The sequence below is a fragment of the Heloderma suspectum genome, chromosome 2 (assembly GCF_057233095.1).
Source record: "Heloderma suspectum isolate Gila_16-S chromosome 2, 16-S_ref, whole genome shotgun sequence".
NCBI lineage: Eukaryota > Metazoa > Chordata > Lepidosauria > Squamata > Helodermatidae > Heloderma > Heloderma suspectum.
The window spans coordinates 169,185,716-169,257,263 of NC_139459.1; the positions used below are offsets into that span (position 1 = coordinate 169,185,716).

At 46.4% G+C, this 71,548-nt stretch overlaps 1 protein-coding gene and 1 long non-coding RNA gene across 5 annotated transcripts; one reads left to right on the forward strand and one right to left on the reverse strand.

The window, feature by feature from the left end:
• Window positions 1-7,749: 7,749 nt before the first annotated feature.
• On the reverse strand, window positions 7,750-32,823 carry LOC146353179 (intercellular adhesion molecule 5-like). 2 transcript variants are annotated; one of them, XM_084835884.1, is made up of 7 exons: window positions 32,255-32,806; window positions 24,778-25,035; window positions 22,618-22,935; window positions 21,691-21,969; window positions 20,252-20,527; window positions 18,574-18,816; window positions 7,750-8,150 (listed from the first exon to the last, which is right to left on the reverse strand). In XM_084835884.1, exons 1-7 carry the CDS (start codon window positions 32,313-32,315, stop codon window positions 8,143-8,145), a joined length of 1,443 nt encoding a protein of 480 aa, XP_084692010.1. In that variant the 5' UTR covers window positions 32,316-32,806; the 3' UTR covers window positions 7,750-8,142. The 2 variants fall into 2 exon arrangements, with proteins under 2 accessions (XP_084692010.1, XP_084692009.1); XM_084835883.1 differs by lacking the exon at window positions 7,750-8,150 and adding an exon at window positions 12,465-16,746 and having other exon boundaries at window positions 32,255-32,823.
• On the forward strand, window positions 31,872-50,350 carry LOC146353180 (uncharacterized). Of its 3 annotated transcripts, XR_014788003.1 has the most exons (4): window positions 32,090-32,719; window positions 35,518-35,570; window positions 48,904-49,124; window positions 49,574-49,806. It is a non-coding gene; the product is annotated as an uncharacterized LOC146353180 (long non-coding RNA). The 3 variants fall into 3 exon arrangements; XR_014788004.1 differs by lacking the exon at window positions 48,904-49,124 and having other exon boundaries at window positions 31,872-32,719; window positions 35,518-35,671; window positions 49,574-50,350; XR_014788005.1 differs by lacking the exon at window positions 48,904-49,124 and having other exon boundaries at window positions 49,574-50,349.
• Window positions 50,351-71,548: the final 21,198 nt, after the last annotated feature.

Here is a 71,548-nt window from a genome sequence, read left to right on the forward strand (position 1 = left end):
CGTTTTTCCTTGCTCACTCCAATGATCCCCCTCATGCCTTTTTCCTGAAGAACCACACAACTTTTCATCATCCCCAAGGATACTGTCACAAATAATAGTGTTCAGCATCCTTTGTTGTGAAATGTATTGAAATGTTAAGCAAAAATGATAGCTGCATTAGTGACATTAGCTCAATATCAGCATTTTGTGTCTTAAGTTGAAACCTATATCACATATGGAAATAACAGGTAGAATTGATATAAATACATGTGAAAAATAGATAGCATCAGGAAAAAGCCTTTCCCCAGGAAGAAAGCTCTAGATTTTTATTTTTTGCATTTGCATAGATGGACATTCTCGAAAAAGGAAAGGATGTTTTGGGTGAAATTCATTTACGGTCAACTACTGTACTATTTAGGTATTTGAAAAGTGCTGTCATATCCCCCACTCAGTCTTCTCTTCTCAAGGGGTGGGGTGGATCTTCATGACAACTGAATGAGAAGCGTGTTGGAGTATTACCCAGATTTTCCTGGAATCGGCTTTGGTCTGTCAGGGACACATGAAGCAAGATAAGCTGAGTGTAGCGTACCTTTAAAATCCAGTTTTCATGGGACACACAGCGCTTGAAAGGAACATATTTCTGGGTGGGGTGGGGGAGTAGAACTGAATGTCATCACACTGGCAGGGGCTGCTCAGCTAATGAGAGAGGCTTGTTTCTCGCCCTTGTCCAGACTCCCCCTTGCTACTACGTTATTATGAATGGAGAGCAACTCATTTTTACCCCATGTGTGCAGATTTCCCTGAAAAAGCCAAAATCTCCCATTCTTGAGTGTAGCATCTGAAGGCTTCCCCTGAGAGCATCCCACCCACCCAATTTCACTGCATTCCAGCAATCCCCCATGGAGTTATTGCTTCCACCTAGGGATGTACGAAAGTCACTTACCTTTCCGCAGCTTGGCTTCGTGGTGGGGGGGAGGTGCTTTGCTTCTCCCCCCAAAGTTCAGGCGAGGGGGGGGAGACGCCCCGCCTCGCCCGGCCGAAATTCAGGCCGGGGAGAAGCGCCCCGCCTCACCCAGCTGCGAAACAAAAAATGGAAAAAGGGAAAAAAAAAAACGTGATAGGCTACGTAACGATTAACATAGCCTATCACGGCTAGATTTCCAAAGTCAGCCGTGATAGGCTACGTTAATCATCACATAGCCTATCACGGGTGACTTTGGGGGGGGGAAAGCGTGTACGCAAATGGCGGCAGCCCATGGGCGCCGCCATTAGTGTTCCTTATTTTGGCACGTCTAGTCTACGTAAAGATTTACGTAGACTGCGGCAAAAATAAGGGCAATGCAAATAGCGTTCCCTTATTTTCGTTGTAGTCTACGTAAATCTTTACGTAGACTAGACATGCCAAAATAAGGAACGCAAATGGCAGCGCCCATGGGCCGCCGCCATTTGCGTACGCGCTTTTTTTTTTTCCCCAAAGTCACCCATGATAGGCTACATGACGATTTACGTAGCCTATCACGGCTGACTTTGGAAATCTAGCCGTGATAGGCTACGTAAATCATCACGTAGCCTATCACGGGTGTGTTGTGTGTTTTTTTACTTACTTTTTTATTTTGTAATGGCGGCGGCGGCAGCCGGTTGGGAGACCGGCAGCTGCCCCCACCCCCCGCGAAACATCGCCGAACCGCCGCCGGGACCCGCCGCCGAGAAGGACATTCGGCCACGGTAAGTCCCATCCCGGGGGGGGCGGGGGGCCGGCGGAGAATTTCCCCAACACTTTCGGGGGGCCGAATGCCTCGGCGCTCGGCCTCCCGAAGATTCGGTGAGAAATTCTCCGCCATCCCTACTTCCACCCCCCTTTCTCTGTCTCCGTGCTCATAATAAGAAGCTCCTATAAACCCCAAAGATCGTTCCTGCGATAAAGGGACTTTCTGATGCGAAGAGAACAGAGAAACGACTTTACATCAGAGAAACCACAGAACATCAAGGAAGCATAGCATCAAAATAGCGATTTAAGAGAGTATCAGAGAAGTGAAAGAGTGCTTTAAGGCAGGTGTTGGAATGGATTTTTGATGCTGTGGCCAGAACTGTACACAGTATCCAAGTGTGGTCACATCTAGGGGTGTACGAAACCTTATTCACCTGCGTCCATGGGGGGTCCACCAGGGGGGAGGCGATCTGTTCCTCCCACCCGGAATCCTCCCTGGCCAGCGCCGCTCTGCGGAGACTCCGCAGAGCCACCAGCTGTGCTCATCCGCAGCCGGACCTCCATCCACTGCCGGGCTGCTGGGGCTGCAAATGATGTCCTGCGTATGGGGCGCCATTTGTGTCCCCCCTGTAGCCGTGACAGGCTACATAAATACTCACGTAGACTATCACAGCTAAAGCAGGGACGCAAATGGCATAGTGGATATTTACGTAGTCTATCACAGCTAAAGGAGGGACGCCATTCGCAGCAGCACACTGGAGCAGGAGACTGCAGCGGCTGGATCCAGACCTTCCAGAGGCAGGTAGGATCCTGTCCGTGGGGGCTTCGTGGGATGGCAGGGGGATGGCTTCGTGGGATGGCAGGGGGAGCAGTCCATTCCGCCATGGACTCCGGACTGGAGTCCGTTGCGGAATTCTCCGCCAGCCCTAGTCACATCATAGGTCTGTATAAAGGCATTACAATATTGGCAGTGTTATTTCTTATTCCTTTCTTAATGATCCCCAACATACAAATAGCCTTTTTCACAGTGGCCGTAAACAGGTGCATAGCAGTTTTCATTGAACTGTCTACAACAGGCTGAAGACCCCTTTCCTGGTCACTCAGACCTATCAGCGTATATGTTGTTACGGTTTTATTTTACCCTGATGTGCATCCATTTACACTTTAATTTACATTAAAGGGGGATTACATTTTCATACACTGAACCACATTTGCCATTTTAATGCCCACTGACCCCGTTTGGAGAGATCCTTTTGGAGTGTGTGACAGACAGTCCTTTTTCATTTTTATCACCCCGAACAATTTGCTATCATCAGCAAATCTGGTGACTTCATTACTCATCCCTAACTCCAGATAATTTATGAACAAATTAGAAAGCACAGGTTCCATGTACCCCACTTCTTACACCCCTCCATTGTGAGAACTGTCCATTTATACCTGCTCTCTACTTCTTGTTCTTTAACCAGTTACCAATCCATAAGAGGACCTGTCCCCTTATCCCATGAGTACTAAGTTTACTCAGGAGCCTCAGGTGAGGGACTTTGTCAAAAACATCTTGAAAGTCCAGGTATACAATATCTACTGGATTATCCCATCCACCTGCTTGTTTACACCCTTTAAGAAAAGGTTAGAGACACAGGATTACCTTTGCAGAAGCCATTTTGATGTATTGTATGCTCATTTCTTTTGTCTTAGGTTGCTTCCAGATAGAGTTCTCCTAGCAGAACTAATCAGAAGGCATGCAAATTTTCCATCTTTTTTTTCCTTTACAGATTTTCTGTGGTTAGAAAAAAATATGGAAGAAGTGGTGGGAAAACATGGGAGGATTACAACTGGAAGATGACATTGGGCTTTTCTACATGAGGCATTTATCATGCACTTGTCATTTCCTGCCCATGGTTGTTTATGGATTCTTTGAGCCTCCATTTTCACCTCTGTGTCTAACCAGCACTTTTGGTGAGTTTTTTTAGAGCAGGGAAAATGTGGCATTTAATTGTGAAAACGAAAGAAGTCACTTTTTTCACACGTATATTTGTGCTATTCTGCTATACCACAGTGCCACCTAGAGGTTATGTAAGGGGAAAGCAGAAAAGGAAAAATGTAGTGCTCAGATTTCAATTCTGCAACGGAACCAAAAGTAGATACAGCAGATTAACAGCCAATCTACAGCCTCGCGTAGAAATCTCATTGTGTAGACCCACTACAAAATTCTATGAATAAGGCAGGGCGATGGTATGATAAAAGCCTTGTCTGAAAGTACTGTGACTATCGTCTCTAGCCAAACAGGTTTGGCAGCTTTTTGAAGCTCTGCCTGCATAACCGTTTGACTGTCATCTCCTCCTTGGTGGGGGGGTGCGCTATTGCCCCTTAGTGGGGGGGGGTGGACTTCACACATACCCTCCAGCTGATTTTCAGCAGGGTTTTTCCTACCGCTTCCTATACAAGCTGTACTGCCTTGGCCGCAGGCTGCTAAGGTTTGGAGGTGCCGAGATAATAAGCCAGATCCAGGTTTGCCTACTGAGTATTTACAGCACACAGGTGTACCCAATAGCTGGATCAGACAGCTTCTCTGAACCCTGAGCCATGGGGTAAAATGGGTTTTATACCATGCATGTCAGCAGTGAGGCAGCATGACAGCAGCAAGCGTTAATTAGCATTCATCAGCAACTTTCCCAGCATAGGCTAACAGCCCCACGTCAGAGGGGAAACAATCCGAGGTTTCCCAGCACAGCCACCTGCAGCTTTAAGGCAAACAAGCCTGACTTCCCAGGCACATCCTGATAAGACACCGCAGCTCGTTAGCATGGAATGTGCTGAGGCTGCTAATGACCTTTGACTCATCTTGGTAAGCCAAGAGGCCTGTTAGGGAAAAAACAGCAGCCAACTGAACCAAAGTCAGAGAGCATTATAGATCATATCAGCCCCTCTAAAACTACTAATAGCTTGGTTCAGGCCTGAGGCCTTACACAAGCGAATGGAGCGATCTCCATTGACTTGTACAGGGAGCAAACCCCACACCCCTACTGAAAATCGGCTGGAAGTGGGGGTGGGGGAGCTCACATCCCAGGACCGTTGCCCAAAGGTTCTTGCTGAGGGGTGCACTTTGCCCCCCCCAGCCATTTCTTGGCAAGGAGGACTCCCCACCCCTGTACAAGTGAATGGCGGAATTGCCCCATTTACTTGCAAAGGGGAAAATAGCTTGGTGGGCACTTCAGCCTGGACATGTGGGCATAGTGGCTCCTGCAGGTGCCACATTGGGAATGCCCTGATATAAACAATTTAAGCAGTCTCATTCTGCTATTTGAAAAGGAGCCCTTTATGCCTTTGTGTAAATAATTCCCTTAATAAACACCTTAATTTTGCTTGCCTCTAGTGGTGGTGACAATGCCATGCCTCTGCCATTGTAAGCAGGTGACTGGATTTCTAAAAGTAAGAGAGGGTGATTTGGGGTGGCAGAATTTGAAGGTTGTATAGTTGAGAAAGCCTTGTGGCAGGGAGTTCCACAGAACCAAGTATCCAAGTCTTAATAAGGGAAACAGTTGGGAAGACTTATGTGGTTTTTCCATACTTGTTTTTTAAAAATGTACACGTTTACCTTTTTATCCAGTAATGCTTCACTTATTAAAAATGCTCTTTTTTTAACTTGCAAAACTGCTCTGGGATTGGGATGGAGAGGCATTAGAGGGACAGCAAGGGCGTTAGCCAGCCTCAGCTCTCCAGAACGGGTTTGTCTCTGGTGCATAGCAAGCACGCTGGAACCTTGCCCCCAGAGAGAAAAGGCTGCATTTGTACGACTGCAAAGTGTCTCCCGCCCCTGCTCTTATAAAGAGGCGAGCAGGCAGATGGGGGTACAGAGCAAGCAACCGACCGGAGAGGGCTCCCCTAACGACCCATCGCTTGCGGGTTGTGTCATGATGCATTGCGCCGGCAGCTGCAGCCTTGCCTTTCCTCAGCAGGTGGCGCTGGCACATGGCTTCTCCGCAGAGATGGCTGCGCATGTGACGGAGAAAAAGACCACGAGGTGAGTTCTGAAGTGCAATGTACATTGCTTGGTGTCAAACATGAGGGAGCTAAGAGCAGGGGCATTGTTAAGTTAGGGTCTGCCTGGGCACGGGCCCCCAAATGTTTTTTGAGCTGTGCCCTGGATCTTTTGACCTGTCCTAATTGCCTTTTTTTTTTTACATTTTCCCATAGACTTGCATTGGAAAACAAAAACGGCCTTAACTTTTTAAAGTGTGTATGACAAATACATGAAATTTGGACACTTGGTAGCCCCCATGGAACTGATTGAATATGCCAAACTTCAGGCAGTTAGGTCCAGTGGCTTTTGTGCTAGTCACAGGTGAAATTTGCTATTTTCAAGAAAAATCTGTCAAAGCAAAGAGCTATAATTTTTTTGTGCTCCCACATAAATTCATGCAACTTGGGGACCTGGAGGCACTATGAAGCTGACTGAACCTACCAAATTTCAAACAGGTCCAGTGGCTTTTGCGTTAGCCATGCGTAAAGTTTCCTTTTCTCAAAGTCTAAAACAAAAAGTAGAAACTGTCAAGCCACCCAGGGGATTAGAGATCCTAATCAGAAGGTGTTTAAGGTGACCATTAGGAGGTCACTATCCCTAATCTCTGGTAGGGATGTACGAAACCCCGCTTACCTGACTCCGCTGGGGGGGGAGGCACTCTGTCCCTCCCCCTGGAATCCTGGCCGGCCGGCTCCGCTCCGCAGGGATTCCGTGGAGCTGCCGGCCGGCTCTGCCAGCAGCCGGACATCTGGCCGCTGGCTAGCAGGGACGCAAATGGCGGCGGCCATAGCTGCCGCCGTTTGAGTCCCTGAATTCAGCCGTGATAGGCTACGTAAAGACTTAGGTAGCCTATCACGTCTGGGTTAAACAAAAAACAAAAAAACGCGTACACACATGGCGGCAGCTACAGCCGCCGCCATTTGCGTTCCTTATTTTTAGCCGTCTTAGTCTACGTAAATATTTACGTAGACTAAGACGAAGACAAGAAAGGGGAACGCAAATAGTGTAGCGGACGCTATTTGCGTTCCCCCTTATTTTTGCCGTCTTAGTCTACATAAATATTTACGTAGACTAAGACGGCCAAAAATAAGGAATTCAAATGGCGGCAGCCGTAGCTGCCGCCATTTGCGTACGCGTTTTTGTTTTTTGTTTCAATCCAAACGTGATAGGCTGCGTAAGTCTTTACGTAGCCTATCACGAATGGGGGGGGGGACAGACTGCAAATGGCGGCAGCGGCAGCAGCCGGTCGGAAGACCAGCCGAAGCCGCCGTCCGGAACATCCGCCCCAGGTAAGTCTTGTCCCGGGGGGGATCTGTGGGGGGGCGGGTGGTGGTAGGCCATTCCACCATGGAGTTCGGGGGGCTGAATGCACTGGCATTCAGCCTCACCGAGATCCGTGGCGGAATTCTCTGACATCCCTAATCTCTGGTGCAGGGTTTTTTTTGAGGTGCAAAAAACCTCTCTCCCCCTACTTTTCTGCTCTTACATGCCCACTGTTGGGAGCTTGCCTGCAATGAAATTTTGAAGAGCAAGAAGGAAGAGAAGAAAGAGGTCCATGTGAAATACTGGTATTTCACACAGCATCTGATTTTACTGCCCCAAACTGGAACCTTTGGATTTTGCAGAAGTTTAGTAGCTTCACAGCAAAAGATCCAGTCAGCCTCCACAAACATCTTTCTCCCCCTCCACTTTAATTTCTCCTAATAGGACTCAAATAATCCCAAAGGGAGGGTTAGGACTATGTGGCGTCATGATCGAGAATCTGCTGAGGCTTTTAAACAGGTTCGACAGTTTTTAAAAAGCTGGAAAAAGCCCTCAACCACCTCACCTCATAAAGTTCATTTAAGTACCTGCAATCCTTACAAACCCTCCACAGCCTCCTAAATTCCACTTGGGGAATTCTCTCTAACCCCCAACCCCACGCACATTTCCAATCGACATTCGTCTTCTCCCCTCCCCTCCCCTCCCCTCCCCTCCCCTGTCCGTCCGTCCGTCCGTTTTCTTTCTTTCTTTCTTTCTTTCTTTCTTTCTCTTCTTTATTCCACCCAGAGCAAATCTTGGGGAATTCTTAAAAAAACTTCTCTTTGGCGGGCAAGAGAAGTTCTGAACTGTATTTGACTTTATACAAACAGACAAGAGGGTTGGTTTTTCTCCTCCTCCTCACTCAAATCTTTGAGAAGAGTGGGTTCCCATGGTTGCAGAGAAACAAATCTGGGGCTGTTTTGTCAGTCGCCATTATCCAGCAACAGGAAGGGCTGCAGCTCAGTGGCAGAGCGCATGCTTGGCATGCAGAAGGCCCCAGGTTCAATCCCCAGCATCTTCAGGCAGGGCTAGGAACGAATCCTGCCCGAAACCCTGGAGAGCCACTGCTGCCAGTCAGTGTCGACAATACTGGGCTAGATGGACCCAGGTCTGACTCAGTACAAGGCAGCTCCTACGTTCCTATGAACAGAAAGCTTTAATTACAAAATAGAAGTTTGAGGTTTGTTTTTTAAGTGGAGGGAAGATAAATATTGCTAATTGATGCGATCCTACATGTGCCTACTGAGAAGTCCCATTATGTTTAATGAGGCATACCCTCAGGAAAGTGTGCATAGGATTCCAGCACAAGTTACTTTTGCAGGGAGGTTTGCACCTTGAAGTTCTGCATGTTTACTCAGAAATAAGTCCTGAGGTGTGAGCATGGTACTGCAGGCTTAACACAGTGCCTACCCAATTCTAATGAACTGACTACCCTTTCAGCTTAGTCCTATGCATGTTTTGTGATTTGTGGCTTTGGTTGTTTTTTTGCATGAACTCTAGCTTCATTGGTGAGGGAAAGGCACTTAGTACATGCTCAGAGTTTCTCCATAATTTAGCCCTAGTTTTGAAAACAGACTCATTGGCTGAATCCTGGTGAAGTCTTGGTACAAATGAAGTTATGAGGAGGACGATACAATGAGAGCTTGTGCAAGAACTCTCAAAACCACTGTCTATTATTTTTTAGAAATCATGGAGGATGGGGGAAGTGCCAGATGGCTGGAGGAGGGCTAATGTGGTCCCTATCTTCAAAAGGGGTAAAAAGGAGGAACCTGGGAACTACAGACCAGTCAGTCTGACATCAATCCCTGGGAAAATTCTGGAGCAGATGATAAAGGAATCCATCTGGAAGCACCTTGAAAACAATGCCGTGATTACTCGAAGCCAACATGGATTTGTCAAGAACAAGTCCTGCCAGACGAATCTGATCTCATTTTTTGATCAAGTAACCTCCCTTGTGGACCATGGGAATGCTGTAGACATCACATACCTCGACTTCAGCAAGCTTTCGACAAAGTGCCCCATGATCTCCTGATGAGCAAACTAGCTCAAAGTGGGCTAGATGAAACAATGATCTGGTGGATCCACACTTGGCTACAGAATCGGACTCAAAGAGTGCTTATCAATGGGACCTTCTCAAGCTGGGGAGAGGTAACGAGGGGGGTACCGCAAGGCTCAGTCCTGGGCTCAGTGCTGTTCAACATTTTTATTAATGACTTGGAGGAGGAGGTGCAGGAAATGCTGATCAAATTTGCAGATGACACAAAATTGGGCGGGATAGCTAATACTTTGGAAGACAGAAACAAAATTCCAAGTGATCTAGATAGACTGGAGCGCTGGGCAGAAAACAACAGAATGACATTTAATAGGGATAAATGCCAAGTTCTGCACTAGGAAAAAGAAACCAAATGCACACTTACAAGATGGGGGATACGTGGCTCAACAACACTACAAGCGAGAAGGATCTTGGAATTGTTGTAGATCACAAGCTGAATGTGAGCCAACAATGTGATGTGGCTGCAAAAAAAGGCCAATGCTCTTTTGGGCTGCATTCATAGAAGCATAGCTTCCAAATCCCGGGAAGTACTAGTTCCGCTCTACTCAGCACTGGTTAGGCCTCATCTGGAGTACTGTGTCCAGTTCTGGGCACCACACTTTAAGAAGGATGCAGACAAACTGGAGAGGGTTCAGAGGAGGGCAACAAAGATGATCAGGGGACTGGAAACAAAGCCCTGTGAAGAGAGACTGAAAGAACTGGGCATGCTTAGCCTTGACTTGAGAAGAGAAGACTGAGGGGAGATATGATAGCGCTGTTCAAGTACTTGAAAGGTTGTCACAGAAAGGAAGGCCAGGATCTCTTCTTGGTCATCCCAGAGTGCAGGACACGGAATAATGGGCTCAAGTTACAGGAAGCCAGATTCCGGCTGAACATCAGGAAAAACTTCCTGACTGTTAGCGCAATAGGACAATGGAACCAATTACCTAGGGAGGTGGTGGGCTCTCCCACACTGGAGGCATTCAAGACAAGGCTGGACAGCCGTCTGTCAGGGATGCTCTGACTTGGATTCCTGCATTGAGCAAGGGGTTGGACTCGATGGCCTTGTAGGCCCCTTCCAACCCTACTGTTCTATGATTCTATAACAAGGAGGAAGTAGAGAGGAGTTGCACAAAACAAGACATCTGTTTTTATGAAGAGTTGCTGGAGGATGGTAGGATGAGGAGGGATGGTTGCATGGAGGGGAGTAGAATTGGTAGGGGGAGAATCTGAGTGCCCAGTGGTGAAAGAAAAACATTCTGCATATGCTCAGAGGCACTCTATATTTAAGAACATAAGAGCCGTGCTGCATCAGACCAAGGTCCATCTAGTCCAGCTTTCTGTTCACACAGTGGCCAACCAGATGCTCATGGGAAAACCCACAAGCAGGACATGAGTGCTGTATCACCTTCCCACCCATGTTCCCCTGTTGCTAACTTTGGGGAAATGTAAATAAATTCTAGTCATTCTAAATATGCATGCATGTATATCCTTCAGAAACTTTGCAGGTTTCTTGCCTGCGGGACATCTCTAATGACCTGTGCATTTTCATACAAATTTACCCAAAAACTATTGGAAAAGAGGTGAATGGAAGGGAAAGCAAATCACTCCCTCTCCCAAATTGGAGAACTCCCCTTCCACATGAACTGCTGCACCTATCCTTCTGAACCTTTGCTGGTTTCTTACTTAGGGACACCTCTATGCTGTCTGTAATTTTCAGAACAATGGTCCACAAGGAACATAGGGAGATAAGTATGTCCTCTTTTGGAGGCCTCAAATGTCAAGGCCACCCTTGCACAAAAACCCTTGTGGCTATCATTCTGAAATTTGGCAGACATGATCTCCTCTGATGGGGCAATGAATCCTGAAATTTGTATCCAATTCTTCCAAGTAATAAAAAATGTTATTGGCAGTTCCTTTTAAAAGAAAATCCAAATATAACCCCCTGCACCTATTTTTCTGACATTGGGCAGGTGTAATCGCCTTCTAGGGGGCTATTGTGCATGAAATTATCATCCAGTTCTGACCAAGAGAAAAAAGTTAGTTTTTTTCTAATATCCCATAGTAGTCAACAGGAAGCATAAAGATTCATTTTTCCAAACATTGACTCAGGTTTGGTGCTTAGCTGAAGTGGTGGCCAGAGGAGAAGTGGGATGTTTTCCAAAATGCTGAATCAGGGTCTGAAGTGGGGTGGGAAGGTCAGTGCACACTTCTTATGTATGTATGTATGTAATTTATACACTCACGCAAGCACACCGCATGCATACACCCCCACACACATGTATTAGACATGCGCTTAGACTCTTGTATGTGTGTGTGTGTGTGTGTGTGTGTGTATATATATATATACACACACACACACACACACACACACACACATATACATACTTACGCAAATTTGTATTATGGGTCTGTGCCCCAGATCTTTTAAGAACTTAGCAATGCCCCTGGCTAAGAGAGTTTCCACTTTCACCCTTCCCAGTTCAGCTTAAAAGTTCTTCACTGTGGAGTAGGTTCTGTGTGTTCTTAAAAAGGATTTTAACGTCCTTTGCAGAGGCGATTCCAGAAAAATGACTAGCTTGGGGCAAGCGATAAGGTGGCCAAGATCATTTTTAATGGTGCAAAGATTTTCCCATGCATGGGAAATATAGACATACTGCGACTGAGAGTTAGGGGAGAAGGCAATTTGGGGGGAGTGCCCACTACCCCTTGGAATCCCCCCTGGGCCTTGGAGAGAGCTGATTTACACATGACACTCCCACCACCACCACCACCAAACTGTACTTCGGGACTCATCCTCTAGCTAATTTGAATTGTATGGGCGGGGGGGGGGGGGGCTGAGGACACAAGGAGCAGGAGTCCGCCCTTTTCTCAGTACGACAAGTGTTTCTCATTTACATACTTTGCAGCTTTAATGTTAATGTTTCCCTGATGAGCTTTTCTAGACGAGGCTTTTACTGTACGTTTATCATTCCTCACTCATGGTTGTTCATGGGTGCTTTAGACAATGCTGTGACCCTCCAGTTTTGCTTGTTTTTTAAGAGCACTGCGGGGGGAGGTTTGGGGCGAGGAAAATCATGCCTGCGTTGACATGGCAAAAACAAAGCACAAGTCCGCAGCCCCTGTTCCGCTGTACTATATGGCCATCTAGAGGTTATGTAGCAGAAAGGCAGGAAAGGAAAATAGCTTAATGAGGAGCTACAATCTTAATTCTGTAATGAAACCAGGAGTAGAGACAACAGGTTAAACAGCCTCACCTAGAAAAGCTCCATGTGGCTTTCGCCACATCGTCTTTCCCAAGCACCTCAGCCCTCATGTACGTGTTCTTCTGTTCTTTTCTTTTCTTTTTAACCTGCCATATTTCTGTTACAAAGTAACATTTGAAGCAATACAAAATTAAACAGATTAAAGTATTAAATGTTGTATCTCTTGTCGTATGATGTTTTATTGGTTTTAACCCGTGCAACATTTTGGGTTTATTCTTATTATTTTTTTCAAAGCAGAATATACATAATTAAAATCACAATAATCACCACCACAGAAATTTTAATATGGTTATCACAGTAATCATATACTTAATTCCTACTTCTAAATTCTAAAAGTTCTAAAAATAGAACCCAGGAAATGGTCTGAGGGCACATGAGGCAGCCATCTTGCTGAAGCGAAAGAGGACCTGTCTAGTCAGTGCCTGGGTTGGAGATGATGAAGGGAAGGAACCTTATTTTATTGGCCATGAATTCCATGATGGAAGAAAGGATATGGTTTGAGACGTGGTGAGTAGGGGCTGAAATTACTTTTGTCAGCTTTATAAACCACCCACCACCCACAGCCGCTGCCGCCCCGGAGGCTTTTCTCCTCTCTCTTTCCCCAGCAGCGGTCATGAGGGCAGACCTCTTTTATTGGAAGAACTGTGGCTTTAAGAACTTGTTCCCAGGTGGAATACTTTTGTCGAGGCACAAGTGTCAGGGGGAGGCTGCAAGCAGACTGATAAAAGGCTGCAGAGTTCACTGGCCACTAGTCTGTCACTACCAGAGGGGTGCAGCCATTCAACAACCCCAAAGGCGGAGAACTTTGGGGTCTTTACTTATCTTGCATTCCCTTCTGATTGATTGGTTTGTAAGTTTCTATGCTTCCAGACAAGGCTTTTGTGATGCAATCGCCCTGCCTAAATCATGAAATTTTAGCAGGGGTGGGGTGGGGAGTCCAGATGACATTGTCTTCACCGTGTAACCCTCCTGTGAGAGTTGCCCACCCCTGCCCCACCAGACTCCACCCCCTGGTCTATTGCTCCCAGTCCCCCTGCCTCTTTTTGCCCTGTCTCAGGGTCTAAGAATCAGGTCCTGGCAACTCCATCTGAGCTGAATTAGATGGGAGTCTGTGGCTGCAATCTGGAGTTAAAGGTTGAAAGGTCACCCTTTCCCCATTCCCCATATTAAGGCATCCTGCCCATTTACCAGAGATGTGAGATAAGTGGTTCTTTCGTCTTCTTTTTTCATCTGGTTCTCTTTGTGCATATTTGGATGGGTTCCTTTCCTTACAAAAAGAGCTGAGGCCGGGGAAACCATTTACTGCAAAATTGTCTCTCTTGTTCCACAGTTTCAGCCACATTCTTGGAGGGATGTGCCAATGACTGAGGGTGTTGCTGTTGTTGCCTGATGTTTTTATCCCTCCTCCAAGAGTTTTCCCCAGGCCACTGCAGAGATGTCAGTTTGGAGGTGCTCCCCCCGTTTTCAGAGCCAGCTGAAAACCCCATTCAAAGTGACTGACGCACAATTTCAGGGGGCCAGTCTAGGACAAAGTCAAGGAGGGTGCTGGGACCCAATGTGAGGGTTGCAGACTACTTTAACTGGTGATTCTAAAGACATTCCTGATTATAGCTGCCTGGTCTCCTGAGGCTCAGACCCAGAGACCGAGTGGAAACAGCCTGGGAGCTAAAAACGTGGTAGTGCACGAGTTGGAGCCTGGAGACAGTGGGTGATTTAAAAAACAGAGATCTGAATCTTTCCCTTCTACCTATCACCAGTGCAGGATGGTTGGCCTCTTTCTAATGTGTCTTCAAAATACATTTTGAATACAAATGGAACCCACAACAAAACCATCTGCAGCTGTTTGATCGCAGCTGTCTGATTGCCTCTTGAGCTATGAGTCTGGAGGGCACTCTTGGACGGAAGAGAACTTTGGAAAAAGACACGAGCCCACGTCTCAGACCCCATCTCTCTCAATGGGCTCCCTCGAGGAGAATGCTACCAGCCCCTGCCTGAAATGTTGCAGTGTATCCTCACTTCCTAACAGGAGTGCAAGCCAGCCATGCTCTTCCCCTGGATATTCCATTCCGTTCCGTTCCGCACCTGGTTTTTCTTTTCTTTTCTGTTTTTTCAGCTGACACTTTACATTCTGTGGCCCTGAGCATGCTCACTCCTCATTGGGCTGCTTTTCTGAGGGGCTCCCCCCTTAGGATTTAATTTTTTATATTCCTGCAGGCCTTGTGTTTCCCCCAAACATGCTGATCCTTCCTTCTCATTTCTCAGTGGCTCTGTTTTGGTGGCCTCTGAGAATCCAAAGTTGGCCACCACTGTATTAAGGGATGCAAACACAGTCTCACGCCAGCCTCTACAATTTTCTGTGCAGTCTGTTCCCATCCTTATAGATGGTTGTGTAATAATGTGATGGAGCAGCCAAGGAAGTCTCATCACTGAATGCCTTATATCCCTTAGAAGATGTCTCATCCAACTTACTGCTAGCAACCTGCATTGTTTTGTAGTCACACAGAGAGACTCAGCATGCTGCAGTGAAAATTTTATTTACTTTACAAAACAGTTTTAGAAATCGCATCAGCTTTACTATTTAAACTCTTGGATTCACTCCACTACTACGGCCACGCACTGTGCTTTCATCTGCTACAATTTCCAGCTGATGGCATGAGCAGAATTAAGAAATTGCTATTATCCTTCCTGCAGTAAAACATGCATGTAAAACCAAATACATGCAAGATAGGATTAGAAGACTTGCTGGGCTTTGAAGAAAAAAATTATCCATCACATTTGGGAAGATGCATGAAAAACAATGTGCAGTCCCTTCCATTAAATTGTTGTTTGGGGGTTCATCATCCAGAACATACACTCCAAGCATGGAAAGGCTGTGCATACAAGTCAAGGAGTTCTGTAAAAATTCAGATGCTTCCATGATGATAAGTTGAAAAATCTGCAAGAGAACTTTCTTGCTGTCCTAAGACACCAGGGCCATTTTGCATGCATAAGATGTATACTAAAAAAAAATGCAATGCATGAAGCATCTGGTGGGTGTTTTCAGACGTGCGTGTGACTCTGGCCCTCTCTTGCACCCATTTTGCCACATGCGAGTGTTGTTCATGCAGGGCAGAATGTGGAAGAGAAACCAAACATCTGTAGTAGCCAATACAGTTTTTTACATTCACTCTACAGAGTAATTTCTGAGCCAACGGCCGCTTAAGCCTCATGTGTGGAAAAAGGCCTGAACTGATTCTGATGTTTTTATACCAGCAGAGGTGTGGAAAAACTGGGCTCATGCAAACCCATGACCCAGCACCCCTCTTTTTAAGATATATCCTTCACCTTCAAGAGGATGTTGCTTTCCGCTGCAGTGGGTGACTTGGGTCTGTTCCATCCCCTTCCTTTATTGCAGTCCGTTTCAATGTCCAAATATTCTTCTGGTTAGGAAAGGCTTCATATCAGCATTCCCGATGACAATAAATACGAGTCAACTTAGAGTTATATGATATGTTGTGTCTTTCAACAAGACAATCCTGAGTTTGCGTACCAGGAGACAAAATAGAAAACCATCCAGGCTTCCTGCCACTTGATCCCATAAGCCAGAAGAACTGTGGTCTTTCTTGAAGTCCCAACTGATGCCAGCTTGCTCTGTGAAAAGCTTGCTAGTGAATTGCCCCAGAAATAGACATTATTTCTGCCATGCAATGTGCGATCATGTCCTTGCCTACTGATAATCCCAGTAAATCTGATGGTACAAAAAGGATCAGGGCAGACACTTCACATGCCAGGGACTAAAAGCTTAGAACTGAATTGTCCGTTAGTGGGAGAAGAAGCCAACGCTCATTGTGACACTTCCATCTTCCTGCTCCAGTACAACCTGGTCTCTCCTAGCGTCGCTTCCTACTGAGTTACTGAATGCTATCAGATCTCTTTCAAACCATCCACAGCTGTGTGACCACCTCCTGAGCTAAAAATCTAGAGGACAATCCTGGATGGAAGAAGAGGTCTTAAGAAAAAGACATGAGGCACAGGTCTTTGACCCCATTCCGTGTAGTGAATACTACCGACCATTGTAGGAAAGTGCAGAAATCCAGTTAGAGTACTGCCCATCAGTTGTTCTGTCCCTGAGGCATGCTTTCCTATTTTCTGTGCCCAGTGAGAGGGGCGATGATCCCTGATAGCAGCTACAGTCTTGCCGGCATGGGGCTGAGCACCTCCTCCGTTCCTAGCAGCCCCCTGTCGAGTTAGACATTTGCGGTTTGTGCATTGCCATTCAGGCACTTTTGCTCCATGGGGCATCCTGCTCCTTGCTGCTGTTTCTGTCGCTGCTGCTGCTTTAGGCGGTATTTCCTGATTTTATGGCTTCTGTAATACACAGAATAGCTCACTGCAGCCGCAAGACCAATAACTGCCACAAGAGTTGGTAGGATTATTGCAAGGATGTTGAGCTGGGAAGCTGTGAAAGGAAAAGACAATTCCACAGAGTTGCAATTCTGCCATCTACTCAAGACACTTGCAGAAAAACACTTCATTTGGTTTTGGAAAGGACAACATTCTAGTCCTCATGGATGAAAGGAAATACATGCAAACTGCTAAATGCCAAATGCGCAGGTAGGGCCTGGGTGAGGCCTTTGCCAGGGACCACACTGCAGGTGCACTGCATGCCCCCCCTGCCCCTTTCCCTGGCTTCCAAACCTCTGCTGCTTCCCACAACTACGTTGCTGTTTAATGCTGGGCATGCCTAAGGGCTCCTTCACACGGAGGTTATATCCTGCTATTGAGATGGCTCAATCAAGGAAGTTTGCAAGCTCTTTAGATGACACCGTGAACCTCCAGGGCATCACCTGCACTAAATGACCTTTGTTCTGTTTTTAAATAGATCGCAGATAATGAGCCATCAGATTACTCCACTGTGTTCCACTTGAGTTCTCTCCATGAAAAGAGGAACAGAGGCAAGAAGAGGAGCGAGATCAATGAAAGATAATGGAAGACTCAGATAGTGGGAGAAGGAGGGGGGAAGGGGAGGAGGGGAAGGAAGCGCCTGTAAAGGGAGTCAGTTGTGATCCTGCATTTAAAACGGAAGCAGAAAGCCCTGTTTTACATGCAGGATTTTAGGCTGGTGTAGAGATGCTCTAAGCCTCCATATCCTGTCCCTCCCTGGATCTCCCTAGTGCTGTAAGAAGTTTGATAGCTTAAGACAATGAGGCACATTTATGCATATGTGCTCACCTCCAAAAGCAGGATTTGGGGCTTTTTAATGTACATTGCCCAATAATTTAAAGTTATGGAGCAATATTTGCCTAAGCAACAGGAGAATCAAGTCCTCTGAGATGGGAAACAGGCAATCTTTTAAAAAGAGAATTGAAGGCAGTCCAGTAGAGAAAACATCACGTATGGCAGGGGTGCACAACCCGTGCTCCCCCAGGGCCTGAATTGCGTCCTCCCAGGGGTGCCTCAATCCCCTGCCACTGCCAAATTTTCTCCCCCAGGGAATCCTGATGCAAATCGCTCTTTCCTCACTGTCTGTGTGCGCGCATGTGTGTCTGTGCATTTAAACCTGAGCCAGCATCACATGCAGCCCTCAGGGTCAAAAAGGTTGTGCACCCTTGCCCTATGGTGTATGCTATGGATTTTGAGAGCATGTCATGGGCATACACACAAAATAGTGCGGGGGGGCTGCCCATTCATGAAATAGCTACCGTGGTTTGAAGGGCCATTCACAAGACGCTAATTTCTCAATAGGCAATGAGGTGAGACTAGTAGAAAAGTAACTTAAACACAAGGCAGAGGTGGGGTCAAAGCTCCAAAACACAAAACCACTCTTTTTGAAGCCAGATACAGATGGTGCTGGAGGGCAGCATCCCCACTTTAAAAACAATTTCTAAAAATCTTATGAAATGAAATAATAATCAGGAAGGGGAGGGAGCCTGTCAGTCCCCGAGAGGTGCCTGCAGGCACTGAGACCTCAGGTGTTTTGGTCATCTACAGTCTTTGGCTTTTGAGCCTGAGAATGTTTAACTTCCTCCAAGGCTGTCACCTGACAAAGGCTACTCATCCAGCCAATAGTTGAGGTGACATCTGAGCATCTCTCAGATCCAAACCCAAAGGAGTCTCTACACTGGGCTCCCCTGGGTCATTAGCCAGGATGTCTACCTGTTGGCCTCGCTGGGATAAATTTCATAACTCACAATTTGGCCCTGTATTTTTAGCACAGTAAACTTAAAAGTTGCAAGTCCAAAGGATGGTTTTGCTTTGTTCTTTTAGGACAAGGAGGTTAACTTACGTTCGACACGTACGGTCACATTTCTAACATCAGAGCCAAATGGGTTGGTGGCGATGCAGCGATAGGTGCCCTGATGTCCTCTGCTGACATGCTGCTGTACTCCAATGTCGTAAGTCTTGTCACCTTGCTTGCATTCAACAGCAGGCTGTGGGTTCCCCCAGGCTGAACAGGTAAAAGTCTCTTCATCGCCCTCCTTCCAGGTCAACATACTAGGGCAGCTAGAATTGTTCATCCGGGGCCCATCTAGAATGGAGAAGACAACAGGGTTATTTTCCTCGGCAATGTGAAATAAAAGGCACTATCCCACCATGCAAAACTTCGGTAGAATTGGTAATCATTTCACGCAGTTTAGGCAGTGCATGCTGGATCCTAAGTGGATCCCGGAATCTACATGGAAGCAGGCAGGCTGCAGAACGTGGAACGTGGCCTCCAGTGTGGAATCTAGCGGCTTGCATAGAATCTGGGGTTGGCTCACACGCACCTTTTAATATGGGGCAAGGCCTACTTGACTGGGACTGGAAGGAGATTATGTCAACTGATGGACACGTCTTCTTGTGAGGTCAACAGAGTGCCTGTTTGATTGATAAACGTTCATCACATGGCATCTGTGTGTGAATAAGTCGTCACAGAACAAGCAGCACAGATCGAACTGTCATATCAGTTCATATCGCCCCAAACAGAATGCTCTTCAGTGGAGTCGGTATGCACAAACTGCATGCGACTTTGGGAGTCGAGGTCAGTACCTGGGTCTCCTGCAGTTCTGAAAAATGCTGACGGCAGCCATGGAAAGGAGGATTGGTGTTGTTTCCCCAATCCAAATTACCCCCCACTGCACAGGTACCTGTATGTTCCCCTCCCCCGCACAGGGCAAATAGGAGCTCTGGGGGTGACAATTTGGGCTGAGAAAATGGCATGGGGGAAAGGGGTATTTCTGCCCCCCCCCACTGCAGCTGCTTATACCATTGTTAAATATCATAACATATCTGACCACAACTCTCTCAACAGCACATCAGATGTGAATAATCAGGTCTTCAGCAGTTACCTGAAGGGAAACTTGAAGTATGCAGGCGCCTCCCAGATTTCTAAGGAAAGTTAGAACATGTATTGGCAATGTCGGTTAAAAAACATGGAGGTTAGGTTAGGTCTTCCAGTGGCTTCCTAACCTCCAACTTTATAGGCCAATTTCTGAATCAGTATTACCATGTCATCCATCTCACCCTTCTTTCCTAGTTCATGGGAATTAAATAATGTTCTACATAAGTTCATGCCTCCCCCACAGATGTACAAATTGTGTGTATATAGCCTGGTTCTCAGTGATGTGGTAAACTTGCATCTGGCCTGTACCACTTCAGAAGGCAAAAATTCCATACCAAAATAAAAATCTAAGCACACAGAAAACCCGCATGCCAAGGAGAAGGCTGAGCTAGTTCTCTGTGTGCTGGATTTCTTTTAATGTAGTAGCACTGAGTCGTGTGAGCCCTCACCTGCAGTTTGAAGTGGTATAGCCCAAACACAGGCTTGCCACCTCCGTGAAAACTAAGCCAGTACGTATATATGTATGCAGAGTTGTCGAATTTACATGATTCATTCTGTTGTCAGAAGTCATTATTCTGCTGCATAAAGAGAAAAGGTTTTAATCTCTAGGAATAAAACATTATTCACAGTATTCCCTACTCACAGAAGACAGTGAGGTTGACAGATGTCTCTTTTACAACTGGGCGCCCATCAACCATCAGCTCCACTCGGCATATGAATTCCCTCCCATCGTCTTCTTCCTGCGTTGTCACTGCAAATGTCAGGAAAGGAGGGCGTCCACTTGCTAAGATTCGCTTGCTATCGCTGATCCGCATTTCGGTACCAGGGGACTCCGTGCCATCAGAACTGCAATTAATGGTCACCCTTTTGTTGACCAGGACCTCTGGCTGGTCAAGGCCCAGGGTGGGTGTGGGCAAGCCTGGAAGAGAATACAGCACAGCAACCATTACACATCTCATTTGCTTGACTGCTACAGGTATTATAAGACTAGCTACTTCCTGTCAAATTAGCTTAACAGACTTTTTAAAAAGGTCTCTCTGTCAATCACTGGTTACAAGATAATTAAATATATCCCTCGTGTTCGGAGGCAGTACACCTGTGGTGGACAGAATTCCAGATACTGGGGAACAAACTGGGGGAAGCCAGGTGGATGGTTTCTTTCCTCTCCTGTTTGTGGGCTGCCTGGAAAGGTGGCCGGGCCAGTTTTACATTCTAGAATGGGGTGGGGGACCTGTGGCATGGTTGGATTCCAGTTCCCATCAGCCTCAGCCAGCATGGCCAATGGTCAGAGGTGATGAGAGTTGTAGTCCAACAACATCTGCAGGGCCACAGATTCACCACTTGTGACAGGCAGTAGAAAGACCTCCCAATCTTCTGTCACCCCCCCCCACGCACACGCCTTCTCCCCCTCTTGACATGGAGAGGTTGCCCTGCCTCCGCCCCTGGAACAATGATCTGAAAGCCTGTCCGTGAATGGCAGCCAGATCTCCGTCTTTTTGCCAGGCAGGCCCAGTGTGTGGAGGGGAGGCCTGCAACCTGCACCCCCACTGGGGCCCTGTTTCCTAGATGTCAGGTCACCCGCTGCCAGGGCTGCTGGGCAGGTTTTGCCCCCATCACAACATGCTTCTCAAGGGCAACTTCTTACTATTCCCCGTAGGAAAGAAGAGAAGCAATTATCTTAGATCGATTTGTAGGTTTCCTTGGGTGCCTTCAGGCAAAGAGGTGGGTTATAAATGAGGGAAACCTGAGAAATTTCCATCTTTGCAAATTTTGATACAACTTGACCTCCTGGACTGACATGCACATTGGAACTTAGTTTTTCACTTGAATTTTGCCCATCCCCAATATTCCCATGCAGTTCTCAGCTGCCAAAAACATATCAATGTGCTATTTAGAATGCGGGGGGGGGGGGGGTGTTGGCAAAAAAATACATTTAGTGTGACCAAGTGGCTAACACACGATTGTGGGTTTTGCTTTCCAAACAAAGGCAATTTCAATTAGCTGTTTCCAGTTTGATTGGATGGAAGGAGGGGAATCTTGTGTCGGGAGTTCAGACAGGCTAATTGAAGAGATGAAACTCACTGTACACATTCACCGCCTTCTCCGCCGTTCTGGTCACTGGCCCCAGAGAGACTGTGCAGATCAGCTTATGTTCCCCTGCTGACGGGGAGGACACCAGAGCCTGGGCACTCACTCTGTCCCCTGACACGCTTCTGCTGAAGTTCCTTCTCTCCCCTGCAAACGAGAGATCGAACTGGGCGTCTTCAGCTGGGAAAACTCCAGACACATCACATGTCACGGTCATCTCCGTATTGGTCTCTATGGACAGTGGGGTTTCGAGACGGGGATCCATTGGAAAAACTGTCAAGGCAAGAAAAGAACCAAGGCAGTTATTTAAGAGCAACCGCAGCTGAGATAATATCTTCCTCAAATAGCGAGCTCTGGTGGCGAGTGCCGGTGCAACAGAAATGGAGTCAAAACGATGCCACAGAGAAACAAGGAAAAAGTATCAGCATGGCTGGGGAATGCCAAGGACTGCCGAAGTCCAAAACACCTTTTAAAAAATGAACCCAAGGAGGCAAAAATCCCCACAAACTGAGAAGTAAATATGTTCCGTGGCCACAGAATGCCTCTGTGCACTTGCTGCCTTCTCCGGTTGGAGCAATGGAAATAAATTATAGGCAAAAGCATGAAAATGATGTGCAGATGAGCTTATATTCAGCTGTAGTTTCTTTGCGTATTGCCAGGAACTACTCCATTTCAATAACAAAATGAAATACTTCCATCATGGATGGGAAACTGAAGCCCAAAGATGCCCTTCTTGAGGATATGCAAGGGAACCCAAATAACGAACATGAGGGAAATCCATCATCTCTGGAGTTGTAGACAACTTGCACTATCAAAATGTATAACTGGGTTTATGCCCATTAGCAGAAATTCAATGAATGCATGCCTTTTTCTAGCTGCAACTTTCCTATAAGGGAATTGGAGCAGCAGAGGTGAACTCACCAACAGCTGTTAGTGGTTCACTGCTGAATGCCTTTTCAAATCGTGGCCCTTCAGGTCTCAGATCCAGAGCTGCGTGGCAGGTGATTTCTGCCTTGTGGTCATTTTGCTGAGCGGTTATGTTGTAGGTCACCACAACTTCGGCAGCTTCAGGTGCAATATGATTCACAAATGTCCGCACCAGAAGTTTTTCTCGCCCTTTGAGCAAGGTCACGGTGAGCTTCCGGATGGGGGCAACACTGGGAACCCGGCAGGTCAAAGTATACTTCTTACCCACCTCCATCTTTGGCACTGGGTCCAGCACGACATGCTCTGGAGCTCCTGGAATAGAATACAATAGCATAAATCTTGATTAATATAATTAAGAGGGGGTGAAAGTTTAAAATAATTAATTTTCTGGGCCTGTTTGCATATCTTGACAACCAGTGTGGGCTGCCATTTTGAATATGTGAGCTGTGGCAGGCACATGCCATGGCGGTCATGTTGTGCGAACCCGGGCACCATGGGTTATTTGAGGGTTAAACAATCCTCAGATAACCTTCGAACAATTTGTGGAGATGTGAAGCTTCAGTGCCTGCATTCTACAAATTTAGATTGTATTATGCAAACTAGTACAAATGGCAGACTAAATTATGCAACCTACATGGAAACAGGAAAAAGTACCTGATTCGCATAATTTATATTATTATGCCACAGAGTTGATCTTCTCCAGGACAAGAATTCAAATTACTTTGGTACAGAGATTATGTATTTTTGTTATTTTTAGTCCAAAGACTAGATAGTCTTGCCTCTTGGGGCAGGACTGGCTATGAGCAAAGGGAAAACGTGGGGAGGAGGTGCTCCCAATGTTCTCTCCTAAGAGACATTTCTGTGCTTCTAGAGGGACTTTCCCGGGGTTTGGCCCTCAACGGTGGGCCACTTTCCCTCACCAAATCCAGAATCTAACCAACTGCAGCCCAGGAAACCATTCTCATCGGGGATGGTTTTGCTATAGGGTTACACAGGGGTGATGGGGGTGATGGAGGCATTTCAGCATTTATGTCATTTGACCTGGATGCTTTTGCATGGTTGGTAATATATAGCTATCTACCCTTGGCCTTTAGGCCGGGGCAATGTAAAGATACTTATTGGAAAAGACCCTGATGCTGGGGAAGACTGAAGGCAAAAGGAGAAGGGGACGGCAGAGGATGAGATGGCTAGATAGCATCACCGATGCAATGAATATGAACTTGAGCACACTGCGGGAGAGAGCGGAGGACAAGAAGGCCTGGCGTGCTATGGTCCAAGGGGTCATGAAGAGTCGGATACGACTGAACAACAACAACAATGTAAAGATCCCTATTAAAAATAGATGACTACATACTCTGGGTTTGCCATTAAACGTTTGCATAAAACTCCGAATTTTATGCACATATCAAATGACAGTTTTCTTGGAGCTTCATCCTTCAGTTGGGCAGGGAAGAGTAGAGGAAGAGGCAAAGCTCAGGGAGAGCACATGCTTTGCAAGCAAAACCTCCCAGGTTCAATCTCTGACAGCACAGCTCTCATTTTATTTTATTTTTTAATATCCTATCCATCAGTTTATAATGAAATTTCAAAGGCAAAAATGTCAAAATACAAAATATGACAATATATTACAAGACTGTTTCAATAATAGGAAAAGAAGCGGTGATTAAAAGAGCAGAAAGCAACATGAAATCCAACGTCGGCAATGTGAAGAGAAGAATATAGCTAGGAATGAATGGAGTTCAAAGGCCTGGGTAAATCAAAAGGGCTTCAGCTGGGGCCAGAAAGCCCAGGGCCAGCAGCACCAAGGCAAGCTTCTAAAGTCTAGAGTTCTAAAGTCAGGGAACCACGGCCCTGGATCTTAGGTTAATGTGCGGGGAAAGATCCCTTGCGTGACGCCTGGGGAGCCACTCCCAGTCAGATTACTGGGCTGGATGGACCAATGGTGGGAGTGAGTCAGGGTTTTACACTGAGCTTCCTGAGCCAGCCACTTTCTTTCCAGCTGAGACTCAACCTCCAGCTGTGGCCCTGAAAGGGCGAGTCCTCCCGGTGTTCAGCAAGCAGCCTCCAGCTCCCCTCAAGGCAAGCAGCACCCTCGATTGTCAGCAGCCCTTCATGACCACTTGTTATCCCAACACAGCCTGACGCATGACTTACGGTAAACCGTGATCTTTGTACGCTGAAGTTTTAAACCACTCTCACAAGTAGCATAGCACAATGGGGCAGCCGTCCAGTCGGTGACATTCGTGAGATTGAAGGCTTTCCAAGTCATCCCAGCTCCTGCGGAAACCTGTTTTATGCTGGTCTCAAAGCGAATTCTATCACAGTTGGAGCTGCAGTTCAACACAACGGAGCCTCCAAATTCCACCACAGGCTCTTCTGGCCAAATTCTGATGAATTCTGCTTCCTTAGCTCCTGAAAGTGCAACAGATATAACTTGTATAAAAGGGCAGATATATAAGGGAAATATAAAAACGGTAAGATTACAATGGGGGAAGTAAAGAGGAGATAGGAAAACAAACAAACAAACAAAGTGGAGTTACACCAGATATGGTGAAATGTAGAGAGGGGGTTACATAGCAGGCAAGGAGGTAAAATATGCTTCTCAGGGAAACAGATACCTGGCTGTTAATATCTATTGCCCTTTATCCAACTCTGTGTTTTAAATTTAAAAAGCCTTTGTATGTGAACAGGTGTCAGGTCCGGCTCTAGATTTGAGGGAGGCCTCGACAATGTCCCTTCTGGTGGGTTCCTTCCTACATAAGTGGTCCTACTTCCAGTTATATCAACCTTCAAAGAAAAAAATTCCACTAACAGTTCTGGAGTCCCTCTGGAGTGATGTTTGAGATCCCAACATTTGAATACATAATCCTCATTTAGACTTTACAAGTCCAAATAAAGGAGCATGTTACAGTGTCTAATTTAGGTATATGTATGAGCCCTGAGACTGGGCCTCCTGAATCCTTGCTGAGGCAGGCAGCTGATGCTTTGTGAATTTGTCTGAGCTGAGGATTTGACACTGAAGACTTCATATAATCGAAACACTTCTGGCAGATGGCAAACAACAGCAATGCTTTTAACAGATTGTTATTAGTATGTGATGAAGACACATTAAACTGTTGTGAATTGCCCAGAGAGCTTCAGCTATCGAGCGGTATAGAAATGAAAGAAAGAAATATTTTCTTCTTTCTTTATTATTTACTTCATTTCTATTATTATTATTCATTTCATTTGCTTCACAGCATTTTTTGTATAATATTGCATATGATTACTGATTTGAAGTTACTTATCTAGTCTCATATGTTTGTACTTTCAGTTGTTTATTTTTAGCCTGTGTTCCATAAACTAGTTTAATTGATTCTTGTGTAAAATTTGCTGGGATTCTTGACTTCATATTTGTCTCTGGTTCTAAATAATCAGGAAATAATTTCTCCTGGTTTTGTTTTCCCATTTGGATGAGAATCACGTTGTTCATGATCCAGCAAGTGGTATGTACATGGAAGCCTGTATTCACACACATGGTTTCTTGGCTAGGTCAAAGTGTCCATCTTGCAGAGGAACAAAGAAGAGCCATCAACATGGAAATGCTGTGAACCCAACACAGCAAGCTGTAAACGAGGATGAAATGTCAAAGCAAGTCTCTCATGCACAATGCCATATGTACCCTACAGCGGTTCAAATCCTGCCTCAACAAAAGCTGGAACACATTTTCCAAATGGAACAAGACTGTACAATTTCTCCTATGTTGCCAACTTTATTTTTTTTAATTGTGATTTGCTTATGCAGGTTATCCTTGTCAAGTGAAGGGCCAGAGAACAATGAGGGTACTGAAGAGCCACCTGCAAAACCACAGGAAGTCTTAAGTGGCTTTTCCTGTGGCTTCTGAGCAGGAATTGTCCACACACTTTCTAGCATTTGTTTGCAGTCATAAGGTCTAAAAACTTGCTTTATTATGAAAGTGTCGGGAAGCTGAATTCTGTGACCAGAACCACAGTCTGCACCTTTTCTGCAGTCTCACTGAATTGCAGAAACCATGCAGTCCTGCTTATATGTGGCATTAATTATGTTACTAGTGAAGAGGGGATAATTATTTAACACACAGCTGGTTCACACATGCAATGGTTTCCCCTTTTTGACTTGGCATTTGATGAGAAGCCACTGTGAGCCTTTCTGTATGATGCTTTTATTGTGCACTTGTGATTGCTCACTCACGGCAATTCGCAGGTCCTTTACATGACATTGACATCCTCCAGGACCACTCCCGTACTTTGTGACCATTATTACAGGGTTTTTTTTCCTAATGAGGAAAGTCTGGTATATCCTGAATGACACCATGAAACCCTCTGTGTAATTGCACAATTCCACTATACCACAGTGCCACTTAGTGGCTGTATAATGAAACATATAGAAAGGCAGATAAAGAAAACCCCTGGAAAAAGTATGTGTAAAGGAACCAATCTTAATCCCGCAAAGAATCCAGAAGCAGAAGCCTAGGTAAAGCTGCAGGATAAAAGCCTCATGCAGAAAAGCCCTGTATGTGGGAACTGTGAGTTTGAGAAGGGAGAATGCCTCTTCTAAGACGATGCCAGTTGCCCTTGCTTTTTTTGTAGGCGCTTGTCTTGGGGTACTACCCTGTGTTCCCTAGGAAGGTGTCCCAGGAGCCTTAGAGAGAAGTTCCCTCTCCACCCACAGAGACGGAGGTCTGCAGGCAGAGCAGGAGGTCTGCAGGTGGAGAGGCAGGTCTGCCACTGCAAGACCTGTTGTTGTGGGCATGGAAACCTCATCTGCCATTGGTGCTCCAACAGCAGTAATGGCAAAAAGGGGCATACCAGGGGTGGACTGGGGGACCCTCCAGTTCCCCCAACTTGCACCAAGAACAGGGAGGAAAGCATAGTCACTACCACAAAACATAGTGACAGCCACCAATTTGGATGGCTTTAAAAGGGGGCTAGACAAATTCATGGAGGCCACCAGTGGCTACTAGTCCTGATGGCTATATGCTACCTCCACTATCAGAGGCAGGGAACCTATGTACACCAGTTGCCAGGGAACGTGGGAGGGAGGGTTCTGTTGCACTCATGTCCTGCTTGTGGGTTTCCCATGGGCAGCCAGTTGGCTACTATGTGAACAGTATGCTGGACAAGATGGACCCTTGGTCTGATCCAGCAGGGCTCTTCTTATATTCTTATGTTCTTACCATCCCTGGTGCTGGTGTACTTACTTTCCATCCCACTGAGAGTAATGGGAGGAGAAATCTGACAAGACCAAAAACCCAGCCAAAAAAGAAGGGAAACTCTGGAAGAATGTGCCCCTGCCTCCCCCCACCCCCCGTCCTGACCTTCCACTCTGCCAGCATGAGCCTGGCAGGGCTCTGGATTTAGGAAATCCTCGGGTTGGAGTCTCCCTCCCCAGCCGCAATAGGATTGCTCTGGCCATCACAAATATTTTTCATCAAGTAATCTAACTGATTACTCAACAAAACACTGAAGCCCCTATTTTTTTATTTTTTTTAAATCGAGCTTGCTGTTGTCCTCTGCTCCTGGCATCCATAGCCTTGTTGGCCCACACTGGGATGCTTGGGGATTATCCCCTCTGCCACTGAAACGCATGTACTCCTGTGTGACTTGGGAGATCTGCATCTGCCTTGAGGAGATGGCGAGGCTTCCTTTTTCCTTTGTATAATGACTCATTCAGCCCTTGTTTGCTAGTTAGACAGCCAGCTGATCTAGAAGAGGAATTTTCTGCCACTCTTAATCTGCTCAGTCTTCAAAGAAAACCAGACCCTTTCCAGGAATGGTTCAGCTGGCAACATGAATTATATGGAATTCTTTAAAAAACAAAAACGTTTACCCTTTGGAACGCAGAGGCTGCAATCCTGAACATACTTAATAGAGAGAAGAAGAAGAAAGGTGGCTGTGTTGACTGTAACAGAAAATCCAAAATCCATATTAGTGTAGTAACTTTATTAGGCTAACCAAAAGATCACCAAAAATGTGATCTTGCACATTTCTGGAGATCTTTTGGTTGACCTAATAAAGTTACTACACTAATATGGATTTTGAAATTTTACTAGGGAGAGTATGCCCATTGAACACAGTGGATCTTATTTCTGAGTCAACATACATATGGGAGCTATCAGATGAGGCTTTTATAGTGGGGGGTGCAGACAATGTCATCTTCCACTCATAAACCTCCCGTGTTTTCGCACCATTTCTTCTGTCTTTTCGCTTAACACAGAAAACCCATTAAGAACTTTTCTACATGAGGCTGTTAGTCAGCTATATCTACTTTTGGTTTCGTTGCAGAATTGAGATTCGAGCACTACACAAAGAGCATGTCCTTTCCTGATTTTCCATTCCATAACCTCTATGTGGCACTGCGGTATAGCAGAATAGCACAAATACACAAGAGGAAATAGCACTTTCTTTTGCTTTCACAATGAAATCCCTCATTTTCCCTGCTCTAAAAAAACTCACAGAAAGTGCTGGTTAGACAGACGTTGTCTAAAGAACCCGTAAACAAGCATGAATAGGGAATGACAAGCGCACCATAAATGCCTTGTGTAGAAAAGCTCTAAGAAAAAGAAAATGGGATTGCTGCACAATGCCTTCTGATAGGTAGTTCTAGGAACCCTGCATCAGGAAGAACCCAAGGACCATACTGAAAGCATGTGATCCATGTTGCTATCTCACCTGAAGAAAGATTATTTCTCAGTATGCCACTCCTTTTCCCCAGTAATCACACTTTGCAACAAAAATGGAATGACATCAAAATACAACTGAAATGTCCTGCACAGCTGGTAACGCTGAGCCACAGACATCAACCCAGCACAAAGTATTACTGGAATTTCCTGCATGGGTTCCTACTTCTGCTACTGAGAACTGCTCACCATCTCTCAGGGAATTTGTTGTCTATGGGTTTCTGCAGGGTTCCATCCTAACCTCTCTCCTGTTCAAGCTGTATATGAGGCTTTTAAAAGTAAAAATGTGCGCAGGGCTACAGCCAGGGCAGGGCTGTTAGGTGCCCCACCACACCTGGGGCACTCTTCGGCCCCACTTTAGAATTTGTTGAAGAACCACCTTTTTATTTTGTGACATGATTCCATTTAAAGAACAAGAGGTTGGTTTTAGAATAAGAAAATTTCTGGTTTTTATTAAAACAAATCAGTGGTAGCTGGTGCACACACATACCCCGCCAAACCACCCACCTTACCCATCCAGCTCTGCCTACCCAAAATTGCCCCTGACTCAGCGTGGAATTTTCAAAGTGACAATCGCACTTAATGGACCCTGACAAAAGTTCCCCCTTTAGTCATTGTGACTGTGACCACAACAAGGTGTTGAAAGGGGAAGGGGGAGTCAGGAGTAACTGTTATGGAAGTGATTTATTTCAGAAAGTGTTAATTATAAGGAGGGGAAAGCTTCTTACACACTTAAAAACTAAGTTAAAAAGACTTTGTCTTATTCATATTATGTGTTTCTGATGCTAACAATCATGAAATATACAAAAGGGCTAGAGGGTGTGGTAAAAGGGGTATAGATATTTCTGTTGATTATGACAAAACCACTGATTTGAGCTTTGTAGCTCAACTTATATTTATTTATAATATTTTTTTTAATCAGCCCGATAATCAAAGTTCTCTCGGCAGATTCCATAAAGCTAAAAGAATAAAATACAATGCCATTTTTTTTAAAGCTCAGGAAACACAATGCCACATACATAAAACAGCCGTTCAATCTAAAATTGGAACTGTGGCAGCCTCATTTAGTAAGGGAGGTTTGGGATTCATTCATCAGAATTATTTGAGACACATGCAGGCACATGTAAAGGGAGAACAGAGAAGCATTTTGGGTGCCACAAACAGCCCTGTGAAGATGAGAGATAATGATCTTTGTGGCTAAGGGGAAAGTTGAATCTGGGCTTCCCACATCCAAAACCAATATTCTAACCACTGCAATGCATGGGCTCATCAGTACCTTCAAGATACCCACCTCTAGCTCCATTTTTCATCGGTCAGATGGGCCAAGCTATAGATGCCATGGAAAATCCATAATTAGACCTCCGAACCATTTTACTTTAAAGCAGCCACCAGAGGCTCTGATTTTGACAGGGGTGGCAGTGCTGGGGAGGAGAGGACGCTTGTGGAAACACGACTGCCTTGTGAATTCATGACTGTATGGTGCTACCGTAAAAAAAAGTTTCACCATCACAACCAATTTGTCAGGCTTAGGTTTTAAATAAGTTGGCTACATAACATTTATGTCATCACCTTTCCCCAGCCTGGTGTCCTCTAAATGTTTTAGACTTCAACTCTCATCAGCCCCAACCAGCATTCCTGGGTCAGCAATGCTGAGAATTGTGGTCCAAAACAACTGGAGGCCACTAGGTTGGGAAAGGCTGATTTACATCCTCGCTTTCTTATTGCCATTTTGCACCACTCTGCTAAGGGACTTCTCAAATCCAGTCCATTCATTTTCATTTGTTTCTTGTGCATCCGATAGTTTTGGTCCTTCCATTGATACACTTATTTGTTCACTCACAAGATTAGACAGAAGGCATCTTCTTTTAGAGTGTAACGTTCTATTCAGTGATGGGAAAAGTAAGCTGGACTGCAGTTTCGGCATTTGGAAGAGGGGCTTAATTCCTACCGTGTTCATTTCAGAAAACACAGCACCAAGATCAGGTCAAAAATGTTCGTGTCCCCCTCCCAGGCAAAACAAAAATGTCAACACTGCATCTGACAAGCTGGTGTGTCTCTGTGTGTGTTCAGAGTAGTGTGTTCAGAGTAGTAGTGAATGCGTGCAAGGAGGAGATCTCTGAAGGGATCAGAGCACAGCCTAGCACAGTTTTTCCCCAATGGGTGTCCTCCAGATGCGTTGGACTACAATTCCCAGCATCCACCAGCCAGGAGTTGTAGTCCACACACATCTGGAGGGCACTACGTTGGGGAAGGCTGGCAAAAGGAGTTCCCTGAAATCATGTTCCACTTCTCAAATCCTCCAGATCACAAGACGCAGCAAAAGAGCCAGAGGGAGTCTTACCACGAAGCAAAGCTAAACTACCTGGCAACAGATTCTGAGAATAATTAAAGGTGCTCCTTTACTATCTGTAATGTATTATTTCTCATTTTGCTTTGTCGTTGTTTTTTAAGGTTAAAAAAAAAATCACTCCTGTCCTTTTCCAGGAAGGAAAAGAGAGAGAAAACTTGTAACCTCACGGTAGCAAGTCAGCTTAAGTGTTAGGTAGGGATTCATTTGTAGCGAGGCTTGATCCCTGTTAACTCCCTTCTTGATCCCAACCCTGGGAATAATGAACGAAGGATGAACGTTTCCCCCGAGCATGTACAGAGTGGATTTCTCGCGCCTGGGGGAATTCGGCGCGGAGGAGCGCTTCCAGACCCGAGCCTGGTTTTTCCAGACCAGAGCCCCAAGGTCACGCTTTTTCTAGCCATGACGCTCTGACAACTGCCGGAGGCGGGGAGGAATCAGCGCGGCGGCCGTCCCTTTCGCTGAGTGGGGCAGGTCCCCAAGAAAGAGCTCCAGGCCCGAGGGGAGAAGGGGTGCCCGGGGCGGGAAACCTGGAGATAATAAAAACCGCGGCCGTAGCGACGAGGCGAAGATGTCCCTACCCTTACCTTTGGCCACAGCCCAGGCGCCCGAGGCGAGGAGGAGGAGGAAGGCGGGGAAGCGTCGCATGTTGCTCGGAGGCGAAGTCGGCCGCTCCAAAAGCCGGCGGCGGTGTGGCCCAGAGAGATCCCTTGGGGCGCGCGGACCGATCTCAGTCCGCCCAGTAACCGGGGAAGACGAGCAAGCGACCGGCCGGCGCACGGCTGCGATCAACGACGCCGCGGCGGAGACCCAGGCGACTGCTGCGCTCGGTCCGCCGGGGAGAGTTTATACGCCGCGGGGCAGTTCCGGGAAGCCTTCGGCGCGCGCGAGGGGCCGGGGAAAGTCCCGCTTGCTTTATTCCGCCCCCCCCCCCCCCGGCCACGTTTTCAGCCAGACCCTCTAGGGGCCGGGGGCGGAAAGTTCCGTCCCCGAAGCTCTGAGATGGACCGCCGCCCCCCCAGGCCGCGACCATCGCCGCCGCGGAATGACAGGTGGGCGGTGCTGCGTCCTGGACCGAGTTGCTCAGCCCAGACCGCTGCTTACTCAGCTGCCGGGGTGGATGGTGCCCTTTCATGCCCGCCCCTCCTGTCCTTTTCCCCGCAGAGCGAGGAATTCCGGAAGGTGGCGCGGAGGGCGGATTGCGCTCCGGGTGGCGGGGCGGGGGGCTTTAAGGCGGGGACGGGCCATGGGCGTTTGTTTTAAGCTCTCCAGAGAGTTGAAAGCAGCTTTAAAGAGAAAATCGTTCCAGGAGGGAGGCACACGCGCTCACCCCCACTTTTGCCTGTGGCAAGGCGGTTTGACAGCTTTTTGTGTTCTCAAAAACCTGCCGTGCCTGTTTGGCCCACGTTGCCTGTGGGTGTCAAAGGAAATATGTGTGTGTACGCCATAGAAAGCAAAACTCTCATACCGCTTTCAACTGATTAAAAACCATTCTCTGCTTCTAGCCAAAGAGAGCTGGTGCCCTTATGATCACTGGCCTCATTCCCCATGCTGATCAGATCAAGCAAGCCATACAGGATCGGACCAAAGGCCTTTGTAGTTCAGCATCCTGTGCCCAAAATGGCCAACCAGATGCTTATGGGAAGACGACAACTATGGTCTTCCCTAGGGGTGTGCGAACTTACCTTGTTCCGCGGGGGCCATCCGCGGTGGGAGGGGAGGCGCTCCGTTCCCCCCCCTCAGAATCCTCAGCAACTCCGCGGAGCCACCGGCTGGGGCCACCCACAGCCGGATCTCTGTCCGCTGCTGGGCTGCAGCCACCATAGCAGCCGCCATTTGTGTCCCTGCGGTAGCCATGATAGGCTACATATATATTTACATAGCCTATCACAGCAAAAGACAGGGATGCAAATGGTGGCCGCCACGCCATTTGCATCCCTGCCTTTCGCCGTGATAGGCTACGTAAAGATATACGTAGCCTGTCACAGCTACCACAGGGATGCAAATGGCAGCTGCTACACCATTTGCATCCCTGCGTTAGCCATGATAGGCTACGTATATATTTACGTAGCCTATCACAGCAAAAGACAGGGGCGCAAATGGCGTCCCTGCGTTAGCCGTGATAGGCTACGTAGATACTTACATAGCCTATCACGGCTTGGCAGGGACGCAAATGGCGGCCGGCGTAGCGGCCGCCATTTGCGGCCGCAGCCTGGCAGCAGCCAGAAAACCACCCAGAGCTGCTGCTGGAGCTGCCGCCGCCAGAGCCAGGTAGGGTCCATCCTGGGGGGATTCCGCAGGGTGGCAGGGGGGATTGCCCTGTTCCGCCACGGACTCCGGGGGGGCAGATTCTAAAGAAGCCGGCCTCACTGGAGTCCGTGGCGGAATTCTCCGACATCCCTAGTCTTCCCATAAGCACAAGCAGGGCCGGCCCCACCTTTAGGCAGAGTGAGGCAGCTGCCTCAGGCAGCAGATGAGGGAGGGTGGGGAGCAGCAGCAAGATGTTAGAGGACAGAGCTGTGCACCCCCTAAGCTAGCCTGCTGCTCGCAGTTGCAGTGGAAGATGCTGTCCCACGTTGAACTAAGATTCAACTACCAGCTGGCTGGCTTTTGTACATGGAATTGCAGGGGCGGGAGGAGCCACAATCTTGTCCTCTGCCTCAGGCAGCAAAATGTCTTGGGTTGGCCCTGCACACAAGATCACATTCCCGCTTGTGTTCCCCATCAATTGGCATACAGAGGCATACTGCCCCTGATTCTGGGGGTTATACACACACACACACACCATTGATAGCCTTCTCCAGGAATTTGTTCAATCCCCTTTTAAAGCCATCCAAAGGGGTGGCCGTCACTACTTCCTGTGGTAGCGAATGCCATAGTTTAACTATGTGCCATGTGAAGAAGTCTGCCTTTTATCTGTCCTGAATCTCCCACCAATCAGCTTCATAGGATGACCCCACCCCACTGGGTTCCAGTGTTATGGGAGAAGGAGAAAAACTTCTTCCTGTCCACTTTCTCTGCACTGTGCATAACTTTATACACCTCTATCATTTCTCCACTTACTCCTCTTTTTTCTAAACAAAATAACCCCAAATATTGCAACCTTCCCATGTGGCAGATTTGTTACAGTCCCCTTGGTCATTTTTTTGCCCTTTTCTGCACTTTTGCCAGCTCTACAATATCCTTTTTGAAGTGCAGTGACCAGAACCTTACACAGTATTCCAAGTGTTGTCACACCATAGATCTGTATAAAGGCATTATGACGATATCAGCAATTTTATTTTTGATTCCTTTCCTAATGATTCCCAGCATAGAATTTGCCTTTTTCACAGTGGCCGCACGCTGGGTCAATGTTTTCATCGAGCTGTCCACCACAACCCCAAGACCCCTTTCTTGGTCAATCACTCAGACCCCTCTGTGTATATGTGATTAGGAGTTTTTGCCCCAACATGCAAACACTAGCTGATATTGAACCACATTTGCAATTTTAATGCCTACTCACCCAGTTTGGAGATATCCTTTTGGAGCCCTTCACAATCTGATTTTGTTTTTACCACCCTCAACAATTTGGTGTCATTGGCAAATTTCCTTTGCCACCCCTCAGTTGTGGAATGACCTGCGGGTTGAAATGCGCCTGCTGACCTCTTTGGATGTTTTTAAGTGGGAAATAAAGACTCTGTTATTCCAGTAGGAATAATAACTTGGGCACCTCACTACTCATCCCTAACTCCAGATCATTTATGAACGAGTTAAAAAGCACTGGTCCCATAAACCCCACTTCTTACACCACCTCCATTTTAAGAACTGTCCATTTATCGTCCTTACTTTGTGCTTTCTGTTCTTTAAACAGTTACAGATCCATGAGAGGATCCCATGACTGCTGCGTTTGCTCAGGAGTCTGTGGTGAGGAACTTTGCCCAAAGCTTTTTGCAAGTCCACAAATACAATGTCTGCTGGATTACTCCATCCACATGTTTGTTGACACTCTGAAAGAACTCTAAAAGGTTAATGAGACGGGATTTACCTTAGCAGAAGCCATGCTGATGTACTGCATGCTCTCTTCTTTTGTCTTACTATTAGGGTGCAATCCTATGGGCTGTGTCCTGATTGGATAGATGCCTCTGATTTTGGAAGCTTCTGGGTGCCTGCAAGGCTCTGCCACCAGGATGGGAGGAGCGACAGAGGCTATTTTTACCTCTCCATCCTCCTTTGTTTTATTTTTTTCCTCTAGACAGGCCTCTGAACATTTCTAGTGGAGGCACACTGGTGGGGCTCAGGGTAGAGAAAACATAGGATTTCTCATATCCTGACCTCTCCACTTTCCTCCCCTCCCCGCCCACTGCAGTGCCCCCTTTCAGACCACTCCGAGGTCCTCTGAGGCGGCTGTGAGGGGGCAGGGGTGGGGGAGGGATCAGATTCCGGAGTCCCCCTTCCAAGGTCGTAGCAGTATCTATGGCCTTGGAGGAGGGGGTCTGAAGAATCCTATGATCCCCCGACACTCTCCAGGGACTATAGGATCGCTCTCTTAGTCTAGGAAAAATAGTTTGACGTGGGCAGAATTGTAAGAGAAGCATTTGAAAGTGTTTTCTACTCGGAAATGACAGCTGATTAACATATCCAAAATCTGCCAGTCGATGCACAGGGACACCCTCAAAATGTCTGATACGGCTCCAGCTCCTGAATGATTTGTGAAAATGATTAGGCATAACTGGGTTGTGTTTAATGTTGTGTTGTGGATGCAAACAAAACGTCTTTCCTTGTTCAACTGCTTTTTGGCAACTGCCAAGTCAGTGGATGTGACAATGGTTTGACAGTATGAAGGCAGCGATTGTGATGAAAAGGTTCATTGGAAGTGACAGCTTTGCACAAGTTGGAATGGCCCTTAGTGATACAGTGAAGTCCTCAAGCAAACTACACAGCTATCACACATTGTGCTCACCCCATCTGAGTGAAGCTATGCCTGTGTGCTCCCCTAGGCACAGCCCCTGCATTGGTGTACCCTATAGCCCCCTAAGGGGGGGATCGATCCACTCCATTCCCGAGGGGGGGTGCCCCACAGTAGGGGGGTGGGGAAGAAGTCACATAACTCTGTCTCTTGGCCTACTAATCTCCCCGGCTTCAAACTGTATCAGCTGCAAAACCATGTGATGCTTAGGGACATTTGCCACCTTGTGACTAAAGACATAACTGCAGGCTTCAAACCCATGGATACATTTAAATGAATTAAAATTAATGAATGAATTTTAAAAAGCAAATAATTCCGAGGCGCATGCCTCTGGGATCCCCTTAGCAGGCATGCCAAGTTTCAGGTGTCTAGGATGCATGGTCTTGGCACTATGGTGCTGACAGTCAGACACACATCCTCTTGTATTATTATGGATAATATAGTTATTGTGTATAATAAATGCAATACCATGTTCCTGGGCTTGTATATTTCTTAGACCTTTACAATTAATTACTAGTCCCTGGGACATTATAAAATTGAAAAATAAAAGTTTAAGAAGAAATTACACTTACCTGGAGATTAGCACACGGCTGCCATTTTGAAGTGCAAATTGGAGGGTGTTGCTGTGCTTCGATTTTGGCAGATTTTGGATATGTTAATCAGCTATCATTTCTGAGTGGGAAACACTGTCAAATACTTCTGTTACAATTTTGCCTACATGCAGTGCTTTCCCCCCATGTCTTTCCTAGATAATATCATCTCTGGCCAAACTGGTTTGGCAGGTTTTTGAAGCTCTACCAAAAACCTGCAAGACTGTTTGACCAGAAATGACAGTGTGATGAGTGAACCATGAGCAATGTTTCTTCTCATACAGTCTCAGCTCTCTGGGCTGTGAGGTGTGGGGTAGATTGTCTCCAGTCTAAGAATTTTGACAAATTAGGCTGCAGCCTATGAAAGCTTAACAAAGAAAAGAGCTTAATGAAGAAAAATAATATTTTCATCCAATATGTCTAAAAGCTTATTTTAATTAATTTCCTTTCTGAAATTCCTGAAGCTCAGCGTGAATTCCTAACCAAAAGCTAAGGCTCTTCAGACCCTAACTGGAGAAATAAACTTGAATTATGCTAGGATTTCCAAAGATATATTATTTACTGAGATGGAGTAGGATATAAATACAATAAAAGGGGGTTCAGCACAGCTCATATTCGCTACAGTAACTATGGCATTTGCAGCCTGTACCTGTGCATGTTTCCTCAGAATCAAGTCCCGCTGGATTCAATGGGGCTCACCCCTAATTAAGTGTACACAGGACTGTGCTTTACTGTGTATAGTGAAGATATACTATTATCAAGTTTAACTGAATATCGAAATGGATTGTCACGCCTTAATTATGTTATAGGAATGTTTATTTTCTGAAGGTTATTTGAACCAATTTCCAGACTTTTTACATCTCTAATTAGTTACATCCTGGTAGCCATCCAAACAGCGCCACATGGATCCAGCTTGTCTCATAGAAGGGGGGGGGAATCAAATCAAGGCTAGTCCATTTGGGAACACCCAAGTGTGGCTGTTCTGAACAATCAGAGGGGGATGTATCACTGTCCCTTGCAGTGTTGCTGGGGATACATGGCTCACAGAATGTGTGCAGCTGTGAGAGACAGGCATCCCAGCACTTCCAGTAACACCGCAAAGGAATGAAGAGTAGACCTCTCAGGTTGCTTCGTAGTGTCATTGGCATCAGTATTGCCACGCCAAGTAAACTGATCAGCTGCTGTCAAGGATGGACAAAGCTGTCAATTCTGGTTTCTCTCAGTTTCTCATTATTCTATTCTTAATTTCAGTTCATACCATGCTTTGAGAATTTCTCCAGTCTTAAGTTCAGTTTATCACAAACACTGAGTTTTTAAAAATTTTGTATGAACATTTGTACACATTTTTGCACAATTCTCCTAATATGTGCATTTTTATAGACAATTTGGCCTAATATACAAATTTTGGGCAAGCAATTTTCATAATGCATTTTAATGTTATTTTCACTAATACATGCATTTTGTGTGGGGAGAATTCCATTGCCAAATTTGAAGAGCTAATTTTGAAGACTAATTTTCAGTTCACATGTTAGTTCAGAATTGAGGAATTAGGTAAGTCCATATTAAAATGCGAACTGAACAAATTTCTCCCCCCAGCCCTAATGTCCATCCAGTGGAACTGGCCCAGAAACTAGCATGTACACCAGAGTACACAGGAGCACAATTTGCGTAACTGTAGGAACTTTAGTCGAGGTAGCAGAGTGCCCTTGTAGGGTATCCAGGAAGGAATAACAGAAGCAAGGCCAAAGCTTTTCCAGAAAAGGGAGAGCTTTATTGACAGAGGGGTTTTTTTTAAGGCAAATTGTAAGGTAAATTACTGAAGGCTTATCCCAAAAGGCAGGGTGAGGGTGACAAATATGGAGAGATAAGGCAGTAGCAAGCCTAGTGTAACTGCATGGTGATGCTTCAACATTTGGAGGGAAAGAGGGGTAGAGTATTAGAAGCTGGAAAACTGTTGAGAAAGAGAGAGTATTTACCTTCAGTTTGAAAACACATGAAAGGGAGGAGGAGTGAGGATCCTCGCTGTCAGGGTACATCCGAAAGAAGGCAGGAAGAAAAGGCATTCTCCAGCTATAGCAAGGTTTTACCTTGCATGGATCGTTGGATGAGGGGATGCAGAGATAGGAACGCAACACTAGGAATTTCAGGACTCTGTCAGGCTGAGTGTATCCCAGTCCCAGCAAGAGTATTCGCCCCATGGGATCTTGGGGACCCTCTCTGATTTCAAGGGTTGTAGAACACTTGTGGTGCTAGAAAGGTAAAACTAACAAAGGACTAGGGTGGCTGAAAGGAAGATTTCCAGGTGCACCCAAGGGGAAATTGATTGCTTGCCCTGCTGAACAGAGGAGTGACTCTAGGTGGGTGTGTTTTGATATTAATGGGAAGGTTAGTACTCAGGGCTCTCAGTAGTCAAGAACTCAAGGCTCTCAATAGCCAATTGATAAGTGGTACAATGTTGTCTTGATTGTATTCGGAAGCAGAGGAGCTTTGATCTTAGTGCATCTGAGAGTCCCCAGTTCACCGTACAGAGGACTGGGACACTCTCTTTTCCATTTCAATAGAGCAGACTTCATCAACCTCCAGATGTGCTTGCCATGCCAGCTGGAGATACGATAATTAGTCTAATACATTTGAAGGGCACCAGGTTGAGGAAGGCTGCAACAGAGCGTGTTGACAGGAACCTGCAAAATGCATCCTGTCCTAATTGGTTAGGCTAATATTTCCAGGAAAAAAAAATGGAGGCTTGTGAGCCAAGATGGGGTCCCAAAATAGAGATGAGCAAGTACTCCCTGGCAACATTTTCTCGAAAACTTTGCCAGAAAGAAATGCCACACCAACCTGCTCATTCTGTTGGTAAACTGCTCTTACAGACAGGAAGTTTTTATGAATGTGGTGTGCGTATAGTGTGTTCTAATTTGTTTGGAGGATTAGTACTTTTAGAATTAATTGCCTTTTGTAAACCAGACAGAAGTAGATAACATAAACTATTATTCAAACAAAACTATTTCAATTGATTGGGTGTAACGTGGCAAATAATCCAAAGAAAAAAAGATGTAACATTTCGCTGGTACATTTTTATTGTATTTTATATTCCTATATTGTTTGGATACATTCTAATTCCCAATGATCTGAGATGCTTACTCGCCTCCCTTCCTTCCCTAGGTGAATGAATAGGCAAAATCAATAGGCAAAATCTACTTCTTTAATATTTTTAACCGATTGCTTTTGTCCTGATAGAGCAAACAATTGTTCCCATTCCCCCGGCCAAAAAGTATTTCAAACATCAGCACCTACAACTGATCCTTTTGACAGTTCCTGAAGGAGACTGATCCCTACCCACCCCGTTTAATGTATTTCCTTCACACATAATAAGCCGTGTAAACTGAAACAAAAGTGTGATGCAGTGTTAAGGCCTCCTTTGATATTGTGTGCCCAGTGCCCTCTCACACACCCCATTTGTCACATATACACTGTTTATTGCAACAACATGTACGGTGACCCACTGAAATGTCCAAGCAGCCTTTATATATCTTTTAATGCGTCATTGCATCAATTTAAGCTCTAATCTAGTCAGAGAAGGGTTATTTAATCCCCCCTTCCCTTGTGGCTTGTCCTTGCTTAAGTGCTGAGCACTTAACTTGCCAACATTCTCAGCATGGTCAATTGCCTTTGAAACATTCTCTTGCAATCTAAAGATAAAACCAGGAATTTAGGACAGAATTAGGGCCAGACTAGATAAGATGTTGTTAGATATTTAAGGGCACAATCCCCATGCATGTTTAGACAGAAAAGAGTCCTACAACGCCCAGCATTCCCTGCTGGGAGTTGTAGGACGTTTTTCTGTCTAAACATGCATAGGGGATTGTGTGCCCTCAGTATCTCCATCTTGAGACTGGGTCTAAGATGCAGACCTCATGGCCACAACATCTGGACTTAGGTTTGTACTCTCTTTTTTTGTTTCCCTTGCGTTTTGCACCATCTAGCCTGATGAAGAGTTCTGGAGAACTCAAAGACTTGTACATTTTTTGAAACATTTCGGTTGGTCCTAATAAAGGTATTGCCCAACTGTGGATTGGAAAATGAGTCAGCAATCCAAGGTTATAGGTCAGCAGGTAAATGCTGCATTTGGTTTATCATAGGGCCAAAAGTACATGTTCCACACGAATAAGTGTAACAGTAGCCTGATTACTCTTTTGGGAGGGGGAAGCCCCCACTTCAAGATGGGGCAACTGAGAATGGAGAAGCAGCAAGGAATGGGATGCTTAACCCTTTCCCTACCTGTGGTTTCTCTGATCCAAACTGCCCCCCTCCAGAGGCCCTTCTACCAACAATGGCTGATCAAATACTTATCTGAAACTTGGGGATCAGGAGGAGAAGGAGCTGGGGGTGACTTAGGAAAGGGGGAAAGTTGTAACCCTCCCACCACTTTTCTGATTTCAATCCACTCCAAAATCAGCTTTTCATAAAAAGGGGGAGGGGACTGGGCTGCAATGTAACTGTTAATTAACAGTTGCGTTCGTTTAAATGTAACTTGTATTCCATCTCTTAAAGAAGGAAACCACTAGAGATGTTCAAGAATGGGTACTCACATAAATGGTAGGAATTAGGACAAGAAGGTGCAGGTTCATTAACTTCACAAATATAGCCGTCCAAAGTGGTGCTTAACACATAAGAACATAAGAAGAGCCCTGCTGGATCAGACCAAGGGTCCATCTAGTCCAGCATTCTGTTCACACAGTGGCCAACCAGCTGTCGACCAGGAACCCACAAGTAAGACATGAGCACAACAGCACCCTCCCAGCCATGTTCCTGTGGTAGCGAATTCCATAGTTTAACTACACGCTGTGTGAAGAAGTCCTTCCTTTTATATGTCCTGAATCTCCCACCAATCAGCTTCATGGGATGACCCCGGGTTCTAGTATTTTGAGAGAGGAAGAAAAATGTCTCCCTATCCACATTCTCCACACCATACATAATTTTATACACCTCTATCATATCTCCTGTTACCCTCCTTTTTTCTAAGCTAAACAATCCCAGCTGTTGTTGTAATCTTCTCTCATAGGGGAGATGCTCCAGCCCCTTGATCATTTTAATTGCCCTTTTCTGCACCTTTTCCAGCTCTCTGTTGTTCAGTTGTTCAGTCGTGTCTGACTCTTCGTGACCCCATGGACCATAGCATGCCAGGCCTTCCTGTCCTGCGCTCTCCCGGAGTGTGCTCAAGTCCATATTCATTGCATTAGTGATGCTATCTAGCCATCTCATCCTCTGCCATCCCGTTCTCCTTTTGCCTTCAATCTTTCCCAGCATCAGGGTCTTTTCCAGGGAGTTTTCTCTTCACATTAGGTGGCCAAAATATTTGAGCTTCAGCTTCAGTATCTGTCCTTCCAATGAGCAGTCAGGGTTGATGTCCTTTAGGATTGACTGATTTGACCTCCTTGCAGTTCAGGGCACTCGTAAGGGTCTTCTCCAGCACCACAGTTCAAAAGCATTGATTCTTCGGCGCTCAGCCTTCCTTATAGTCCAGCTCTCACAGCCATATGTTGCTACTGGGAAAACCATAGCTTTGATTATACGAACCTTTGTCAGCAAGGTACTCTCAGAACCGCTGTCTATTCTCTTTGAGAAATCATGGAGGATGGGGGAAGTGCCAGATGACTGGAGGAGGGCTAATGTTGTCCCTATCTTCAAAAAGGGTAAAAAGGAGGAACCTGGGAACTACAGACCAGTCAGTCTGACATCAATCCCAGGGAAAATTCTGGAGCAGATAATAAAGCAATCCATCTGGAAGCACCTTGAAAACAATGCCGTGATTACTCGAAGCCAACATGGATTTGTCAAAAACAAGTCCTGCCAGACAAATCTGATCTCATTTTTTGATCAAGTCACCTTCCTTGTAGACTGTGGGAATGCTGTAGACATCATATAACTCCACTTCAGCAAAGCTTTCGACAAAGTGCCCCATGATATCCTGTTAGGGATGTACGAAAGTGACTTACCTTCTCACGACATTGATTCGCGGTAGGGGGGAGGCATTCCATCCCTCCACCCAAAATTCTGGCCGGGGGGGAGGTGCTCCGTCCCTCCCCCCCTGAAATTCTGGCCGGGGGGGCGCTCCGTCCCTCCCCCCCGAAATTCTGGCCGGGGGGGGAGGCGCTCCGTCCCTCCCCCCCCCGAATCCTGGCTGGCCGGGTGCTCAAATGGTGGCGGCCGTAGCTGCTGCCGTTTGCGTCCCTGCAGTCAGCCGTGATAGGCTACGTAAATGTTTACACAGCCTATCACAGCTGAGTAAAAACAAAAAAAACGCGCGTACGCAAATGGCGGCGCCCATGGGCTATTGGGCTACGCTATTTGCGTTCCCCTTATTTCGCTGTAGTCTACGTAAATGTTTACGTAGACTACACGTGCCAAAATAAGGAACGCAAGTTTTTGTTTTTACTCAGCCGTGATAGGCTACGTAAAGATTTACGTAGCCTATCACGGTGTTTTTTAAAATTTAGCCGTGATAGGCTACGTAAATCTTTACGTAGCCTATCACGTTTTTTTGTTTTGTTTTGTTTTTAACTTGGAAATGGCGGCGGCAGCAGCCGGTCAGAAGACCGGCCACCGCAGCCACCGCCGCCGAACCGCCACCGCCAGGAGGATTCGCCCAAGGTAAGTCCCGTCCCGGGGGAGGGCGGGGGGGCAGACCATTTCGCCACCGATTTCGGGGGGCTGAATGCGATGGCATTCGGCCTCCCCGAAATTCGTGGTGAAATTCTCTGACATCCCTAATCCTGATGAGCAAACTAGCTCCAAGTGGGCTAGATGAAACAACGATCCGGTGGATCCACACTTGGCTACAGAATCGGACTAAAAGAGTGCTTATCAATGGGACCTTGTCAAACTGGGGGGAGAGGTAATAAGTGGGGTACCGCAGGGCTCAGTCCTGGGCCCAGTGCTCTTCAACATTTGTATTAATGACTTGGAGGAGGAGGTGCAGACAATGCTGATCAAATTTGCAGATGACACAAAATTGGGCGGGATAGCTAATACTTTGGAAGACAGAAACAAAATTCAAAGTGACCTGGATAGACTGGAGCGCTGGGCAGAAAACAACAGAATGACATTTAATAGGGAGAAATGCCAAGTTCTGCACCTAGGAAAAAGAAACCAAAGGCACAGTTACAAGATGGGGGATACGTGGCTCAACCACATGACAAGTGAGAAGGATCTTGGAATTGTTGTCGATCACAAGCTGAATATGAGCCAACAATGTGATGTGGCTGCAAAAAAGGCCAATGCTCTTTTGGGCTGCATTCATAGAAGCATAGCTTCCAAATCCCGGGAAGTACTAGTTCCGCTCTACTCAGCACTGGTTAGGCCTCATCTGGAGTACTGTGTCCAGTTCTGGGCACCACACTTTAAGAAGGATGCAGACAAACTGGAGAGGGTTCAGAGGAGGGCGACAAAGATGATCAGAGGACTGGAAACAAAGCCCTATGAAGAGAGACTGAAAGAACTGGGCATGTTTAGCCTTGAGAAGAGAAGACTGAGGGGAGATATGATAGCACTCTTCAAGTACTTGAAAGGTTGTCACAGAGAGGAAGGCCAAGATCTCTTCTTGATCATCCCAGAGTGCAGGACACGGAATAATGGGCTCAAGTTACAGGAAGCCAGATTCCGGCTGAACATCAGGAAAAACTTCCTGACTGTTAGAGCAATATGACAATGGAACCAATTCCCTAGGGAGGTGGTGGGCTCTCCCACACTGGAGGCGTTCAAGATGAGGCTGGACAGCCATCTGTCAGGGATGCTGTGACTTGGATTCCTGCATTGAGCAGGGGGTTGGACTCGATGGCCTTGTAGGCCCCTTCCAACCCTACTATTCTATGATTCTATGATTCTATGTCTCTGCTTCTTACTATGCTGTCTAGGTTTGTCATAGCTTTCCTCCCAAGGAGCAAGCGTCTTTTAATTTCATGGCTACAATCACCGTCTGCTCTACAATACCTTTTTTTAGGTCTGGTGACTGTACACAGTTTTCCAAGTGTGGTCGCACCATAGATTTGTATAGGGGCAGTATGATGTTGGCAGTTTTATTCTCAATTTCTTTTCTAATTATGCCTAACATGGAGTTTGCCTTTTTACAGCAGCTGCACACTGGGTTGACATCTTCATTGAGCTGTCCACCACAATCCCAAGATCTCGTCTTTCCTGGTCAGTCACTGCTAAAGATGGACGAAAGTCCCTTACCTGGTCCCGCAGCTGTGTTCGGTGGGGGGGGAGGCGCTCCATTTCTCCCCCTGAAATTCAGGCCGGGGGGGAGGCGCCCCGCCCCTCCCGGCCGTAATTCAGGCTAGCGGGGAGGCGCCCCATCCCTTGCTGCCAAAATTCAGGCCGGGGGGAGCGCCCCGTCTCCCTGGCCGCGAAATAAAAAAGTAAATTGGAAAAAAAAACACGTGATAGGCTACGTAATGATTTACGTAGCCTATCACGGCTAGATTTTCAAAGTCAGCCGTGATAGGCTACGTAAATCTTTACGTAGCCTATCACGGCTGACTTTGAAAATCTAGCCGTGATAGGCTACGTAAATCGTTATGTAGCCTATCACGTTTTTTTGTTTGTTTTTTTACGGGGAAATGGCGGCAGCAGCTGGTCGGAAGACCGGCCGCTGCCACCGCAGCCGCTGAAACGCCGCCGAAACGCCGCCGGGACCCGCCACCGAGAGGGACATTCGACAGAGGTAAGTCCCATCCCGGGGGGGGGGGAGAATTTCACCACCAATTTTGGGGGGCCGAATGCGTTGGCATTCGGCCTCCCGGAGATTCGTGGAGAAATTCTCCGCCATCCCTAGTCACTGCTAGCTCAGATCCCATCAGGCTATACTTGAAGTTGGGTTTTTTTGCCCCAACATGTATCACTTTACGCTTGCTTACATTGAACTGCATTTGCCATTTAGATGCTCAATCTCCCAGTTTGGAGAGATCCTTGGAGCTCTTCACAATCCCTTTTTGTTTTAACCGCCCTAAATAATTTGGTGTCATCTGCAAACCTAGCCACTTCAGTGCTCACTCCTAATTCCAGATCATTTATGAACAGGTTGAAAAGTATTGGTCCTAATACAGATCCCTGTGGGACCACACTATTTACTTGCCTTCATTGGGAGAATTTACCATTTATTCCTACTCTCTGCTTTCTGTTCTTCAACCATTTACTGATCCATAAGAGGACCTGTCCTCTTATTCCATGACAGCTAAGTTTTTCAGGAGTCTTTGGGAAGGGACTTTGTCAAAAGCCTTTTGGAAGTCCAGGTAAACAATGTCTACCAGATCACCCCTGTCTACATGTTTATTGACACTCTCAAAGAACTCTAAAAGGTTTGTGAGGCAGGACTTACCTTTGCGGAAGCTGTGTTGATTCTTTTTCAGCAGGGCTTGTCCTTCTACATGCTTGTCCTTCTACCTTTCTCTCTGCTAGACTGACTGCTAACAGATGAAGGATGAGGGGGAGAGGAGGAGCCAAATGGTAGCTGGTCTCAGCTGAGCTGATGGTGTAGGCCTCAAAACGGATCACTACAAATTGATGATCTTCCATCTTCATGGAAATGCATTGAGAATCGCTTTCAGCTTTTCTCCACTTTCTCCTGAAATCAGCTTTGGTCTGTCAGCGGAACACTAAGCTGAAAAAAGTGGACTATACCCCTCCCAAACCAACCACATTCACAGGTCACACTGCACTCTAATCCACCTTACTTTGGGGTGAGGTGGGTGGAGGCCCGCTAGTCGAAATGTACATCATCAACCACCTATGAGAGGCTTGGTCCCCACCCCCACTTTCCTCTGCTCAGGGGAAGGAAATGTATTGTAAGAGATATCAGGCATCCAGAGAAAGGGAGCAGAGCCTTTTCTCTGGAAGCTTCCCTACATCCCACCAACAAGTCTGCTTGCCAGTCTCCATAGTCTGCCAGCCTGCCAGCCTCCACAGGAATGAGACTCCCATATCCCTATTATGAGATGGAACCATACAGCAATAGCGTGCGTACCGAGCCATAGTATATCACCATATCGCTAAAGTAGTATAGTGATTTATTGTTATAGTGATTTAGCTGTATGGCGACTTAGCGGTGTAGTGATTTAGCACTATAATGAATTAGCGATTTTACGATTTTGGTGGTTTTAGCGATTTAGAGCACAATCCTATTCAGATAGGCAGCCATCTCCAAACTTGGAGGCGACTGCCTATCCAGTGCAGGGCAGGAGAAGCATGGAGGGGATCGTTCCCTCCATGCTTCTCCTGCCCTGCATTTTTGGCTAGACAGATAGCTCTAGCTGCGGGAGAGCAGAGCGGGGTAGGTGGCTGCTGTACGACACATTGGATCTGTCGTACAGACATTTCTGCCTTCCCCGCCCTGGAACGCCTTCCGAGAACGGCCCTTTTCACCCGCTCCACGCTCCTCTTGAGAGCGCAGATAACGGGGCTGTTCCGCACTGCCTTGGAGGCAGCGCAGAAGTCAAGGGAGGTCAGTTCTCCGGGAATCAACCTCGGAGTGTGGGCTCCGAGGTCGGTTCCTGGAAAACCAGATATCCTATGACCGTTTAGCCACCGTCTTAGGGATGTTGGAGAACTCCTCCATGGACCCCAATGAGGCCAGATTCTATTGAATCCGGGCCCCCAAAGTCTGTGGAGGATCGGAACTCTTACCTGCAAGAGGAATCATCGCTGGCCGGATCCTCCCTGCCAGTCGGCTCTGGAGCGGATTGACTGCAGCTGCAAATGGTGTCTGGGACACCATTTGCGGCCGTAAAGGCCTTAGTTTAAGGTAAATGCAGCCGTAAATGGCTGCATTTACCTTAAACTAAGGCCTTTACGGCCGCAAATGGCGTCCAGGACGCCATTTGTGGCCACAGTTACTCCGGCCCACCAGTGATACAGCAATGGCTGCTGTATCGCTGGCACTTCGGAGCCGGCCGGCGGCTCTGCGGACTCACTGCAGAGTGGAGCCGGCCGGCGAGGATTACGGGGGGGGGAACAGATTGCCTCCCCCCCCCGCAGACCCCCACAGATGCAAGGTAAGGGGGTTTCATACATCCCTACACTGTCTAGCGGCCATAGGATTCCTCCCTCCAAGACTTCGAGATTTAGTTATTTTAGAACATTAGGCAGTTAAAAACACATTGTTTACTTCAGAGGGGTGGAGAAGGAAAGACGAATGAATTACAGTGAGTGGCAAAGTTCAGAAACTTGACCTGTATCTACTGCAAAATGGTGGAAAAGCAATGGGGGAAAACAGGGAGGGCCCATGACCAAGGTCACAGCCAGGCGAAAGACACACCCCTGGGCATGCCCATCATACTGGATTTAATCTGGAGAAATGAGGCACAGAACAACTGAGCCACATGGGAGCCGCATTAGGGGGGAAATACGGACTCAATGTATGCTGCGAAGATGCACCTTTTCTGGTGGGAATCTGCGGGGTTGCTGTGGATTGGTGACAATGTCATGTGCCACAAATGACCCCAAACTTTTCCCTCACCGGATCGGCCCCAGGAGAATGAGATCCAAAGCAATGCCAGCTCCATTGAGGATTTTTGAGGGCATTTGGGTAAGACATCCTTAATAAGCCCCCCCCCCTCAGTGAGTCTACCTTCTCACCACCACTGTTATAAATTCTACTGCTCCTCCTCCTGTTTCTCATCATTGCTACCACTTGCTTGTTTGACAGGCAGAGAGCCAGGGAGCAAGCTGGCAGGGACATCTGTTCCTCCTCCTCCCCCTCACCACCATCGTTGTCTGGACCAGAATGAGAGGCAGGTGAACCAGCAAGCTGCAATGGTGAACAGGAGGAGCAACTCCAAGGGGTTCCTGTTAGTGGACGCCGGCTAGGGCGTGGGCCCTTGGCAGGTGCCCAACTATCCCTGCCCTTGACACCGGCCCTGATCCAATGTAAGGGTAAAGTGATGCACATTGGGTTACTAAATTCAAGCTTCACTTATAAATTGATGGGGTCTGGGCTGGCAGTTGTGAAAGTGGACAATCAAATAGCTCCATAAAAACATCAATTCAATCTGGGGCAGATGCAAAGGTAAATTCCATGCCAAAGAATATTGGGAAAGAGACTGCAGCTTAAATATGTTTAATCAGAAGGCCTGTTTAGCAATGGACCCATTTTCTCTTGAAACTGGCTGTTTAATAAGTGGTTTTGTCCTTACTTTTTAATGATAAAGTAGCTTCTTCTTGGCGTCTTCTTCCCCCAGAACTTGTTGCTTCCTGTTCACTGGCATGATCATAGTATTCCTGAGAGAGACCTTAATTGAGTTCCTGTTTTCCCCTCAGGGGTGGGTTTAATTAACTAATTGCTCATTATTAATGTTTTTATTAATTGCATATCTTAGGTCACCCAGCAGAATTGGCCAGAGATCCACTAACCATCTAAAGCACCATCTGCTTTATTCTGCCCATCCCTGGTAAACAGACAGAAGAGGATGCTTTGGAGGTGTCTGTTGATAGCTCGCCTTGTTTTCAATGTATCATAAAACGGAAATATGCCTTCGTAGAAATTATCTGTTCAAGGTTTTCCTGTTATTCCTTTAGCTTCAAAAAAATAATTAAAAAAGAAACTCCATTTTCTCTTGACTATTCTTTTAAATGTGCAATTTTCTCATACAGGTGGTTGTTTATTTACCAGGCATTTGTCAACTTTCCAGAATACAGTGGAAGAAAGGGAAATAAAGTCAAAGTTTGTAAAATATTTGAAATATCCTTTTTTGCTTGATCAGGAGAAAAGTTATTGTGCTGTGACATTTTCACTCAGTGGTTTTGCTATTTTTTCTGGCAGCAGAATGGGCCAGTTCCTCATGAATCAGTGTTCCTGGATTTATACATCACTTATGATTGTGAAATGTCACCAGAATGTTTCTGAAAAAATTCTTTAGAATACTGTGTTGAATTTGCTTCAAGTCTTATTAATTCTTATGTCATCTCTTTGTTGAACTCAAATGGAGGTCAAATTATGCCAAAGCATCCTGGATTTTAGTGCTAAGAGAACTTCAGCAAGCACATTTTCATGACAATCCATATTGTATTTTGTTTGTGGCAATGAAGAATCCAACACCGAGTGCCTGAGCTATCATACTAGTATGGAATAGTGAATTAAACCATTTGCAATCCTGATTCTGTGAGGGAAGGGAAATTTGTCAACTTGACTGCGGGCCTGTCTTCACAGGTGATATGCTACGGATTGGGACTGTTTGGAGGTCCTCTGCGGCACATGACATCATAGCCAGTCCATGGCCAGTCTGCAGCCACCACAGAACTTTCCTGTGGGGAAGCCACATTTTTGCAGAATACTTTTACTCCATTGATTTTCTTTAATTCAGCTCCCCTGCGGTTCAGCTACTGTGTGTAGGGATGTACGGATTCCCTTACCTCGCGTCTGTGGGGGGGTCCGACGGGGGGTGGAGGCGATCCGTTCCTCCCCCCGGAATCCGAGCTGGCCGGCTCTGCTCTGCGGAGCCACCGGCCAGCTCCATCCCGGCTCCTATCTGCTCAGAACAGTGCTCTCCGGATGCAAATGGTGTCAGCCACACCATTTGCATCCCCGTTTCTTCTCACGATAGGCTACGCGTCTCTATTTATGTAGATACTTATGTAGCCTATCACGTGAAAAACCAGGGACGCAAATGGCATCCACCATGCTGTTTGCATCCCTGTTTTTTCACGCAATAGGCTACATAAGTATCTACATAAATAGAGACGCGTAGCCTATCGCAAGGAAAAACAGGAATTGCATCCAATCACTTACTTCTGGGTTCCGCACAGTTGGCGGGATGGAACCAGCCGGCAGGGGGGATATTCAGTCCGGAGAGGCACAGGTGAGTGTGTTGCTTCCGCCACAGACTTCGAGGGGCCGAATTTTCTGGAATTCCGCGGACATCCCTAGCTGTGTGCCCATCCCTCCACTTTAAATTCAGTATGATCGGGGTGTTCCTAGGAGTGTGTCTTTCACCTGGCTGTGAACTTGGTAACCTAGGTAACTAGAGTAACTAGTCTGCCTTTCCAACACATCAAAGTGCTAAAGCACTCTTTCGAGCCTTCAAAATCATGCTGTACTTCCTTTTTGCCAGTGGGAGTAACTAGCCTCCATGATTATGCACTTCTCTAATGTATGCATTACTTAACTTCTCTTTGATGTTGTGTTGAGCAGCTTTCTGATGTCCCGTGACTTCGCTTCTCTGTGATGCTTGCCATATAAATGGGTTGGAAGGATTAAACAAATGCACATATGGGCTTCATTACAATAGCAATCTACCGCATTCTCAGGATGATGACAGCAGAGAAGCCTGTCATTGCGAGCAGGGAGAAGTAGCCACAGAAGGAGAAAGGGTCTTGGAAGCTATAACTCCACGACAGTTTGCTGGAATGGGGCAAAATTGGGGTGGTGGGGTATTCTCATAGGGAGCCTTCAGATGCTACACTAGATAATTGGAGATTTTGGCTTCTTCATGGAAAACTGACCCCATTGGGGAAAACAGGGTGGGTAGGGGTGTCAGAGAATTTCTCGCCAAAACTTCAGGGGGCCGAGTGCTGACGTATTCGGCCCCCCGAAGTAGTTTTGGGGAGAAATTCTCCCCCCCGCCCCCCCCCCCCGGGATGGGACTTACCTTTCCCGAATGTCGCTCCTGGTGGCGGGTTGCAGCGGCGGTTCAGCGGGGCTTCGACAGGGGCGTGGGTGGCAGCCGGTCTTTCGACCGGCTGCCGCCGCCGCCATTCCAAGAAAAGTTAAAAAAACCAAGAAACGCCCCTGTGATAGGCTACGTGACAATTAACGTAGCCTATCACGGCTAGATTTGCAAAGTCAGCCGTGATAGGCTACGTAAATCGTCACGTAGCCTATCATGGGTGACTTAAAAAAAAAAAAAGCACGTACGGCTAATGGTGGCCCCCATAGGGAGCCGCCATTCGCGTTCCTTATTTGGTCGCTGTAGTCTACGTAAAGATTACGTAGACTACGGCGAAAATAAGGGCAACGCTATTTGCGTTGCCCTTATTTTCGCCATAGTCTACGTAAATCTTTACGTAGCCTACAGCGACCAAATAAGGAACGCGAATGGCAGCTCCCTGTGGGGGCCGCCATTTGCGTACGCGCTTTTTTTTTTTAGTCACCCGTGATAGGCTACGTGATGATTAACGTAGCCTATCATGGCTGACTTTGCAGATCTAGCCGTGATAGGCTACGTAAATCGTTACGTAGCCTATCACGGGGCGTTTTGTTTTTTTTTAACTTTTCTGTTGAAGTTCACGGCCGGGGAGACAGGGCGCTTCTCCCCGGCCTGAATTTCGGCCGGGGGCGAGGCGGGAAGCCTCCCCCCCGGCCTGAATTTCAGCCGGGCGAGGCGGGAAGACACCCCCCACTTGCATGAACTTCGGGGGGAGAAGCGAAGCGCCTCCCCCCCACCGCGAAAAAAGCTGCGGGACAAGGTAAGTCCCTTTCGTACATCCCTAGGTGGGAGCAATAACTCCATGACAGATTGCTGGAATGGGGCGAACTTGGGGTGGTGGGCGTTCTTATAGGGAGTCTTCAGATGCTGCACTGGAGATTTTGGCTTCCTCATGGAAAACTGAGCATTTTCCCCTTTCTCCCTTTGGGATTAAACAAATGTGCATAAGGGCTTTATTGCGGTAGTGATCTACTGAGGTCTCAGGATCACAGGAGCAGAGAAGCCTAAGGACTCATTGGGAAGAGGTTCTTGGATGCAGGGAAGCTTATTGAGAGGGAGTCCACAGTAGGGATGTACGAAAGTCACTTACCTTTTCGAAGTGTGACATTCGTGGGGGGGGGAGCTCCGTCCCTCCCCCCGAAATTCTGGCCGGGGGGGAGGCGCTCCGTCCCTCCCCCCCAAAATTCCGGCCGGCCGGCTTCACTCCGCAGGGATTCTGCGGAGCCGCCAGCTGGCTCCGCCAGCGGCTTGACATCTGGCCGCTGGCTAGCAGGGACGCAAATGGCGGCGGCCGTAGCCACCGCCATTTGCGTCCCTGCAGTCAGTCGTGATAGGCTACGTAAATGTTTACGTAGCCTATCACAGCTGATTTAAAAGAAAAAAAACACACGCATGTACGCAAATGGCGGCGCCCATGGGCGCCGCCATTTGCGTACATGCGTTTTGTTTTTTTTCTTTTAAATCAGCCGTGATAGGCTACATAAACATTTACGTAGCCTATCACGGTGTTTTTTAAAAATCTAGCCGTGATAGGCTACGTAAATCTTTACGTAGCCTATCATGTTTGTTTTTTTTTAACTGGAAATGGCGGTGGCGGCAGCCGGTTGGAAGACCGGCTGCCACTGCCGCCGAACCGCCGCCGGAGCCACCGCCGCCAGGAAGATCTGCCCAAGGTAAGTCCCGTCCCGGGGGGGCGGGGGGGGCAGACCGTTCTGCCACCGATTTCGGGGGGCCGAATGCGCTGGCATTCAGCCTCCCCGAGATCCGTGGCAGAATTCTCTGACATCCCTAGTCCACAGGCAAGGCAGTTCAAGGAAGGGACTGGGGAGGAACCTGAAGAAAGTGTTAGCAGCTTGAAGCAGGGCCATCTCCAGGTTTGCGGGCGTGGGGGCTCTAGGCAAAATGCACTTCGGGCAGACCCCCTACTGGACTCCTTCACATCCTACACACAGGGAGAGAGGGCAGGTGTGTATGGGGGTTGTTAATGTTCCTCGTCATCAGGGGTGAGTCGGGAGTTGGAAGTGGGCCCTCCCAGGGTGCTGCTGCATTGGTAGCCAGCCAAGGGTGTGAGGGAAAGAGCCAGGGAGACAGGGATGAGGCAAAAGACGGCTGATCACGGAGATGTCACTGAAGTAACACTTAAAATAGGAGGGATTGTATGTTGTATGACCAGGGGGGGGAAATTGTGGCTCTCCAGATGTTTTGGCCTACTACTCCCATCATCCCTCACCATTGGCTTTGATGGCTCGGGATGATGGGAGTTGTAGGCCAACCACACCTGGAGGGACACAAGTTGCCCATCACTGCTATAGGGGGAGGAAGAGGAGGATATTGAGGATGCTGGTCGAGAAACAGGGTAGTTAAAGACCGTGGAACAAAGTAAACAGTGGTCTAGAAAGCAGGACCCTGAAGAAACAATGTGTAGTGGAGACAAGGGTTGAAGGAGGAGCCAAGGAAACAGTGGGATGTACAGTGGGGAGGAGGGCAGTGGAGGTGGGTGGGGGGCAGAAACTGGCTGTACACTGTTGGCAGGAAGGAAGCGGGTAAGCAAAGGGAATTTTGGTGGGTTGAGGCCTGTGGGTCAGGGAACCAAGAAGGCAGGAGGTTGCTAGGCCTAGAATCTAGTACCTGACAGGGAAATCCTGTAGTTTCTACTGTCCCAGCTGCATTGTGACCTGGTAACAGGGGGCAATGGGGGGAGCAATGTGTGCGCACCAAGGGGGGTCGGGGTGATGAATTTCACATGCTGAGCTGAGCAGAACTGACTAGCCAATAGTTTGGGTGATGGTTTCTAGCCATTATTTCTGAAACAGGGATAGAGCTTCCTCTAAGACATGCCATTTCCCCCAAAACCGAGCCAGCGTTTTTATTGTGGGTGAAGTATGAAAGGCTGGCCATCTCGAAAACAGAATCACGCTGAACACACCCCTGATTATTGTTCTACATTTCCTGTACATACACGCTGCCACCTTCTGGAATTGCAGGCATCAGTTTGAATATATTGATGTGTCTCCCTTAATAGGCATTACATTGGCCTATGTTGGGCGAGGCAAGAGGCTCGGGGCTTGGAAGCTGGGTGATGTCAGAAACAACAAATGTATTATGGCATAAGCTTTCATGAAGTGGTCTATAAAAGTTTATGCCATAATAACATTGTTAGCCTTTAAGGCAGGGGTGGGCAACTGCGGGAGGTCTGGGGGGCATTTTTAACCCTCAGACACCTCACCCCGCCGGGATGCACTGAAATATTTTTTTAAAAAAATTGCTGGCTTGGGTAGCAAATTGCTCTGTTGCACTCCATTGTACTAAACGGGTTAAATTAAATGTAGCTTGTTTGCACTCCATAGTGGCTGCAGAGTGCTAAAATGGACACATTTCGCTTGCAAGCAAGCTAAAGTTGTTTGTTTTAGTGCTCCATGGTTGCTAAGGAGCACTATTTTGTTTGGTTTGGTTAAAAAATATTTTTGGGGCACGAGGGGCAGTGGGAGCTGGTGGGGGCCACATGTTGCCTGCCCCTGGTTTAAGAGGCCACAACTCTGTGGTTGTTTTTGTTTCAACATGGACTAACATAGCTACCCCTCTGGGTGATGATGACATCTGGGCATCATTTGTTCCAGATGGGATAGAAGTGAGTGGAAATTGCTGTCCAGGTATGTCTCTAGATTACCCAAGGCGCTAAAATCGAGTTGAGCTTCAGTTTGCTTTAAGTTTTTCCGACACAACTATGTACCTTAATTCTGGTTGGAGTACTTTAATGTGCAAAGATAACTGTGAACTCCTCGTGGGGAGGGGGGGCATATTTCCCAGGTAGCCTGAGGATGGTTTTTTATGTATTTATTAATCGCCCATCTGGCTGGTCACCCAGCCACTCTGGGCGATGTACAACAATAGAACAGTTTAAAACAATAAAATTCTACAGTAAAAACATCATATTTCTAAAAATACCTTAACCCACCCCAAATGCCAGCCTGAACAACCACGTTTTTAATGCGCGGCAGAAGCTCATTAAAGAGGGGGCATGGCGGAGTTCCCTAGGTAGGGAGTTCCACAGAGTGGGGGCCACCACAGAGAAGGCCCTCTCCCTCGTCCTCACCAGCCTAGCTGTCCTGGCTGATGGGACAGAGAGAAGGCCATCCGAGGCTCGTCTTGTTAAGCGGCCTGTCTGGTGTTGCTGGAGGCGCTCCTTGAAATAGGCTGGGCTGGAACCGCGTAGGGTTTTAAAGGTCAAAACCAACACCTTGAATTTGGCCCGGAAAACAACTGGTAGCCAGTGCAGCTCCTTCAGCACTGGAATGATGTGATCTCGCAGGCAGCTGCCTTTAATCAGACTTTTGCCTGCCTTTGAGTATTATGATTTAGGGTGTGCCTCGTGTGGCGGAGAGTGGTAGGTGGCAGTATTGCAACCAAAACTCTCCCCACGACCCGAGTTCGATCCCAGCAGAAGCCGGGTCTCGGGTAGCCGGCTGAGATCGACTCAGCCTTCCATCCTTCCGAGGTCGGTAAAATGAGCACCCAGCTTGCTTAGGGAAAGGGAGTCACGATTGGGGAAGGCAATGGCAAACCACCCTGCTATAGTCTGCCATGAAAACGCCAGCGAAAGTGGTGTCCCTCTAGGAGTCATCAATGACCCAGTGCTTGCACAGGAGGAACCTTTCCTTTTTCCAATGCATGTTTAGGCAGAGAAAAGTCCTACAACTCCCAGCATGCCCTAACCAGCATGGCTGACTGGGGCATGCTGGGAGTTGTAGGCCTTTTCTCTGTCTAAACATGCATAGGATTATGCCCTTATTTATTTGAAACACTTGTATTCCACCATTCTACCCATACGAGTTGCCAAGCGGGCCCACAGCAAGTAATTAAACAATAGCATGTATTAGCCCTCCCTATTACTGAAGGCTCCTCCAGACATGACAAATACTGTAAGTCTGGCCTGATATCCTCCTCCACCCGTTCCTGAAAATGGTTGCCAGGAAAACCAGGCAGCAGTTGACAGTCACAGGGATGGGGATTCTCCTCAGCTGGGCCCTGGCTGTTGTCTCATCCTGTCCACAGTCACTCCTGGGGTGCCTCCATATTAGGTGTTTACAGTGGCATGTCCACACTGTGTTCACTCACTCTTCAGAGAGCATATACATGACATTATCATCACTGTCTTCCTGTCCGTTGCCTATGCTCCTCCTTTTTTTCAGACTGCAGAAAATCAGACTTTTCTGGAAAGAACAGAACAGTAGCACAGTCTTTGCAGGTATAGATTGCCTTAGTGCTACTCTTCCATTTTTTAAAAAAGAGCTGTAGTTTCCATATGTGCAGTGACAAGTGGGAGGGTGAGCCTCCTGCTACATTTCTACATTTCAGCACACCTTTACTGTTACCTTTGTGGTTGGCATCATTTTATCACTGTTTGTTTTTTAATCAGCCTTTCCATTTATGCTCAAACGCTTGTTTTCCAATTAAAGAAAATATTGGCACAGTAATACTTAAATGGAAAAGTTTTTTAGTGCAACTGAAAAAAGAGGGATTTTAAAACAAAACACACACTGCCTTTCTGAATGGAAGAATAATTAGTGCTAAAATGGCACCAAGCTGTTAAATAGCACCAAACAAACAAATAAACAAACCCACACACATTATAGCCTACCATTTTGAAGATGTTGTGGCAATTGTGCAAGAGGTCCTAAATAAAAATGGCTTTAGCGGAAATGTTTAATGTTATCTTTACAATAGTTTGAAATTGATTTTAAAAATGGCATGCTTAGATTAATTGTCATGTCCCTGCCTATAATTATGCCACACCTGTTAACGTGCACGGAATGTAATGGGATTACACACACCCCAAAGGGCGATCCCATCCTGAAGTGCGGAATGTCAACTGCAGTTCCACAAGCAGCTTATGGCAGAAGAGCAATGGCCGCGGAGTGCCTAGGAGCCATCAGTTTGGAACTAGCATCCATTCCCAAGTTGCAGAAGAGGCTGGCGAACGGGATGGAACAACCTTCATCCCAGCCTGATCGCTATGCATGCATGTTTAATGCCATCGCTTAGCACTCTTGCAATAGGGAAGAACTGAATTATGGGGGAAGTGGAATGGGGAATCTTAAAGAAGTACAAGACCATCAGCAGAGGCTTCATGAGATTAGTAGCTCCAAGTGAATGTTGTATAATGTGTTTTAATGGTTTTAAAGTTTTGTGAACCGCCCAGATAGCTTTGGCTATGGGGCGGTATAGAAATAAAATAAATGAAAGGAAGTGATCCTACAGCTTGGTAGGAGAAAGCCATACCTCTAGGTGATGGTTTAGAGCTTCAGACAGAGGCCAAAGTCAGCTACTCTTTTTCATGCCTTTCTCTTTCTCTACATCGCCCAGTAACTGAGCTGGGAACAACCCCACCTGAGTTTCCTTTTGCTTTTCCATTTAGCATCTGCCAAATTGCACTGGACACCTGGTACGTTAGGGATGATGGCTTTTTCACTTCAGGACTCGGGGACCATGTGCCCTCTTCCAAAGAGTCCTCTCTGTGTTCTATTTTAAAGGTGACCTCTGTTTGAAGGGCTGTCCAGTCCAAAGCCAGTTTAAAGATAAAAAACCATCAGGAGAAAGAACTGGGCCTTGATGCCCATAGTCTTCCAGATTGTGAAGAGATGTACTCTATTTCTCTTTGAATTATAAAAATTATTTCTAAATTTGAATCTATACATATATATTAGCATATGCACATTTTATGCAAATTGGTGTCCTTTTTTTCTTCTGTTTTTTGATGATGCATGTCCTCTTTTTTGGCAACTCACAAGTGGCCACCCTACTTCCGGTACACCTTGGTCTCTGTCTCTCTTCCTCACCTCTGTTAGAATAACAGTGGTGGATTTGTCCCAGGCTCTGCTGCTATGGGAAAATGGGAAAAACCAAATTCTCACACTGAGACAATTAGTGTGAACTTGAATATATTTATTTACGTTCATTCTTTAATTGCACAGTTCCTTTGGGGGGGTGTATGTATATATATGTGTGTGTCTGCGCGTGTGTGTGTGTGTGTGTGTGTGTGTAAATGATTGCAACATTGAATTGGTTAATTGGCCAGATTAGCTGATGAAAGACCCTTTCATTGACTAAAAAATAATTAATATTATTATTAACATAAGTACTTGTATTAATACAAGCGTTTTCAACAGATTAAAGAAACTGTTAAAGGCTACTGATTCCAAACTCTAGCCTCAGAGGCTTGACAAAAATAGAGGGGCAAAGCCAACTCAGCATATGCATACATGGGGATGTGGGGGAGAATCCAGAACTTTAGACTTGCTAGCACTATGACTTCAACACTTAGCTTCAAGAGGAAGAATGAACTCTGGAAATGACTGCAGTAGCCATGGGAACTAGAAAACAGTAGGGAAAGTAACAGCCAGAGATCTTAGAATTCTGAGCCTGCATGACAGGAAGCAGAGGGAACGCCTGGGAACAAGATAAGCAGAACAATTAGAAATGGACAATGATGGCACCTTTGAGTCCAGTTTAAATTAGGGAAAGAGATCTCTTAAGGGCCCAGAACCTAGCACAGCCTTCCCTGACCTGGCACTCTCCAGATGTGTTGGACTGCCATTCCCAGCCAGCATGGGATTTGCAGTCCAACACATCTAGGGGGCACCAGGTTGGGGAAGTCTGCTGTATGGGGTGTGTGGAAGAGGAAAAGATGATGCGCTTCACTTGTTTGCCTCTCTCTCTCTCTCTCTCTCTTTCTCTCCTGAAGCATCGCTCTGCAAAGAGAGCATTCTTCTACTGACACCTCCTGCAGGGCACATCTTACGCCATCTGAGGGATGAATGGGCAGATTGGGCCCAGAGGAAACAGCCCCAGAGGTTGAGTCACTTGGAGAGGGAACTGAGGGCATCTTGCCCAGGCCACACACACACCCGTGACCCCCAGCCACCAAAAGCTGGCGCTGGGTAAAGTGGATTGTATCACTTCGAACTGCATGTAGATGGTACCATTTTTGAATGCTCACCCATGTAAAAACAAACTCTCTGCAAATAAAAACAAACAAAAAAGCTTCCAGGCTAGCCTGCTCCCTGCTGTGCTAGTTTGGTACTTGCAAGAAGTCTTTCATGTAGGGGAGCACTGAAAAATATGATCCCTTGCCCACAACTTGAATTGGAACAGTGCACTCAGCCGCCTCATTCTGCTGTATGCAAGGTAAGATTCCTGGTGCTTCCAGTGAGCAAGGAGAGCAGAACATACTTTTGAAAGGTAAGGTTGTAAAGATTTTTCAAAATCTGCAAAATTTGGGGCAGGGGGTGTCTTTTCTTGTTTTACATATTCCACGTGTTTCTTCATCTTCCCCAACCCCCCTGCTATGGGGAGGGCTAGAAGCTTGTGTATGGCCTAGTATAAGATGCCCCGTTTCCTGTCCAGATCAGCTACTGGATGATCTCAACTGCATTTTCTTCTCATAATTTCCCAGGATTGCCAAAGGACTTGGTCTCAAATCACTCTAGATTATGAGTGTGGGAAGGGATTATGACTGTCACATGGAAAGATGCATGTTTGTGTAAAAAGATAATCTAGGCATTTAGTTTAAGATCCCCCCAGCTCTGTTCTTTGTTCCTTTTTCTATTAAAAATAGTCAGTGGCTGAGTCATATAATTATTTAGTCACATACAGCTCCCCCAAGAAATCCTGTACTCAGCTACAGAATGTTTTCTTTTCTCTCTGCAGTGCACTTGATGCTTTGGTGCTGAGAAAGGTAGGCAGGCCAATCCTGGGAGGAAAACATTCTTATCTCAGGAAACCAGCCGTGCATATGGCGTAACTTGTACTCATCCATTTTTGTTCCCCAAAAACTAGGGTCAGGTATAGTGCATCTGCTTTGCAGGTAACAGGCCCTGTCTTCTGCTCCTCTACTTCAGAGAGGGCTCCACCCAGAGTCAGTCCAAGCTCTGGTGGTAACCCTAACCCCAGCCTGAATTCAGGTAGCTGAAAGGACTGTGGGTTGAAGAACATCTGCCCTGGGACTGGTTCCAGATCTGGCCACCTGCCAGCTCACCACTCCCATTTTGAAAACCATAGTATTAAGGAATACAAGTGGTCTCTGCAAGAAGATTGCATTGCATCCTCACCCGTTAATTAACAAGAGTGTTCCTATGTAGAGTTCCAGCCAGCCATGCTCTCCTCCAGGGTACTAAAAGCCAGACTTCAGGATTGTGGGATCTGGTTTGCTTTTTACTAGATCCCCAAGGTCCACTAATCAGAGCCAAGTACAAATGGGGGAGGGCAATGGAGTCAACTATCTACTGCACTCCATGAGCAGTACCCTCTGTATACAAATACAATCCTACATGAGAGTTACTAGAGATCAGTGGTTCTAACACAAAGAGTCAAAGTGGCCTGTGGCGCTGCACAAAGACCAGGTCAAAGGCAAGCAATTAATATTTCAGTTTTACAGATGATGAACACTGAAGCCAAGAAGCACACTGTGGTTAAGAGATAAGCAATTGGCACAAGGTCAGACACAGCAGATTTTTAAAAAATCTTTCAGTTTTACTTGCTATTGTTAAACCTATTGGGAATCAGAAAACCTTGTCACTCTCCTGCAAATCACCTGGAGATCCATCAGTAGATTGCGACCTACCTTCTGCCCGCTCCTGCTATAAGCGGTAAGGATCTCAGGCAGGCCAGTTCACATTCCCCCACTCCGTATCCCAGCTTGCAGTTTATCTGGAGGCCATTGAACATGCTCATTTCTCATTGAGCTAGTTTTTAAAAATGTTTTGTACACCTGCATAGCTTTGCCATTTGAAGGAATGATGCCTATTGATGCTTTGGGCCCGTCCACAAATGTATTGTCCATGTTCCAGTTCCTGTTGAGCAGTTCCAGCATTCCTGTGGTATGTGCTTGTATAAGCAACTGTGTCATGTTTGGATCTGGACAATCATGGCCAGCAGCAACTTCCCTGACCTCTGGGTCATTCCCTCCCCCCTGCCCTCCAACTTCCACAAATATGGAAATTACCATTACTCATCATCGTGTTCCTATCAGCAATTCTGGCTTATACAGGGCATTGTCCACGCGAACAGCCTCAAATTTAGGAAGAAGAACTCTGTAGAGGCCAATATTCTTTGTGATTGGAAAGAAGACACAAGGGAAGCTGAAAGTATTCTGTGACCCAAGAAACTGCAAGTTATCTGGGTGTTCTGCTTTTTTGACAGTTTGGAATGGGATTTTTCCTTCCTGCTTGGAATGAAGCCTTATTAAATCTGTTTGGATTATCCTGTCATTTCAGCCTTGCTTTTGATAAATTATGGGCAAGGAAATGACCTTCTCAGGGCCTATTCAGATGTTACAAAGAAAGGAGATTCTGAGTGTGATTTTCCTTCCAGCTTTTTAACTTACAATGTTTGATATGCAGACACATGAACTCCACCTGTGATGCCATCCTTGTGCTCCAGAGTTCCCCTCTGAGTTCATCCCATTACCTTCCTTCTTTATCTTCTTGACTCTGATAATCTAGACTGATACATTTGTTGGGGCAGGAATCTGTCTTCTTTGCTTATGTATAAAGTGCCATATACATCCATAGTGCTGTATATACCTATATCTATCTATCTATGAATGAATGAAAAGATCAATAAATCACAACATGTGAGATCCACGTCTCCGTGTCCCACTCACTTATTAAAGTACAAGCAGAGATTCAGAAGGCCCAGTTGCTGATCTAACGTTCAGAAACAGCCATGGGACAGGCCTCCTGGAACATTACCACTTCAGAATGGAGAATGGGGCAGAAGTGCATGTTTGAATGTTCTCCATTATTTGGGGGTGGGGGGAGAATTTCTCTGCTCATAGAAAACTATCACAGTGGAGAGAAAGTTGTGCGAAAGTTCTTCTCCCTAGCTTTCATGGTGCAAGCAGTAATCGGTGGGGAGTATCCAAAAATCCGATTCCCCAGTTGCATTCTGATTCTGAAGTGGTAGAGTCCCTGAAGAGCTACATGTTGTGAAATTACCTTTGACTATATTCCTTGTAGGGTAAAAAGAAGAAGTCCATGGCCCCTTCCTTTACCCATTGTCCTGTCCTTCCTCATTTCCCTTCTCCTTCAACAATGGGAATCTAAGTCACATTACAGTCCAAACAGAAACATCAGACACCAGCTGATGAGGCACATGGTCCTTGTCAGGAGAATGTAGCTTCCTATATCCTGATGTTAATTTATTTAATTTAAAATTATTTTTAGGCCACCTTTAAGGGTAGACCCCTCTCAAGCTAGCATACAGGATAAAAACCACAACACAAAAGTATACACATAGGTCATAAATAAATACAAAATTTATATGCAGTCTTGCATCACGGTGACATCAGCAAATCCTCATCTAGTATTAGAAGAATGGTTGCTTCTGTTTTTGGTTTTTGGAATTTTGGCTGCCACCATGGCTTAATGAAATGGAAGGACCTCTGGCAGCTCGAAGGACAGCTTCTTCCTGTTCCTCCTCAGGCTGAGGAGGGTGTGCTTACATTGGTTAAGTGCATGTAATCCAGGAGTCCCCAACCTTTTTGGGTCAGTGGACACATTTGGGATTTTGAGAGTGTCATGGGTGCTCTCGCAAAATGGCTTCCAAAATGGCTGCAATGGGGGGGGGGAATGGCTGGTCTCAGAAAATCCTTTCCCAGAAGGCAAACTGGTAAGACTAAAAGCAAAGTAACAAGTTGCCCAAAAACTTCGGTACAAGGCAGAGGGTGGGGGCTGAGCTCCAAAACACAAAACCATTCTTTTGATCCCAGATAAAGATGGTGCTGGAGGGCAGCAGTTTGTTTTGCAGCATTCCAGTGACACAGTTAAAAAAAAAGTGAATAATGCATTTTTTAAAAAATCAAATAAAAATCAGAAGGGGCAGGGAGCCTGGTGGGTGCGAAGAGAGGTGTCTGCGGGCACACTAGTGCCCATGGCCACCATATTGGAGGCCCAAGATCATAGAATCATAGCTTTTGGGATACCTTGTCCATCATCATTACTGATTTTCTTAGTAAAATATCATAGAATAGTAGGGTTGGAAGGGGCCTACAAGACCTGGTTGTCCAGCCTCATCTTGAATGCCTCCAGTGTGGAAGAGCCCACCACCTCCCTAGGAAATTGATTCCATTGTTGTATTGCTCTAACAGTCAGGAAGTTTTTCCTGATGTTCAGCCGGAATCTGGCTTCCTGTCAGTTGAGCCCATTATTCCGTGTCCTGCATTCTGGGATGATGGAGAAGAGATCCTGGCCTTCCTCTCTGTGACAACCTTTCAAGTACTTGAAGAGTGCTATCCTATCTCCCCTCAGTCTTCTCTTCTCAAGGCTAAACATGCCCAGTCCTTTCAGTCTCTCTTCATAGGGCTTTGTTTCCAGTCCCCTGATCATCTTTGTTACCCTCCTCTGAACCCTCTCCAGCTTGTCTGCATCCTTCTTAAAGTGTGGTGCCCAGAACTGGACACAGTACTCCAGATGAGGCCTAACCAGTGCTGAGTAGAGCGGAACTAGTACTTCCCGGGATTTGGAAGCTATGCTTCTATGAATGCAGCCCAAAAGAGCATTGGCCTTTTTTGCAGCCACATCACATTGTTGGCTCATATTCAGCTTGTGATCGACAACAATTCCAAGATCCTTCTTGCTTGTCGTGTGGTTGAGCCACGTATCCCCCATCTTGTAACTGTGCATTTGGTTTCTTTTTCCTAGGAGCAGAACTTGCATTCATCCCTATGAAAGTTCATTCTGTTGTTTTTGTTGCCCAGCGCTCCAGTCTATCCAGATCACTTTGAATTTTGCTTCTGTCTTCCAAAGTATTAGCTATCCCGCCCAGTTTTGTGTCATCTGCAAATCTGATCAGCGTTCCCTGCACCTCCTCCTCCAAGTCATTAATACAAATGTTGAAGAGCACTGGGCCCAGGACTGAGCCCTGCCGTACCCCGCTCGTTACCTCTCCCCAGTTTGAGAAGATGCCATTGATAAGCACTCTTTGAGTCCGATTCTGTAGCCAAGTGTGGATCCACCGCATCGTTGTTTCATCTAGCCCACTTTGAGCTAGTTTGCTCATCAGGATATCATGGGGCACTTTGTCGGAAGCTTTGCTGAAGTCAAGGTATATTATGTCCACAGCATTCCCACAGTCCACAAGGGAGGTTACCTGATCAAAAAATGAGATCAGATTCGTTTGGCAGGACTTGTTTTTGACAAATCCAGGTTGGCTTCAAGTAATCACTGCATTGTTTTCAAGGTGCTTCCAGATGGATTGCTTTATCATCTGCTCCAGAATCTTCCCAGGGATTGACGTCAGACTGACTGGTCTGTAGTTCTCAGGTTCCTCCTTTTTACCCTTTTTGAAGATAGGAACAACGTTAGCCCTCCTCCAGTCATCTGGCACTTCAGCTGTCCTCCATGATTTCTCAAAGAGAACAGACGGCGGTTCTGAGAGTTCTTATGCCAGTTCTTTTATTATTCTAGGATGCAGTTCATCTGGCCCTGGAGATTTGAACTCATTCAAAGTAATGAGGTGTTCCTTGACCATATGCCTGTCGATCTCAAGCTGCAATCCTGCCCCTTCAGCCTGTACTTCGCCTTTGCCAGGGGGGTCATAGGATCTAATCCTTGAAAGTATAGGAACCTGCTTTACACCAAGGGTACTTCCAGACAGAGGACTTCTAGCATTACCAGTCAGAAAGCATTGTGCAGCTATTCTGTCTTAACAGGTTTTTTGTAGTAGGTAAGAAAGAAGATGGAAGAAGCAACCAATTAAAAGGGGTTGTACCACTATTCCGTTTTTTTTTCTTAACAGATTCTCCAAGGTAAGAAAAAAAATGGAAGAAGTGGTGGGAAAACATGGGAGGGTTACAAAGGAAAGAGGTGCTGTGAGGACCCCCCATAACATTCTGTGAATGAGGCAGGGTAACAATAAGAGTCTCATCTGGAAGCACCCTGGGTCAGACCACTAGCCCATCTCGCCCAGTACCGCCCACTTTGACTGGCAGCCGGTCCCCAAGTTTTCATGTGTGAATCTTTCTCAGTTCTGCTTGATTCCCTTTTAACTGGGAATGGTGAGGATTGAACCCGGGACCTTGGAATGCATGCGCTCTACCCCTGTTACAGTGTTAATGAGGCACATCACACAGTGCCTTGACTCAATCCAGAAACATTTTCTGCTTAGGGCTGCAAGCCTGTGTGCCCTTACTTCCAAGTAAGCCCCATTGAACTCAATTAGATCCAAGTAGGGATGGGAGAGAAATTCATTTGGCTCATTTTTTAAAATGCAAACGTACCTGCTTTCACACTTTTGAAACAGTACGTGAACTGAAACTCAGTTGTCCTTCAGAATTCACACTTCTCGGAATTTTGTAATGGGGTTCCCCAAACAAAAAAAATGCATATATTAGCGAAAATCACATTCAAAATGCATTTTATCAGGAAACCTGCTTGCAAAAATGTGCCTATTAGGCAAGATTGCATTAAACATGCATCTATTAGGAGAAATGCCCTCAAAAATGCATATTAATTTTTCATGTAAACTTAGAAAAAAATCTAAACATTTGAGACAAACCGAATTTAAGATTGGATAAATGAGAAACTGAGAGAAACTGCAATTGACAGATTTGTCAATCCCTACTTCCAAGTAAAATGGATAGGTTCAAGCTATACAACAGCAGGCCTAGATATACATGCAGCATGATTCTAACCACGTTTATTAAGATGTCTCATTCACTTTCTTTCTATTACTTCTTAATTTATATAGAACATTGTGACATCACGACAAGGGCAGCTTCTATGAGATCAGCCTTCCCCAACCTAGTGCCTTCCTGATATTTTGGACTACAGCTCCCAACATTCTTGACTATTGGTCATGCTAGCTGGGGCTGATGGGAGTTGAGGCCCAAAACATCTGGAGAGCACCAGGTTGGGGAAGGATGTTCTAGATGTTATGGAGGAGAGTGCTTAGATGCACAGCTGCCATTTTCAGCAGAAGCCACATGTTTAGTTTGGCCCTAAAGTTCTACAGCCTTCCATAGAAGTTTCCTCCAGGTGAATATGGTTTGGACTGCGGTCTAAATTCTCCTTTGAAATCACTGGATGACTTTAACAGCTCACTCCTATCCTTATTTAATCTGAAGTTATGTTCCACTTGGTTCAACAGGCCTTACTCCTAAGTCAGTGTGCATACATTGGCTAGGCCAGCAATCCTAAGTGCCCATACTTCTGGGTAAATATATTTAGAATTAGTCTGCCAAGTGCTTAAATTTGGCTGCTCCCAGTGGTGCAGTGGTAAATTTTGCAGTGCAGGCGCTCATCATGACAGTCCCCATAGCCACGTCCCCAAGGAGGGTCCAAAAATGCAGGCAGCTGTGCCGATATCAACGACCAGTTCTCATCTCCTCCAGGAGCAGTTCCTTTGTCAAGCCAGCAGGTCTTAACTGCCCATTCAAGACCAAGCCACCACAATATGCTTTGCATTACAACAGGAAACGATATATTATTGTTGGGAAAATTCACTTCCCTGCAGCTGCTGGGAGGATTGCAGCTAAGCTCAGAGGGGACAGGGAACCCTGAAGGGGTTGGGGTGGTCAACGTCCCTGCTAATAAAAAAAAAAATGCTGGCACGGTGTCCCTGCAAGCCCTGGCTCCACTACACCATTGGCTACTCCAAGCATCTAGCTAGCCCAAGCCTCTGCCATTGTCGTTAGCTTATAATTGCCGAGCAGCACGCTTGCTATTGAGTCCTCCTCGCTTTGAAAAACAACTGTCTGGGAATCATTGCAACTGGCTGACGCTGCCCCTCCACCTCACACTGTGCATGTAATTGATTCATTATTTCATTTAAATGTCTCGCTCCTTCATCCGGCAGAGCAGGTGCAGTGTGAAAACCACTCCGCATGCAGGTGACTTTATACACCTCTTTTCAATATATGTATGGTGTGAATGTCAGGAAATGGGTGCAGGTTTTTAAAAGTTTTCTTAATTGTGCAGAATACAGACAGCCCCATTCTTTGTTCTTGTGTAAAGTGGCCCCTTGTACCTTGTGTAAAGTGGTCCCTTATGGCCTGCCCTGCTCTTGATTCTCAAAAGCCTACTAGTAGGTAATAACACTTGCAAAATTCCCTAGGTGTCTGGAGAATACTTTAGTCCATTTCAGTAAATATGCTTCCTAATTGAGATCCAAATGCACTTTGACAGGATGCAACAGATTCTGTTTGTTGTAAATGTGTTACTTTAGCTTGCCCCAAACAGTAGTTAATTCTAATAATGGGGAGCTCTTAATTCTTTAAGAATACTTCTTTGTAAAAGACATTTGGAGAAAAAGAGCTCTCTCTCCCCTTTGAGAGACGATATCTACACGCAGTTATTTTTTTCCTCTGAGGTGAAGTCCCATAGCGTTTCCTACGAGCTAAAGTGATACAATGCTTGGCAGGGTGGAAGTGGTGATTCAGTAATGCTAAGGTAGCTCCTCCACCAGGGCATTGAACCTCTTTCAGCCTGAAGGCCAAATTCCATTTTGGAGAAGCTTTAAGGGGTCACATTCTGGTGATGGGCACACGTGAAGGCAAAAGGGGCAGGGCCAACAATACCGGTGTATTTTAGTTTAAAGCTGCTGCCAGTAATGAAGCCGTAGGAGAGGTGTTTCAACCTTTTAGAATAGGGAGAAAACTGCAGAAGCTGGGAACACCACCAAACCATCAGTGGGCGTGGAAAGGGGGGTGGAGACATCTGAAGAAGCCCAAGGGGCTGGATTGGTAACCAGGCAGGCCAGATTTGCCCCTTGCCCCCCAGCCTGAGGTTCTGCACCCCTGTACTACACTGTTGCCAGGGACTTAGTCAGGTCTTTGTGGCCAGCACGGGGACAACACTAGATCTTAGCAGTTGATGGGTTTGGGCCATGAGTGTTTCCCACAATGGACATCAGTTCAGATTCCTGATCATCTAGAGATCCTATGAAGACCTGGGCTGAATCAGCTCAAGGTCTGTCTAGGCCAGCATTCTGTTTCCAGAAGCAGCCAGATGCCTGTGAAAGCTCATAAGCAAGGTAAGAAGCTGATGGCCACCACCACGCCAATTGGTTATCCCTGGCATGTGGTATTCAGAGGTAGGTCAGAGGGTAGAGCTCCTGATTTGCATGCCCAAGGTCCCAGGTTCAATCCCTGGTGTCTCAGGTAGGGCTGGAAAAACTCCTGCCTGAAACCCTGGCGAGCCTGCCTGCCAGTCAGTGTCGACAATACTGGGCTAGGTGGACCCAGGGTCTGACTCACTATAAGGCAGCCTCCTATGTTCCTATGACTCTGAACGTGGGGGTGCCATTTAGCTATTGTAATAGCCAACAATAAATCTTTCACCTATGAACTTGTCTAACTCCCTTTTAAAGCTATCTAAGTCAGTGGCTTTCACTGCATCTTGTGGTGGTGAAGTCCGTATGTTAATTAGGGTGCTTCCGGATGGAGTGGTCCTAGAGGTATCAATTAGAAGGCATTGTGCAGCTCTTCAGTCTTTTCTTCCTTAATGGTTTTTCTGTGGTTAAAAAAAAAAAAGACGGAAGAAGTAATGGGAAAACATGGGAGGATTACAAGTGGAAGGTGATGACTGGACCACTCATAAAATTCTATAAAAATGAAGCCTCATCTGGAAACACCCCTAGACATTATGTGAAGGAGGACTTTCCATCATCAATCCTAAATGTATTGCCAGTTAGCTTCACTGGGTGATGACAATTTCTAGTATTATGAGAGAGGGAGAAAAAGTTCCCTCTCTACACTCTCTATGTCTGGTTAAGGCAAGAACACTGACCAACCAACCCCCCTCCCCCCACACACGCACACACAGCACTAAACACAGTTTTGTGATCAGGTAAGTGATGGACAAAGGCATCACATCTGTGGCATTCCATATGGCTGGCGCTCTCTGACCTCTTGGTCTTCTCAGTAGCAAAACTAATCTGTAATTGTTGCAACACATACTTCCCACTGCATGGGAATTCACCATGAGATCAGACCTAATTTGGGCAGAACATGACGTTTCTGTTGACACTGGAGTCAGGCTTCATTTGATAATCGACGCAGCCAATTGCCCAAGAGCAGAAGAGTCACTATCACATGATTTAAGATAATCTCTAGAGGCTTCAGTGATAGATATGGCTCTGTAACAGATGGCCTTCTTACCTGATTGGGTAGCCAAACCAAAGAATTGTTTTGCCCTTAAATTGGCTGCTGGGGTCAGCGAGGTAGGTAAGGATGGGCAAATCCGTCGATTTCTCTGTCTCCTAGATTCAGATTTTTAAAATCTCAAGTCCTTTTGCTCCGCAGTATGAAGACTTTTGGTAAATTCTTATCAAAAACAAACTGAAACAAAATTCTCCCCCATCTGTACCAGCCACATTCAAAAGACACAACTATTTCCAGCATGGAAAAGACCATGATGTACCTGCCTGCCTTATAATAACTGTTAAACATGAGCCTATCAGAGAAAAACAGGTGGCAACCCTAATTCAGCATTCACATGGCTGAAGACACAGGGATTCAAACCCAGGCTTTTAAGAGCTAAGCACTCAAAACCCTGGAAACAGCTGTACATTTTGGTTCCTCCCATATTTGCATTTTTTTAATCTCAAGTTCTTTTTGTCCCCAATATGGAGTATTTTGCAAATTTGGATAAATTCTTATCAAAACTGAACTGAAATTAAATTCTCACCCATCCCTGGAGGTGGGACATGAGCTCAGCCACTGCCATTGTGAACCCCTCCCTTGATCATTGCTCAGCAGCAGCAGCTGAATACTTCCATCTCACGCCACCGCACTGGCCAATTTGAAGGCATTGTGCAATGAGCCGTCAAGTTCCTTTTCAATGGCTATAAATAAAGCAAATGTGGTAAGCATGCTCCTTGATTATGCAAAAGTGACGCCTCACTGTCTAGCTTTTTGTATGGCTTCATAGGGTGAATTTGGCCAAAGAAGGAAAAGCCTGGTATTTAGAGCTTGCTGGCAAAAGGAAGATGGGGGTCTCCTCCTGCATTCAAGACCAGCAAGTCTGCCTGCATCCCTCTGCCCAGCCTCTTATTTGTCAGGCCGCATGCAGACATATGTATCTGGAGCACTGAACCTCTTCTGGATTCACATTCACCCCTTTCTGGACAGACATACAAGCTTCCAAACTGAACTGAGTTCAGGAGCAACCACCTCTTCCTCTTTCCAACAGAAGCTATCTGTGTAGCATGCTGATTGGTTGTTCCTTCTGACAATCATGAAGTCACTTGCCTCCCACCTGTCAGCCATGAATATGCTGATTGGCTGGCCCTTATAAGAATCACAAAGTCAGTGCCACCCAATTGGCTTAAAAGGGGTGTGCCTCAGATAAATGTTTCAGAGGATAAATGGCTTATCATTTATATCAGATCAGATAAAAGTCTGGTTGCACCATAGATATAAAGGCAGTATAATATTGGCAGTTTAATTTCCAATTCCTTTTCTAATTATGCCCAACATGGAATTTGTGTTTTTCACAGCAGCCAAAAGGGGGGCGGGATCTTCATGACAACGGAATGGGAAGCGTATTAGAGTATTATCCGAATTTTCATGGAATCAGCTTTGATCCATCAGGGACACACGAAGCAAGAAAAGCCAAGTGTAGCATACCTTTAAAATCCAGTTTTCATAGGTCA

Excerpts from the sequence above, each read along its gene's own strand:
- LOC146353179 (XM_084835883.1), bottom strand. The coding sequence starts at position 32,315 with ATGCGACGCTTCCCCGCCTTCCTCCTCCTCCTCGCCTCGGGCGCCTGG. Across the intron at positions 21,970-22,617 it reads TGAACCACTAACAGCTGTTG|TTTTTCCAATGGATCCCCGT; the intron begins GTGAGTTCACCT and ends TTGCCTTGACAG. Across the intron at positions 20,528-21,690 it reads GAAGGCGGTGAATGTGTACA|GCTTGCCCACACCCACCCTG; the intron begins GTGAGTTTCATC and ends ATTCTCTTCCAG.